Source organism: Amblyomma maculatum, chromosome 1 (genome assembly GCF_055883805.1).
Source record: "Amblyomma maculatum isolate TAMU_Amacu chromosome 1, ASM5588380v1, whole genome shotgun sequence".
NCBI lineage: Eukaryota > Metazoa > Arthropoda > Arachnida > Ixodida > Ixodidae > Amblyomma > Amblyomma maculatum.
In genome coordinates, this window is record NC_139344.1 from 109,942,034 (window position 1) to 110,014,122 (window position 72,089).

The 72,089-nt window shown below is 44.5% G+C and overlaps 2 protein-coding genes across 2 annotated transcripts in view; both read right to left on the minus strand.

Annotated features, from left to right (window-relative positions):
• Window positions 1–6,772: 6,772 nt before the first annotated feature.
• LOC146203483 (cytochrome P450 4V2-like) lies at window positions 6,773–43,968 on the minus strand. The gene is made up of 12 exons (XM_084585706.1): window positions 43,866–43,968; window positions 30,019–30,433; window positions 28,512–28,624; window positions 28,338–28,423; window positions 27,421–27,608; window positions 22,223–22,292; window positions 22,025–22,151; window positions 20,474–20,626; window positions 14,929–15,102; window positions 14,644–14,710; window positions 7,841–8,014; window positions 6,773–7,290 (listed from the first exon to the last, which is right to left on the minus strand). Exons 2-12 carry the CDS (start codon window positions 30,257–30,259, stop codon window positions 7,112–7,114), a joined length of 1,572 nt encoding a protein of 523 aa, XP_084441832.1. The 5' UTR covers window positions 30,260–30,433; window positions 43,866–43,968; the 3' UTR covers window positions 6,773–7,111.
• Window positions 43,969–67,354: 23,386 nt separating this feature from the next.
• LOC146203484 (cytochrome P450 4V2-like) overlaps window positions 67,355–72,089 on the minus strand; it is an 8,771-nt gene continuing 4,036 nt past the window's right edge. Inside the window, exons 5-9 of the mRNA XM_084585707.1 lie at window positions 71,961–72,089; window positions 71,633–71,806; window positions 69,137–69,203; window positions 68,625–68,798; window positions 67,355–67,703 (exon numbers count right to left, since the gene is read on the minus strand). The exon at window positions 71,961–72,089 is cut by the window's right edge and continues 24 nt beyond it. Of these exons, the coding sequence (XP_084441833.1) occupies window positions 67,540–67,703; window positions 68,625–68,798; window positions 69,137–69,203; window positions 71,633–71,806; window positions 71,961–72,089 (708 nt within the window). The 3' untranslated portion in view covers window positions 67,355–67,539. The remainder of the gene's footprint in view (window positions 67,704–68,624; window positions 68,799–69,136; window positions 69,204–71,632; window positions 71,807–71,960) is intronic.

Sequence of the window (72,089 nt, forward strand, 5' to 3'; positions counted from 1 at the left end):
CAGTGGTGCGTCCCCATAGTTTTGTAATACAGCATGCCGAAGTATAACAGTTGTTACACGTATGCAGTGAGCTTGCTCACAGGTGCAGTTAAGGCAACCTTAAGCAACTAAAATTTCCCAATTGTTTTACTGAAAGAACTGAGTTTTCTCTGATAATATAACAACCCTACTTCAGATTTCTATTGAAGTTCTGCCTCTAAGGTATCAGAAATTATAGGCGTAAACAAGCTACCTTTCCTCCGAGTTCTTGGTTCTGTTATTGATTATCTTTGTGTTAATATCAGACTTGTTTTATAAACTTAATAATTTTTCGTACTAATTGAAAAGCAGTCGTCGGGTTTTACCACTCGTATCTCATTATATCAGTTTTAGCACTCGTATCTCATTGGCTAAAGTCTTAGTCCCACTGGAGCGGACCATATGAAATTATATTTTAGTTAAGTAGAGAGAGGAGTTTTTTACCTCTTACTGTGTACCAAAAATGAGTTTTACTAATATTTTATAACTTGTAAACCAAAATGTCTTTGGTGATGCTTATTCTCGAGCACTAGTACATGAGGAGAAAAAATGAATAGTGGGAGCTGAAATATTGGACAGGGTGGATCATCAAGGTATTTACGTTTTGCTCACCCCCTTCGCAACCATGTGGTACAATTCTACCGAGGAGTGAGGCTGTTCACGCATTCATTGACAGTATTTGCGTGCCTTACAGTATTTCTTTGTCGAACAGTTTTAGCAGAGAGGGACTGTAATTTAAAAACCTTTCTGCTTTTTTTTTAATGTTTGGCTAGCATTGTAAACAACCTGTCGGGAGTGGCAATAACTATGTTGGTAGTACAAGGAATGTCGAAAGCGCTGTTTATGTGTATCAGGAAAAGCAGTGGGCCTAAAATGATTCTCTCTCTATTTTCTCTGAATTAAAACGATTTGCCATAGCAAACCGTGACCAATGAATGAGATTACTTTTGGATAGTTTTAACGCCATTGTTCTTACACCAAACTAGTCTAGCTTTTAGAATATATTCTGGCTGACAGAAGGGAAAGCTGTGTGTATATCTAAATATATGGCGACTGTAAACAAAATTTTTTATATACCTTATCATTGACTGTACTGTGGATTAGCTAGTTTTCTCGAAGTATTGAGTGAGACAAGCGTTATTCGCTCGTTTTGCCAACTTGGAGAGCACTATGAGTACGGAGTTTTGACTGAAGTTGTCTAGGTGTTCTATGTCTCTATCTTAATAAATTGCGCTTACGCGGCGTATCTTCGTTTCATCAGGAAACTGTCCTGTGCAGCATACTCTTGCATATATGCAAGTGACGTAGTAATAATGTCAAGAATGGTATTGACAGGTCGGACTTCTATGCCAATATGCCTAAAGAAGATGTGTGGTTTCAGAAAGAAGTAATTATATCCATCATTGCTTTCGCCGCACATGATAAAAAACGAGTTCGAATAGGCCCCGCATAACTATTTTGTGCTTTCTTTGCATATCTTACCTTTCCACCTGGGGGAACATTAAAAAAATGCTTAGTAAATGAGTTAGCAAGGTCAATTCAATCGTTCATATCCTTCACAGTCAACAACAATTGAGTCGTAGCGTCTTGAGGTATTGTGTGTTGTATTTATTTATTGAGTATGCCCTTGATATATACATTGTAGCAAATTTTATGCAACCACTTCTGCTATAGCCCCTTAATTGGGCTGCAGTATCATTAGATAAATAACTAAAATAAATAAAGAGGGTTATATGAACGCCCAAGTAGTACGTTAATAAATTAAGGCCTACGTTCCCTTAGTACATTTAGAGATTAAAAATTTCCTCATACAGTATGTCCGCTGGCACATTATTATGAATCTGTTCGAATTCATTACATATGGACCAATTTTCACTATAAATATAAAAAATGCAGTTTTATCCATGATCCTTTTTAGGGGATCTTCAGTAATCCATGGGTTGCTCGATCGTTTGCGAGTCTGGCGTGTATAATTTGCAAGTTTTGTTATAGATTGTGATAATGGTAGTAGAAAACGTGTGGAAAGAAGTAAATGGCCCTTTTTTCATTATTACCTCTGTCCAGTCTAAACTAGTCGCTAGACAAAGAAATGATACAAACCATGCTCATCAGTTTTTCTATCAGGAAGCGGCTGAGCTTGAATAATAAAACGCATCTGTACCATGCACTACCAGATACCAGATAAAATGGCACACCAAAATACCAGATAAAATTGCATGTTTCACTACATTGGTGTAGCAGACATATATGAAGTGAAGCTGCTTGAGTTCCTAGTTATGCTTGTTGATGAAAACTCGGTATGCTATTATGAATAAGTGTGTAGGACATTAATAAAATCTTGGACACGAGAGACAATAGACAGGAGGTTTATATCAATGTTCCCGTTTAGTATGACTTTCTTTTTCATTGCCGCAATATATTTAAATATTCATGAGTTTACGAATGTTGCCTGCTGTAGGGTGATAGGCTGCGGCAAGAACGGTGTAACCAGTCCGCATGGCTAAACCCCATAGTCAGGAGTTGCACAACTTATTCTGCAGAACTATAAAAAGAAACAGCTCTCTTGGCTTACAAAGCAATCCTTCCTCCTCATTCCATGTCCGGAAACACAGAAAGCGTCCTGTAAATGTCATAACTAGAGTTTCAGATTCGTATATATACAAGGTTTCAGTAACTTTAAGGATGCGGAAATGCACATTCAAGCAATCGAGATATGCTCTCAATTCATTCATTTTGGTATGCAAGCCGTATGTGTTGAATTGCAAAACTACGAGGTAATTTTTCATTATTGAATCTCAATTCTTTAGATGAGAGATTAAAGAATCTATATTGTAATGAGAGGGCAAGAGTACGAAAAAAACCTGAAGTTTTAAACAGCAGAAAGAGAAATCATAACCTCTAAATGCGGCTGTGAGCATCGAATACAAAATGTATCAAAATTTAACAGATATATCGATGCATGCCAACAGCTTAGGAAAGCTGTTTGCATTAAATGTTATAAAGCGTTGTAGAGTGCTACATGGAATTAAATATAACGAATATAAGGGAGTTAAGCTGGCACCAAGCCGCTTTTTGTTTATATGCTTGAAAGAAGTAGAACTGCAATCCCAAACCTGTATTTCTGGAGAAAATGTCGACAGTAAACCATTACTGTGATTGTCTGGTTTCCAGCTTGCATTTTAAGCAAACGAAGTAAAAGGGACAGGTGCAGAGACAGCCTCATTAGGCAAAATGTGGATATCATCAGTATCGGTCGACTAACCATCATCTTTCATTCGGGGGAGACAACCCTGGGCTGGCTGGCAGCTTGCAGTCACCATTAGGTAGTGAATATATCCGTAATATCAGTGATCAGTCAACTTGACGAGCAAACATCTTTCCATCCGCCGTCCGAAAGAATTTCATTCCGGTTTCCTTTTTAGGAGTTGTGGTGGAACCAAAAGGCTGTTTGTTCTGTTCTGTCAAACATTCATCTCAGGTAATTTTGTTAACAAAAGCGTCATTCACAGCTTTTTCGGCATAGCGTTTCACTTTAAACGATGGGTGGAATGAACAATCGCATTCATCACAGCACTCTTCGGCACATTCACCTTGTACCTATGTCAGCGTCATTTTCTTCAATTTTTGTTCCTAGTTTTCTATAAACTTTTTTTTTATAGTAAGTGTTTTTTCACAGTCACTGGGTAATTCCTTGGCGACGTAAATGTTCAGCTTTTGGCCTTGTTCTAACTCATCCGCTTGGCCTTTAAGTGCAAATGTTAGCGCTCTAGTTCCATATTTTTTCTACAAGTTGTTTTTAAATCGAGTGTGCGTTCTTTCATGACTTTTTGTATTTATGCTACCCCATCATATGTGTCCGCGCAATGCTTCACTCTCTATATATATTCCTTAAGGTGCGCATTTCATGATGCAGCTTTCCCCAGTCTTCCCATGTATTCGCTTCCGTGAAAGGGGGATGTACCGTCTTGTTAAGTTCTCTCGGTAGGGACGGGGAGGTGGCCCCATGCTTTTCTGAGCAAAATGATGCCTGTCGGCGGTTGCTGTTGGTGAGGTGACGCTGACTAAGAATGTGTTGTGTACTGAATATGCGCTTGTGTGGAACGTTTGTGGCGCCCAGTGCACCGCAACCGAACTTGGTAGGCTGTAGTGATATCGCAAAAGCAAGAAGAGAAGAAAAGCATAACCTGTCGCGCCTGCTCTTGAACTAAGAGAAGTGCATTTGGCGTGGCTACAAATTTCCCCCTTCGACAGGGAATGCATTGCTTAAATAAATTAAAACATTGCAATTGGCAGCGACGAGATTTTCTTTTTAAACAATAGTGCGGAATAGCCTGGACTCTACTGCGTGTGTATACCAAACAAGTCACAATGTGACAGGCATAATTAGGAAGCATTCAACCGATTGGAGGCACACGTTCTCATCATTCTTTCTCTATTTAGATAATCGAGATGGCACTATATTAGAGTTGTAGCAAGCAATAAATGTAGAAAAAACTTTTATTGGGTAATCGCAACAGTTGTCAGTCAGAAATGTGTCAGCATCAGTCCTTTCCACTGTTTTGTACCATAAAAACCCATGACACATCCTTCCTCCTTTGTAAGCACCCCGTGCTCGCCGCCCCCTCCCTCGTACCCCCCCCCCCCCCACACACACACACACACACACACGCACGCACGCACGCACGCACACAAAACACACACGAACAAGCACACACACACACACACACACAAGGCACTTTACACCATACGAGAAAGGCTCAACTTCTTTCTGCGAAGCATGCGCGATGCGACGAGTTATTAAAGAGCACTCAATAATTTTTTTTGAGATACCCTCTGTTCTCGTTGTAACGGAGATCCTGCTTCCGCTCTTGCTTTGTCCTAGCTTCACATCGCTGTTGAAAAACCTTGGCCTTACTACGTTTGCGGCCTTCATCCACATCATTCGCAAAGAGACCCCTGTGTGGCATCAGGCAATGCATTACTGAAAACCCGGAGGTGCGACTCAAGTGCCCGAAGGCATTTGATTATATTCTTGCACCTTCTGTCCCCGCGTGCTCTTAGTTTGTAAGCCGTCGCTCAAAACCGACGACGCGCCCACACTTTGGCTAGCACGTGTAATTGACCACGTGCTCTTGTAGACGAAGGCAGCGGCGATGGCCGAGGCACAGAAAGGATGGAAGGTCTTCTACGAAGAGTTTCATGTTGTCCGTTGTGACATCGGGTACCTCCAAATTGAATGGCGTATTATGCAGTCTTCTCATCACTTCAGATTTGCCTAGTATATAAAGGAGTTGGATGACGGCGCGTCACTCAGATCATGATGCATGGCAAGCCAGGGAGTATTTCAAGGAATCCATTCGAAATTATTGATACGTGGCAAGAAGGTTAGCTCGAGAACGCAACGGCTGATAACTTAAGTGAATGTTCGGGTAGGCGCCGACCTTCTATTAGCACCAGCTACCGTTGCCGCAGCTCTATCTTTCTTCCGTGTCGCTACTGTTGATCGTCGTCGTCTTCAATGTCCAGCGATGCAGGGCGTATATGTAACATTAACCCCCCCCCCCCCCCCCCCCCCCCCGAAAAGCACAGCTCCGATGCGCATTATGTTTAACTAGTACGGCTTCATTCGGGTGACATGAACGATCTCGGTACGTGGCATAGCGGACTGTTGCGGCGGATGCACAGGGGTGATCTCGTGCGTCACATGAGTGATTGGCTGTAAAACAAGGTAGGGTCCTGCGTAGCGTGGCAAGAGCTTCTCACACAGCACAACTCTACGAGCGGGAGTCCAGAGCAGGATGAGAGAGCCCGGAGAGTAGTGGACATGCCGGGGACGAGAATCATGGCGGCTTTTCTGGGAATTTTGGGAGGAAGCTAGTCGGCGGCGAGCAATGACACGGGCGGCGTCAGCTCGAGATATGGCGTCACGAACATAAGAGCTGGCATTAACGGTGGGAGCCGGTACGCTGTCAAACGGAAGGGGAGGGTCGCGGCCGTATAGAAGATAGAAGGGTGATTAGCCCATTGTGTCGTGACGGGAGAAATTATATGCGAACGTTACATGGTGTTAAGTGGTGGCAAATGAAGAGGACAGCACAACATGGCGATAGGGTGAAGGATGATTTGCCGGTTGGCCTAGCGCGAGGGCTCGTCTCGCGCCACTGCTGATCTTCTTCGTAACACTTCCCGGGGCCACCGAGCGATCGTCCCGATCGGTTCGCTTGAAGTGGATGGTAACGTGACGGTGAGGATGTTCAAGGAAAGGCAGGAGTGAATGACTTGCTTACCACCACGATGTCTGATGCGTGGGTGATCCGCCTCCCCTGGAGCTATTCAACCATCCGTCCCCAGAGTCCATGGGACCGATGGCTCCAGGTCACGTCGGGCGGCTTGGGCGGGGGTTGCGTGTTTGTGTCCATCGGTTTTTTTTGGGTCATTCGGGTCTTTCGGGTCCTTCATCTCGGTTCTGGCTGGTGTGTCGGTTATCCCTGTCTTCAGATCCGGCCTAGGAGCTGGGCGGTAGTAATTGATCGGGTCTGGGCTGGAAGGGCTGGGGCGAAGATGCTCAGCGATGTCCCTGGGCCTTCGGTCGACGTTCCCGGCTTACAGATCGCCTCGATGCTCCAAAGCGAGGATGGGGAGGACGACCCCGCACCTCCACCAAAATGTTACGCGGTGAAAAAATGAAGAGGACAGCACAACATGGCGATAGGGTGAAGAATGATTTAATGGTTGGCCTAGCGCGAGGGCTCCTCTCGTGCCACTGCCGGTCTTCTTCTTCGTAACAATATATTGAAATAATTAAGCATAAAGATTCGGCACTTTACTGTACCCTGTAATTCTTAAAATGTATGAAAGAAAGCTGTTCTCCGTCAGTTAAATGTTGCATATTTATTAGAAACTTTATTGAAAGCTAGGGATGTATGAAAAAATTGAGTGTTTTGCAATAAACTTTGCACAAAAATGGTTACAGTTGTGCTCAAGTTGCGGAAAAGGATTGTGGAATGCTGTGGTATAAAATTCTTCTCCACTGTGTCAATGCGGCCGTTCACTGCCGAAACTCTCAGTGCGGATGGGCGTTCCTTGTGAAACTCTAGGCTGCTATTGTAACTTTTCCACGTGTCTTAATCTGAATTTCAAGGCCTTGGACTGCTTTTAGAACCAAGCCAAACGACAGTTGCAGCTTATTCATTGGAATCTTGGAGGTGACAGTGTAGCGCCGCAGGATTTGGGTTAACAGGATCTTTTCTTCCATGTTGGCGAACCTTTGCCCTGATGGAAAACAACGAAAAATGATCGGTATATATGTATGATCAGTTTTTCTTCCTTTTTTAATTGTTCGCAATCTCTGCATGAAGGGCAAACAGGTGGCACTTCTCTTGCCCAAACATCAAGTGCCACAAAATTTCATGCGCAATATTTCAGTTCGGTATCTTCAAAAGAGGCAATTAATATTACAAATTGCTTGGACTAGAACTAGTTTAAAGCTGGCAAGAAGCTGAATGTGGGACAGTCTCGCTTCCTGGCGCTGTCGCGCTCAATTCGAATTTTTTTTTTATTCAAATGAAGTGACATTTCACTCTTGTTAGAAAGAAGTATACTAAAAACGTTCCCACTTATTGGGACTGCACATGATTAGGCGGTAAGTTCCCGCCGCTATGGTTCTAAAGCATTGAAACCCGAGTTTAGTTACTCGGTGTTCTGTTTGCATCAGAAATGATTTAAACCTGGGGCAAACCATCTGATTTATTCAGTTTAAAATCCAAGCAGACCTCTCAGAAACGGCTTCTCACTTTTTAAAATGTTTCATGTTGAGACTTACCTATACAATTCCTGGAACCGCCGGAAAATGGGATGTACGTAAATTGATTTTTTTCTGTGCTGTTAAGAAATCGTTCTGGATCGAAGCACTCCGGCTTTTCGAAATATTTTGAATGCCTGTGCAGGAAGTAGATCGCAGCAATTGCGACTGTTCCCTTCGGCACAGTGTATTCTCCTGCATCGAAGCAAGAGGGGAAAGCCAAGAACATTAAACCGAAAGCTAAGTTTACCCACCGTAATTGCTTCGTTCTATAAATCTGTTGCCGATCACTACGTACACACCGCTACTAAAATACAAAAAGCCGCATCACCAATGAATTAGCCATAAAGTTTCACACAGGACCGTGTTCTCACTTATTCATTTTATTTACGACAGACTGCTAGTCTCACGCTGCTGAAGTTACATGTACCCATACACCCACAATTGAATAGATTCAGGTTACGGCGAGAAAAAAAAAATTCTGTTCAAAATTACTCATCGGAATGAACAGACACTGCAATGCGCTATGATGAATCCTGTACACAGAAAACAAGACAAGAAATACGAAATAATGCCCTTGTGTTGATTCTGCATAACGGAAGCAGTCCAAAAAGAATTGCAGTACGAATGCAGACGCAGAAAAACAAGACTTAATTAAAGGACCGTGGAAAAACTTGATGAACAAAAACTGCGAAATTATTGTCATCGAAGCAATGCGGGTCAGTCGAATCAGAACACGCAAGATAATTCCCACCACGCGAAGTTAACTGGTGGACATATGCTAGAATAATAGGTCCAGAGTTGTGACCTAATAAGAGCAGGAGAGCCTTTATGATCTGCTTAGTAGCAACGAACTTTCTCACGATAAGCCGCAGCGTCATTGTCAACATGCGGAAAAATTTCCAGCCATCGTTTTGGTGCCTCTTTCATCATTAAAAAAAAACGAGACTGAGAACGCACTTCCTTCATGTATGCTCGCGTTAACGGCGCCGTAGGCGGCTAACATAGAGCTCGCTTGTCGAATGTGGAAAGCTGAATTCATATGAGCGCAGACCCTAGAGAACCTTCTCGTAGCATAAATCCAGCCCTCTGGAATATGACATCATTGATACATTATTCAAGAGTGCCTGTATGTATGTGATGTGGAGCAGAGGCGATGCTTGAGAACGCCATGTTTATTCCCGTTGCAACTTCCTTCATTTCTTCCAAGCTTCGTTCGCCATAAGTGAACGGAAGTCCTGCCGAAGAAGCGAATATATATCTATGGGTGCAATTTCTTATCATAAGGAGGCAAGGCTTGAGGGTCGTTGGTAGGCTTGGCCCCCGCCCGCTAAGCCTACCAACGACCCCAAACCCCATGAAGTGCGACGTCTGGAGGACTTCCACTGCGGTGAGGCCGGCCACATTCTACGTTACTGCCCGTACCGACGAATCGGCCTCCGCGGATTTGCAGTCAACGCCCCACTACTCCGCCCGGGTGAACGACCTCAAGAAATTGAGAACTACCTGCGTGGCGGCGAGTTGGCGCCACCAAGCCGTCGATTCAGGTCCCCATCACCGTATAGCGCCCGCGTTTTGTCGTTAGGCCGCAGCTACGATCACAGTGTACGAGGAAGGTCCCCAAGCCCCCGTAGCGGAAACTAAAGGTAGAAGCCTTTGGAGGTGAAGTTGCTATACGACGAACTAACCAATATCCTCCGCCGCCGACGACGAGTAACGACGACGCTGCTATGACGCCGACATTTCTTGCCAAGACGCCCTCGACACGCCCAGACTTCACGTTGACACCGCCGCTACGCCCGACGTCAATATCCAAGACGGCACAACCAAACTTCAAGCTATCACTGCCGCCCAGCGAAGTGACGACGGTGTGCCCCAGCCGCAACCCCAGCACGAGAGAAGCAGAGATCGAACACCGAAGCCAACGTGCAATATGAGGACGCGAACAAGTGACCTTGAGGTTGCTGTCGACGGATGCATGGTTACCGCCCTAGTGGACACCGGAGTCGACTACACTATCATCAGTGGAGCTTTCGCCCCCCAGCTAAAGAAAGTGACCACCACTTGTGACGGCCCGCTAAACCGCACCGCTGGTGGTAACCCTATTACGCCGTCGGGACAATCCACAACAAGGGTTACGGTAAATGGACGTACCTACCCTACCAGCTTCATCGTCCTACAGCAGTGTTCCCGAGATGGGATTCTGGGCATGGACTTCGTAAATGATTATAGAGCGATCATCGACCTCCGATCCAAGCTCATCAAGCTCTCGACGGAGAAAGCCATACCTGCTACGAGAACTTCGAAGCATCGATCACGTCGCTCTCAACGTTCTCAACGGAGAATTGACCATACCGTCCCGTTCGAGCGTTATCTTCCCTGTGAGTACAAAAGAAGTTGAACACGCGGAAGGGGTTGTCGAAGGAAACACTCAGCTGTTACTGGATAGAGGACTTGGAGTCACAAGAGGCGTCGCCCGTACCGGACACCCGAAATATATTCGCCCTCCCCAGCCAAACTGGAGACAGTGCACCCAACCGAGCAAAGCAGCCCACATTCGACATCAACGCAGCTTTACCCCAAGACAGAAAAGACCGGATTCGAACTCTGCTTGAAAGCTACAGCGAGTGTTTTTTTCTTCAGCGTCGAAGCTACGTCAAACTCCGTTGGCAAAGCATCGCAGCATCACGGACGAAAACACTCGACCGCTGCGTCAAAGCCCCTACCGTGTGTCGCCCCGAGAACGCCAGGCCATACGCGGTCAAGTTGAGGAAATGCTTCGTGATGACGTGATCAAGCCATCGAAGAGCCCATGGGCGGCACCAGTCGTTTTGGTGAAGAAAGACGGGACACTGTTTCTGCGTCGATTACCGCCGCCTAAACAGCATAACGAAGAAAGATGTGTACCCTCTCTCTCGCATCGATGACACACTGGACCGGCTCTGCATGCAAGGTACTTCACATCGATGGACCTCAAGAGCGGCTACTGGCAAATTGAGGCCGACAAGAGAGATCGCGAGAAGACCGCATTCATCACACCGGATGGCCTATTCCAGTGTAAGGTGATGCCATTTGGCCCCTGATCCGCACCAGCCATGTTTCAACGAGTAATGGGCACAGTTCTGGCTGACTTAAAGTCGCAGATTTGTTTGGTATACTTGGACGACGTCATTGTCTTCTCGTCAAACAATGAAGACCACCTGAAACGCCTGCAGACAGTGCTGGAAGCCATCAACTCATCAGGACTAACGTTAAAACCAGAGAAGTACCACATCGCCTACGAGCAACTGCGGTTTCCTAGGTTACATCGTTAGCAAGGAGGGTGTTCGCCCAGATCCGGAGAAAACAGCTACAATCGCACGATTTCCGCAGCCTGCCGACAGGAAAGCTGTGCGCAGGTTCCTTGGGCTGTGCGCTTATTATCGACGATTTGTCAGAACGTTTTCGCGCATCGCCTAACCGTTGACGCAGCTTGCAAAGGTTGACGTACCTTATAAATGGGAAGCGCCGCAAAAAGAAGGCTTCGACGAACTTAAGCGGCGCTTGCAGTTCCCTCCGGTACTTGGCCACTTTGATGAAAACGAGAGACCGAAATTCGTACTGACGTGAGCAGTATGGGCCTTGCAGCCGTTCTCGTTCAGAAGAGTGCCGGACAGGAGAAAGTAATCGCTTACGTTAGCAGGGCCCTCACAAAATCCGAAGTCAATTACTCAACGACCGAGAAGGAGTGCCCCGCGATCAACTGGGCCACTTCTAAGTTTAGTCCATACCTATACGGTCGACCATTCAAGGTGGTAAGCGACCACCTTGCCTTGCCCGATGGAGCCTACGACTTCAAGAATTTGACGTGACTGTAGTCTATAAGTCGGGCCGCAAGCATTCCAACTCAGACTGCTTATCCCGCGCTCCCATGGACACTCCCCCGACGGACGATGACGACGACGCCTTTCTGGGGCCAGTAAGCACCAGAAGTTTTGCACAACCACAGCGATCCGATCCTCAGCTTAAAAGCCTAGCCGATTACTTGGAAGGCAAGACCGCTTCCCTTCCTGCTGTGTTTAGCGTTAGTCATCGTCGTTCGCCTTAATCAATGACGTCCTCGTAAAAAACTTCGCTCCCACCAAGACCGCGCAGCTTCTTGTCGTGGCTAAAAGCCTCAGACAGGAAATTCTTCATGCGTTACACGACGAGCCAACAGCAGGGCATCTCGGGTTTGCGCGCACGTTGCATCGAATCCAGGAGAAGTACTACTGGCCACGACCGCCTGCCGATGTTGTTAATTACGTGAAAACGTGTCGTGAGTGCCAGCGGCGCAAGACGCCGCCGATCAGACCAGCTGGGCTATTGAACCTGATACTGCCCCCAACCCTGCCCTTTCAACAAATTGGGATGGATCGCCTCGGCCCCTTTCCATAATCATCTGCGGGTAACAAGTGGATCATGGTGGCCACCGACTACCTTACCCGCTGGGCCGAAGCAAAAACACTGCCCAATTGCAATGCGGCAGAAGTCTAAGTTTTTTGTCGAACAATTTTTTTTTTGCGACACAGCGCCCTCGCAGTGCTCATCACAGACAGGGGAACAACATTTACGGCAGATCTGACGCGGACCATTCTGGAATACAGTCATACAAGCCATCGACGAACTACTGCGTACCATCCCTAGACGAATGGACTTACGGAGCGTCTCAACAAAACTATTGCGGATATGATTGCAATGTACGTCGACGCCGAACACAAGACATGGGACGCCATTCTACTTTGCGTCATCTTCGCTTCTAATACCGCCGTCCAGGAGACAACCAGGCCGACCCCGTTCAGCCTTGTATACGGCAGGGAGCCCACGACGACGCTTGACGCAATGCTGCCACACGTTAACGATGAGGCGAACCTGTACGTCGCCGCCTACCTTCAACGTGCAGAGGAAGCCCGAAGACTCGCCCAAATCCGCATTAAAGATCAGCAACGAATCGACGCCCGACGTTACAACTTACGACGACGCGATGCTGAGTACAAGCCGGGAGATCAAGTCTGGGTTTGGACGCCGATTCGCCGCCGCGGACTGAGCGAAAAGTTTTTGCGCCGATACTTCAGCCTGTACAAGGTGCTTTGCCGACTAGGACAATTGAACTACGAGGTTGTTCCCGACGGCGCGGCAGCATCGCAGGAGCACCGATTGCATTCAGAAATTGTGCATGTTGTACGCCTTAAGCCATATTATGCGCGCTAAAGGCTATTCATGTTTTCTTTGCAATGTTTAGGTTAATTCATGTTTGTTTATTGTGAAACATTGAGGCGATGTTTTGTAAGGGGGGGTAGTAATGCCGCGAACTGTTTAAATCTTTATTTATTCTTGTTCGACAGCCGCTGGCATGCGGCCTTATCATTGTTATTCTGGCGCGCTAATCAATTCTTGATCCCGTGTTTGTTCATGCTCGTTGTCGCGAAACGACGCGTTATCATTTTCTTTGTCGCGAATGATGCGCTGAGATCTGTCTCAACGATTCAAATCACTCGCGTATGTTTCTACAATGTTCCAGATTGTGCTAGTGGCAGTTTGCGAGGTTATCTAGATGATTCTGAGTAGCTCTTATATTGAACGTTGACAAGTGCGACGGGCATTCTGTGTTCGACGATCGACGAGCACGTTTGTTGCTATTGCCGCTGCCGAGCTGCTTAGTTCTCTCGCAGGCGCAAGTCAGCTCAAAAAAAGAATTAATTTCCGTGCCATCATGCTTGTGTCTTCTTTTGGTGTCTACGGCTCTGTCACCACTACGTGACAACATTATTCAATTATTCCAGCATCAACAGTACAGATGCTCAGGACTGAATAAAAAGCCTCTAACTGGGCTTGACGGGAATCGCGGACCCTAAACATGGCATTGGCAACAATCTACAATACAACACAACACATTACACATACAAGGATCTGATACGAAATCAAGACAACTACCAGATGAAGAAAGTATTTGATGAGGTATACAGTGTATGGTGCAATGCATAAAAAGGCAAAAAGTGTAAGTATTGTGGGTACGATATATTTACAAAAACAATAGTGTGGCTATGAAACAATTCGTTTTGTTTAGAAGCGATGGGAGCATATTACGTGGCATCTGGTAACCGTAGTTAGTGCGTGCTCAAGATATTTCCCACAGTTCTATACTGCGGGTATTCCATGTTTTTCGTTTAGGAATGTCGTTTTGTTTACAAAACAGTTGTGAGCCAGCTACTACATTACGTGCATGTGGATGTAAAATCAAGCTGTACCAATGTCCCTACACGGCTTAAGGAGTAGCATGCATGTCTGAATCGTGATCCAAAAGTGTCCAGGCTCGATTCACACTTCGTAGCAGCAAAACACCCGAGGTGATACCTCTCGGCATCCTGGCCATGTAATGCTGTCGTGCGACGTTACAAAGTCCGCCAACGAATCATTGTTCAACTATCACCTGCCAACTTCCGCAATGCTGACGAAAGATTTAATTCGGAACGGGCGTCTATACTGTTGTTCGCTGGAAAGGAAGCCTGTAGCGATGGCTCAGGTTTTAGGGTGCTCTACTGCTGATTCCGATTGATTCTGGCTGCGGCTGCAGCGTTTCGATGGAGGCGAAATACAGTGCGCCTGTTTACCGTGTATTATCAGTGCACATTAAAAAACCTCAGACGGTCGAAATAATGCGCTTGCGAAAAGATATCTGCCATTGTGCCACTCGAGAATTATCGATCACACATTGCACTCCAACTCGTCTCCAGGCGCCAGTGACATCTGCCCCCCCCCCCCTTTTTTTTTTTTACTTCACACATTGTACTTAAACTTTTTCTCACCAACTTTCATATCCTCCTCCACGTTGCGAGCAATGAGGGGAAGTGGAGGGTAAATCCTCATAGATTCCTGCAAGAGCCGAAAAAAATTACGACGAAATTATGATGTGCGCTACTCATCTGACATTATTTCATGTATAAAATGAGCAATGCAGTTTCTATTAATAAAAAAGCTAGACAGAATGGACTTTCTGTTCCTGCTTGGATCGATATGCTGGTGATGCAAGGGCTACAACTGGAAAGAACAGCCCACAGCGCCAATATAATCAATTTTCAAATCGCTCGTACCTTGAAGACGCACTCCATGTATATCAACTGTTTCATGTCTTCTACTGTGACGTCTCTCTCCTTATCTTCTCCGAAAATGCTGTCAATTTCTCCGAGCAGCTTTTCCTGTACCTCAGGATTATTTCCTAATAGGAAAAGAGTATATGCTATAGAAGCAGCCGTCGTCTCGAAGCCCTACAAAAAAGAAAAGATAGCAATGAGGCACCAACCTCAAACCGATCTTGTTCTTAAAAGGTAATCGTGTTTTTAAAGCACTTTCTCTTTTAATATCGCCAGGCTCAGTGCTTTAGTAAGGCTCTTTGCAGTGCGTGGATAGCGCCGGTGATCACCAGAAGCTACAATATGGCCCGTGAGTGGAAGCAAAACTTAAGTCGTCTTGGTTTAAACAATGAGTCATGAATCATGATTGAGCCAATTCTAAACCAACGTAAAATAATATCATAAGGTCGAAACCAAATTCAATTTGATAAACAAGAAAACAGAACACAGACAAGAAATTCTGCATTATTGGTTTATCAGAAAATCATTTTTCCCTTTTCGCCGCACTTTCCATACTCCCTAAATGTAGCCCAGCTTGCAAGCCAGCTCTAGATTTTGCTTCAGGTATAATTGATAATTCCGAGAAAAAGTGCCGAGCTCACCGCCCAGAAAGGGTACTTAAAGAAGTGGGCTCAACGAAGTTAGATATAACGTCTCCGAAAACAACTAACGGACTCCTCTTTCACTGAGATAATCGGCGAAGGCAGGTAGTGTTCTCCACCTGCAGGTAATCCCCAATGAATAAAGAAAATGTTTGTTAGCAATTTTATTAAAAACATTAGGTCACATTTATTAGAACTCTTTAATCTAATTAGGACTCGAATTTTTTAATATTTATTAGAAGTCTAATACACGCAAGTTGCTGCTTAGAGAAGAAAGGATGTGCTAAAAAGGTATTTGAGATGTATTGCATTTATTACATATTAATTTTGTATGATTGTGTCATTGTGCATTAAATGTAGAATGAATGCATTATAAATATACTAGAAGTACAACACTGCATAGTTTTTCAAATATGTTAAAAGTATGTTTTCTGCCCGCTTAGTATATTTCTAACATATTATGTACTTTATAGAGTTAAACTTGTTATGCAGGAATAAAAGCTTTCCACCAGTAGACAGTGTACTTTCAAAGCACTACTAATGTACTCGTGATCCTTTTTTTTTTATGCTAGCAGATAGAGTGCGAATAATCTGCGAAAGTATGTATTTCTAGCATGCTTCGAATACACTCAAAATTCAACAGAAATAGGATGCACTTTTCGAAACTAAAAAAAAAATGTATATGGAAAAGGCCCAAGAAATATACTTATTAATGCAGTGATGGAATAAATATAGACCTAACACTCCCAGAGCTGACTAAGAAGAAACGAAAAAGGCTATATTCAGTAATGTCCCAATAAGTAAAACTTTGCTTCTGTTTTCATGTTTCTTCCTGTTGAGCTTTGAAAAGTTTTCACGAGTGAAAGCCGATCTTCAGCCAGCAAAACTGAGAAAGCAAAACTGACATATACGGAGTATTCCTGAATAAAAAAAAAAAAAAAAACAAGAGGATGGTTGGGTCTAAGGAGTGAAACTGAATATGGCCGGGATTGTATCCTAGATTTTTCAAATACCTATATAGTTCACATGAATTGATTAATAAAAATACCCATTTATTGTTTTCTGGGGCAATGGTGCGGTTTTCTCTAAGAACAAGTTTCTATGTTGCGAACGAACGGCTGGCATCGCACCTTTAGTGCACCGTACTTTTGAGACCATTCGATAGCCTTAGGCAACCTTATAGACTGGAGAATAGGAGACAAAGCTTAATGTCTTTTTTTTTTCTTTTTTTTTTACAGAAACAGGTTTAAGCTTTCGGCTGAAAGTAGTTGCTAGTTCTGCATGGAAATTGTCAGCAATTCGTCCCTTGCTAATGGTGAGTCCATGTAGCCTCTTGGTTGAAGGTTTGGAGGATCCTGAGCATCCCTGAACACAGCATTTTCTATTCAAAAACTTGAAATTATGTCTCAGTTCATCAAGCTCTGGAACAGAGTCTTTTCTTCTAATTAAACCGCCGGACCATATTGCCTAATACGCGAGGTGTGAAAGAGGATAGAAAGGGGGGGGGGGGGGGGGGGCAGCGTGGGCCGCATCGCGTTGAGCAAGCTAAACCTAAAAGGCGGGACAAACGAAGACCTGAATCATTCACAAAAATGGTGAAGTGCATGAGCACGACAGATGGCACGCCGCATATGCGAGAACATGCGTTGATGCACTGCCTTCATGTGTTTAAATATGTGCTGCATTTATATAAAGGAACAAACCGTCATTTGGTGCTTTAAGGAACTAGCCGAAAGAATACGCTACGACTTCTTGATTTTTCTTTTACAGAATTTCGAGTAGACAAAAAAATCATTCCCACCATTTTGCAATAAATCACTCAGAAAGCCAGACATAAGAAGTAGCGTAACGTCATTTGGTTCTCCGGGGACACAAAAAGGCAGGGGTCAATGTGATGTCTTTTTTTTTAATTTTTTTATTCATATATTGCACTAAAGCACCACTCTTTAATGTATCCGCATCCGATTGGGCGACCGCATATCGCCGCGTAATATAATGTATTCTCTTTCTCCTCCTCTTTCTGTCTCCAACAACATTAATTTAGACGGAACATTTGTACTAAAATGCGTTTTTAGAAATAATTGCAGATATCAATTTTTTGTCGTTCTCGTCGGGCTGTGGTCGGGGATTTAACATTAAATGAGCAGAGCAGGCAATGTATATCTTCCATGCGTCAAGGGCATTCCTCGAGGACTGCGCCTGCGAGTCATAGCTAAGAGAACTCACTGTTGGGAAGTTCTGTAGATTCCTGACGCCGAAAACAATCACGCTCTAATTTCGAGCATGAAATTTATCAGTAACCTGATGTGTCACTTACAGGGGCTCCTATGGTAGGACAACTGCTTTTAGAACAACCAGGGTAAGGTAGAACAACCACAGCTGTCATCAGAACTGCTAAACGAGTTATGAGCGCATTTCTTTTATTATTTTTCAAAAGAGTCTCGCATAGATTTCAAGCAACAAGACATGATTTTTTTTTATTATGAAACATTTGCTTAGCTAGCATTCGTACTTGGCTATTGTACTACACCGTCATTCCTTGCTTATAGACTATGTGTTTTCTATAGCTGCTCAATATGTTACGAAATAGCGCATTCAAATATGTCACGAAGTTTTATTATACTTGAGCTGCGATTTTGTTCACATCTTCTGGCCAACTAGTAGTACGCCTGCTCACTGGCGCTAGTTGTTGCCTGAATATTGAAGATATACCCCCATGGAAGTGTTCAATCTTGTTTGGAATCCTTGCAAGTGATTCCTTGCCAAGTTATCTTCAGTGGTTTCAATAATATTGGCGTAAAATGCACATGCCATATGAAACTGACAATGAAACACCGCTCACAAGGCTGAGACTCATTTCTAGGTAGAAAGGACTCAGATTTTTCTCCAAGAGCGCAGACACTAATGGTCGCTGGGAGCATGTTACTTATATTGCGCAGAATGCCCACCTGGGAACTTTTTCCCGAATGCGGGTTATGCAGTAAGCATTTTTAAGCGAAAATTAAGTCCTGTGGAGGTGCGAAATATACTTTGAAATTTTGGTAAGACTGCGTAACCAGCTATCGTAATCAGTGGACTATCGTTATTTTTGTGAGTGAAACACAATTATTATGTTTTTTTTTTATACTTTCTCGTTCGTTCTACCATATCAGTCTTGTCTCTGACATGCACGAACTGTTTACATATTTTATTATATATCTATTTTTGTTAGCAGAAGTTTTAGTACACAGCCAAGTATAACACACCAAGCATATATTTGTGTGAATGTGCTCTGGGTTTTGAGAGCAACTGGTATGGTTGCACTTTTGAAATGCTCTAAAGCTGTTCGGATGCGTGTATTTTACGGATGTTGATACGAACTTTTCCTTTTCTTAATCCAGTGTGTTATAGGCCCGAGGAAAAACATGAAAATGGTCAATTGAGGCACGCCCATTGTTTTAGATGCCCCTGCTCTAACGGAATCAAGTGAGGTCTTTTTTTTTTTTTTTTTTTCGGGAATCGCTCTGGGCGATCTAATAATTCGTACGCTCGCCATGGTATTTTCGTTCCGTAAGTCATAAGCGGAATAAAAATAGGCTCTCGGGGTCACCGTAAATTTATTTGCCGATATTACCTAAATTGAGCTCAAAAACCCAACCCTTTCACACCCCGCCGCAGTGGACTAGCGGACTCTGCTGCTGAACCCAAGGATGCGGGACCAGATCCTGAAATCGGCGGTCTCTTTTCGGTCGAGGCGAATGCAAAGTACCTGTGTGCTGTGCGATGTCAAGGAGCATTAGAGAACCCCAGGTGCTCTAAATTTCAAGAACCCTCCTGTATGGCGTTCCTCCTAGCCTGAGACTCTTTAGGAAGTTAAATCATAACAACTAAACTAAACTAAACTAAACTAAACAAATTGTTTCGCAAAAAATGTCTGTGCTCAAGCGAGGATAGAAAACCTGTAGCGATATTTTTTTTTTTTTAGAGAGGAGAATGGTGGTGCTCTGCACGCGTTTAGTGCGATGACATTAAGTGAAAGAGGGCCAGTACAGAAGAAGGGATTAAGAAGGACGACCAAGGAAAACCGCTGCTTTGTGGTAGCGAAAGTTGGGCTTCACGGGACACGTAGCTTCAGCAGCGCAGTAAGTATTGTTCAACGGCAAAAGCGGCGCAAGTGGTAGCACGTAGCATTAGCACGTGTAAAAGACGCCCCAGGTTACAGTGACTGAAGTTTCAGTCACAAGTGTTGCTCGTGAGACACTATAAGTACGAGCTGCTTTTACAAATGGTCAGATCATAGTGATGACCCATCACGCTTGGTCATTTACGCATTTGTGGCAGCTAATCTTTCTATTTTTGAAATGCACATCAACACTGTCCCACGCCAAAACTGTATTCCCCCCCCCCTTTTTTTTTATTCACAACTTCTTTCCGAACGAAAAGAATTTTCGCCTTCAGACTATAACCCATCAGTGCGGACTTCAATGCAGAACTGCCCAATCACCAATGCTGCTCTGAATTGAGCGTCTGAGGTAAGGTATAATTGTCATTATGACGCATGAAAAAACATATGGTCCCACAAAAATATATAAAATACCGAAAACGTTTTCCTGAACAACATCGCGCAGTTTTGCTTCGTTGTCCATGCTATACAATAGCTAAACAAAACCGGAATTCTGCGCGCTGTAAAATTGAGGCTGCTATATTATAATCAAATTTTCTCATCCGGCTTAATTTTCAGCGCTAGATTTGCACTTCCTCATAAATCTTTCATCTTCCTCCTCCGAATCAGTCTTCAAAGTGCCACGAGAGCTGCATAGAAGGCGATCTACACCGCACCATTGAAAATGTGGACTACCATCCGTATATGCGAGCATTACTGCGATTTCTTCACCATAAAAGCAAGGTCGCAGAGGGGAACTTACGCCAATAAAAAACGATGTCACCTCATTCATTACTTCTTCTTCCGTTAGGGCGCCGTCCACAATGTGGTTGTGAAGTAGAATATCCAGGAAAGACTTTTTTGAGTCGGAAGCGACTTTTCCAACCTTGTACTCTGCTATCCTTTGTTTCACAATCTGGAAGTATCAAAGTAAGAGGACAAATAGTAAGAAAAAGCGAAAGCAGATTTTTTTTTATTTATTTTTTTTTTTATTAGAGAAGTTTGCCATCAGGCATAGTGAAAAGGAGCGGAGAGTAGGAAGAAGCTAGAAAAAGGAGTGTAAACAGGTCTCTCTTAAGAAGTCGCGTAGGTTGTCGATAAGCTGATTGATTAATGTGCACTTCCTATAGTTTAAAATTAGGTGGTCATGTCATAACTTCTCACAAAATCACAGACAAGTACTTTTTATTGTTACATTGATTCCTTTCTATCAAGTGCGATATTAGATACATACCAGGTGTCCCAGCTAAATGTAACAAAGTTTATCCTTTATTTCTTTAAGACGAAGTACATTAGCCTAGTGCAGCTAACAATGGGTTGTTGAGAGTTGTTTGGTATTGTCTACAGTACAGTACAGTACAGTACAGTACAGTACAGTACAGTACAGTACAGTACAGTACAGTACAGTACAGTACAGTACAGTACAGTACAGTACAGTACAGTACAGTACAGTACAGTACAGTACGGTACAATACAGTACAGTTCAGTTCAGTACAGTACAGTACAGTAGAGTACGTTGTGTACGGTTCATTCTCTGAATGAAATGAATTGTTATGACTACTTCGATAACCTTTTATCTATTGCCTTAAAAGAGAGAACGTAATACACAAGCCATAGACCGTTCTGAAAAACAGCTGGCTTCAGTTGATGCACCAGTGTACTATTTACGCCCTGAAAAGAAAGCTACCAGCAGGCACATATACCTCGCTCTTAGTGAACACGCTAAGTCTCATCGGGAATAGTGCTGGGCCCTCATTCCGAGTTTGCGTCGTTATCGTGAGTGTCGCTATCTCCCCGACCTCGAGTCACCTGATTGGTGGAAATGCTGAAAAAGGATGTTGCCACCTCTTCTGGTTCTGCAGTGGCAACACCCAGCTCCGGTGTTTCGACCAATCAGATGACTAGAAGTCACGTGAGATAGCGACACTTCGATAAAGATGCAAACTCGGAATACGGGCCCTGCAAAAGGAAGCCAGTTTCTTTTTTTTTCTCTTCTCTGGGATACATTCTTGTACGCGGAAGAAGCACCACAGTCACGTAGACTCTATTGTATTGCGCGAGTTGTCTTGTTCGATAAACAAACTGCTTCAATTCAAGGGAAGGCAGTAAATAAAGGTATAGTGAGGTATTTTGGCTATTTATAAGCTCTGGAGAACGCATAAATTCCAATAGCTCTCAAGGGCTTCAATAGTCTAGGGTATTCTGACATTAAAAATATGGCTGCATTTAGCTGAAAGATCCTCTACAACAATAATAAGTAAATGGGGTGAATAGTGAAACGTAATTAAGGCATGGTACTGCAAGCTTTGCTTACCCTTCTGTTGTACTCATGAATGAACTTGATATTTTGCTTTAAACCCTTCGATTCCTTAGTCATGCTGTAGATAATGTCCGACCAGTGAAAGAAATTCACCATCCTTGCCATTATAGTGGCCTCAATCCTGTTAAGCAAAGAAAGCAAGTAGGTGAGTTGGTCGAAAACCTCCGTGGTATCAAAATTATTTCTTCATACTCATCGTTTATCTCAAGAAGGCGTGTTCGCTTCACCTCATCCTCGTCAATTTGTACCCCGAAAGCGGTCTCTAGAAAAGATAAAAAGTATATAAGATCGCTTAAGATTCACCTTAAAAGTACAAGTGACAGGGCCTGTAACATCGCCTTTTAATACCGCTGATTGGCGGCATTTAGAGTTGGAACATGGTTTGTCATAGTATTAAACGCCTTTAGTTGGTTTGGCTTTGGAGGAGATCAAGGCAGATAGTAGCTGTCTCCCTTGTCGGTGGACACCTACACTTGCAATTAACGCCATAAAATTGGAGGCACTCATGTCTGTTCGAATCCCTATCGCAAACTAGCCTCCAGCATGATCATCACACGGATAATAAATGGAAAGCAAAATGGTACGACACCTCCATGAACGCCGCACAAAAAACGATTGCACAAGGGTTTGATACGAAACCACGTGGTAATTTTTTTTTCCGACACGCTTCCGACTAGTCCTTGTCACCTTCTCAATTTTCGGCACAGCGCTGGCTCTTCGGCCAAATGAACGCTATACACTATGGCTTAAAAAAAGTGAATGCATTTGTTAAGTACAAGCAGTTTTGTAATGTGAGACGTCTTTGTTAACTTCATTAAAAAATGAAATTACCGAGCGGTCAGACGTTTAGCGCACCGATTCCGCGAAAGCACATGAGTTTAACGTCAAATTGGATGTTTGTACTTAACTGGGGGCTATTACTCAAATGCGAGGGTTGAAACACGAGAGCGAATTTTCCGGGTAGGTGAAGATGGCCGGTTTATGTCAGTTGGGGTGGCGATTGGGTCTTCCGGGATGGCCAGGCGGAGCGGCTACTTTAGACTAGTACTTAGTGAGGGCGCCTGACTTTCTCACTACACCTTCGAACTCGTCGGCGCCTTCTAGCTCCGCTGCAGCTCACGCTTCTTGTAGGTCGAGGTTTTGTAAAGTGTGATTATAAGGGGGTCGATGGTTGGAGAAGAACTAGTTGATCGGTGTAATAGCGCTTTTTAAGGCTAAAAATAAAAATGTGTATGTATCTTTAAAATAGCTCCAATTCAACCGATTTTAATGGCTTCTTTGCTTTTATGTTACAGTATACCATTTTCCTTGCAACGGTTGAGACATTGTATCGAAACGGCAGTTTGCGGTACCGTTTATTCATCCATATTATGCAACAACACAGTCCAGTGTAAAACAAATTGGAGAAAATGGATCACTACAGATAGTCCCCTCATACAAATATATTTGCCTTTACACAAACAGCGCTGAAATAGAAGGGCTGTCACTGGAAAAAAGCTACATGCTCCTGACCATCCTCTGAACAGCATATTGCTGAGTCGAAAAGCTAGAACGCGGGGATCTCAACTATAAGAACCTCATTGCGTTACACTACATACGTGGCCAGTTCTAGGGTCAAAGCGATGTAACTTAGGGGGGAATAGATTTTCGTACAAGGCTCTTTTTCCAGCGCTCTCCATTCTTATAGACAAAGAAATAGAGGGTCGGGAGTGCATTCGTGTGAATCACGTCCTATATTTGGGCTACTATTTCTTTCTTACGACATTACATTTATAAGGTGTTAGTCCTTATTGCAGCAAACACAGAACAAAGATACAGATACCGCAGAGGGGACGAGACGAAAGGGAAGAGGAAGGAGAGGTCGCGTTTTGAGCCTTAGGTACCTTCTCCTAACTTTGTGATGCAGCTATTCCCAAGGGAAGAGCTTGGCCGTGCTAGCATTGACGGCTGGCAATATGCAGCAGGTCGCCGATGTAATCCAGGCAGCATGTATTGTGTGTGCGATCAGGATAATGTGGGCGGCTGCACCCTTCATGACACCACCGCCTGAACATTGGATTCGAAGCAAGAAATCTCTCAAAAACGCGGACCAGTCGAAGCTGATATTCTTTGGTGCGATAAGAAAACTGAAAATAACGCGCACTTCCGCTCGGAAAGAGCAATAACTAAGAATCGTAGCGTGGGAGAGAACGAGAGTACAATAGGCAAGAATAATAAACGAGACATAATAGAAACAAAAAAAAAGGCTTCCTGAACGCTGTACAACATGGCCGAAACGGGCTACAGACAACCTTGCAAAGACCAGGGCAGCAGCTTGGGCATGCTAGCTATTCTGTTGTGACAGAACTGAAAAGAACACCGAGGCAAGGAAGAGACAAGTGCATCCGCTTTCTTGCCCCATTGTTATCCGCGGTTTCATCAGAAAAGCGTAATAAGTGTGCTGTGTGTTGTAAATTTTGAACGAGACGTGAAGAACTGCTCGGGTAGCATAATGACCTGCGATTTGTAAGCTACATAGGCCGCATGCAGAGCGTGAAAAAGCCCCTCTATAATTACGCCTCAGTTGTCATCATCATCATGATCATCATTAGCAGCAGCAGCAGCAGCCGGATTATATCTACTGCCGAGCGAAGGCCTCGTCCATATTGCTCCAACCTGGTGCTGTGCTAGCTGCATCCACTTGACCCCTGCAAACTGCTTAACCTCATCCGCCTACCTAATTTTCTGCCGCCCCTGCTGCGCTTTCCTTCCCTCGGAATCCAGTTTGTTACCCTAAGCCACCATCAGTTGTCCTCTCTTTGTATTACATGCCCTGCCCATGTCCATTTCTTCTTCTTTATTTCCACTAGAATGTCGGTAACTTGAGTTATTTCTCTGACCCACTCTGTACACTTCCTATCTCTTAAACTTTACACCTGATATTTTTCGTTCCATAGACCTCTGAGTGGTTCTCAAATTTAGTACAACCCTTTTCGTTAGCCCCCACGTTTTCAGCCTGTAAGGTGAGTTCAGGTAAAATACAACTGTTGCATACTTCCCTCTTGGGCGATACCGGTAATTGTAGGATGCTTCAAGGGAAAGAGAAATCTGTTATTCTATTTTTCTTCCTGAAACTGAGGTGCCTCTACATAAGATGCAATACAGTGCTACTCTCATCTTTCTCAGAAAGTTTCTGACGCTCTCTCGTTCAAGGCATTGAACCTAATGTTGGCTGACTTATTTGTTCTAAGGTAAAAAACCTCCTCATTTCTGGTCAGCGCTAGGAAGATTTTTATTGATTCACAATAACTTGATCAATAAATTGTAGCGTTCTGCCGCTAGACCTTGACAAAGAGAAGATGCAAAGAAAATAATCATACCCAGGGATATGACGCCGAAGAGGTTCCTTGGTCTTTTTCCGCGTCCTCATTTTATCCGGAGACGAAGCGTAACCGAATGAACATAACAATGTTTTGGCACCTGCTAGGGTATTGTGTAGTGAATAAAATATAAAATTCAACCTAGGAAAGGGCGGCGCCACGTGTCCTGCGTCATCAGTTGTTAGCTAATGAGCGCGGCAAGAGCAGACCCAGTTACAACCAGGACCAAAATGGTGCAAAGCATACTTCCGCCACCACACACTTCCCACGTTTTACCTAGGGAGAAACATATAGTAGTATATGTGCATGCACTAACAAATTTTGATACGGCGCTGCCCTGTAATTTAAAAAAAAAGGTGTAATATTTTTCTAGGACAAAACAGCGCACCTGCACAAACACGAAGAAAAAAGGGGCGAGACACAGCACTGCCGAAAAGCGATGTGGTATGACATTCTGGGATAAAGCAGAGCACCTGCTTTATCCTGAGCGCTATTGCATGATATTTTGTCTGTACAAATTATGCAAAAACGCTCCACATTTTTATGGCCAAAATTGCTCACGAGTGTAAATTGAAGCTGTGTGTACCAAAACCAAATCTTGTTTGCAAAGAGAGGAGATTTTATCATCTATGATTAAGTTCACAAGAGAGGCAGATATCTCTCGCCGATTTTCAGACTAGTAAAAATGCTTAAGTTCCAATGAAAGGCACAGTACTTGTCTAGACAGCATATGTCGAAAGTTAGTCTCGTCTATGAGCCTGGTCTTTGCAGTGTATGTCAAAGCTCGTTCGAGGTTCAGGAGTTTGGTGTCCATACATTAGCAGAGTGATTCAGCCTCACCTTAAAACTAGATGTGATAGCGCATTTAAGGGCGCTTTTTATTCGGCGAGTTTTTACTTTCTTGTTAAATTATTATTACTGTGACAGCAGCATACATCCCAAACAGAAGTTCGTAAATCATACGCACCACAACGCGTTCAATAGGGGTCCCTCTAACAGGCTTGTAACGAACAACCTTTCGCGGCCAGCTTATGCGTTGCGTGACAGCCTGGCATGAAACGTGTTTCATTGAATTAGGTACTCCAATTTTCTGAAATACCTTGAATAGAGGAACCATCTCGCGTATTTTGGTTTAATTTGGACCCTCCCTCAATTGGTTAACTTTATTTGAATTTGAGTTGTTTGAAATTCCCGCGCGAGCTCACGTGACAGAGACGTCATTGCACTGTTGAGCAATCGGGATTTCTCCTGAACACAGTCTATAGCGGCGGCTTTTTAGGGGAACGAACGAGCTCTATACTCTTACGAGTAATGTTTTCAGACTTTTTTTCTATTTCTAAACAGAAATCGTCTCATAATGCTTTCTCATGCTTGCTCCTTTGTAATAACCCTCGAGGTCGTCCTTAGTTTATTATTAATTTCGTCCGAAAGAACAAATACACCAGTCGTACACTTCCTTAATTCTTAATCATTGAGAAATATTGTATGATGTTTTTATAAACATGTTGATTGGAATGGGCTGCTTACCGATGGGGCTAAATTCTCGCTTGCAAAGTTTGCCCTGCACGTGTACTGCCTAGTCTAGACTGGCAGAGGAAACCAATGGCGTGCTTTTTGACAATGAATAGAAGGAAGCTGCAAGCATCCCGAGGAGAGATCTGTGGATATAATAATTGTTATGGCGAATACTACTCACATAGGAAAAAATCGCTATCAAAAAACATCGAAAAAAAAAAAAAAAACAACTTGCCGATGAACAAATATGCTGCGTCAGAAGTTTTTGTTAATCCTTGTTTCACAGCTTTTCGTTACCACATGTTATGGCGCGTAAATGTACAGAACGGTGCTTCTATATGTCTTTTTTCTCTATATGCGAAAAAGAAAAGACACGGGAGAATGTACAAAACAAAATTCACACAATAAGTGCTTTAGCCCCAGACGTTTTCTCGACATAGTAGTCTGGGTGTGGGTTTTTAGTGCAGTGCGGTCTCAATGCAGCGATAAAGACGTGCACGTGCGCGCAATTCTCACCAAAAAGTATGCCAAACGCTGCTAGCCGCACAACAGGCAGGACGTCAAAAAAGTCCGCTTCCATAGCGTCCAGTTTGCACACCATTTCTCGTGCTCTGCGGTTCATGATCGGTGCGTATTCTTTCAGCACTCGAAAATGAAACGCTGGGCTCACCAGCTTCCGACGGCTTCGCCAGGCGCTTTTTTCACTGCAGTTCAATAAACATCAGCCTTGTCACTCTCGTGTACAAGCACAAAAAACAGTAACAACTTTCCCAACCGAACCCTGAAAGGAACACAATCATGCCTCCTGCTCCTGTATACTCTAGAGGTCGAGTCAGTCAAACAGAAAGAACAAAAATATTGCGAAGTCAGAACGGGGCATGAAGCTTTCCTAATTTCTTGCATGTGGAAGTCAGAAGAAAAAGGCATACCAAAACATTCTCGCTTTCATTATTTCTTGATATGCTTTGTGTTTGCATTCAGAGGCGATGGGAAATAATGCCTGGATGGTAGGCTTCTTCTTGGCCCGTTTTGTATTGAGTCAGAGACTTTTAGCTGAGAACCTCTACTCTAGGCAACTTTTTTCTTGCCTCCCCTCGTTTCGTTAGCAACTGTTCAGTGTTGTTCTTCGAAAACAATTATTTAGCCTTAGAGGAACATCTAAATGCAGCCGTCTGTTTTGCAGATTGATATCCGCTCGGCATGTCTCCCGGGGCTCTATACCAGGGGATAATATGCCACAATTAAATTTGTTCGGTTTGGTAATCAGCTGTTCGCATAGCGTAATTAGAAAAAAACTGCCAAATTTGCCGAAGGTGTTGTTTTGTTAGAAACAGTCGCTAAACTGCCAATAACTGGCCGAATTTCGATTCCTTAAATGGCCGTTTAGGGCAGGCGTGAGGCAATTTAGGGTTATTGAGGTAGCAATCACTTACAGTGTTAGTATGCCAGTTCCCATCCATGGCACTAGCATCTCGTACAGGAATGGTTTGTTCAAGTTTTGGCTGCTGGTGAGCATCGGCTGAAAAATGAAAATATGAAACTTAATACCATCAGCAGCTTTCTTAACGACAAAAAAATAAAAAGATATTTTAAGAGTTCGCACTCACTTCTATGGCTTTCGGTGTGCTCGCAAGCAAGAATGGTTGCGGACCGTAGTACACAACGGTGACTTCCTGGTCAACTATTGTTGTGAAGGCTTCTTCAAAATAGTTGAAAATTCCTCCGTTCCATGCAAGCAAATAACATAATAATCAGCTTAAGTTATCTTGTCGGGAGTTGCGCTTAACAAACTGCCAACGTACGTCATTTTACTAGGATAAGGACATTCACCACTTGCTCAATTCCTAGCATCAAAATTACTAGCCTCACCTATAGTGGTATGCCAACAGCTATATGGCGCGGCCAACAGCACACCGTGTTGTGACGTGTAAAATGCGAGAGCAATAGGGGTCAGCTTGAAGGTCTCGCAATGCTCACAGCCGAAGCCACAACAAAAAGGATGCGGCGTGGAAACCTTCTAGCGCATGCCGCTAAAACTTAGGCAAGGTTGGTGCAGCGTTATAAACTCATTCTCTGTGCCATATGATCAAGAGGTGACAATCTAAGTGAGAATCGAAAGAGTCAGGAAGGCATTTCACACACATACAAAAAATGTTTTTCCTACTCGGAAGCAGCACTTCTGCGTGTATTTGTCTGTAGTCCCACGACTACATGGTATTGCAATTATCTTGTCACTGTGCGCCTTCAGAAGCGTTTTCAATTGCCTACAACTGTGTAAATATCCATACCTCTATAGCTGGAAGCAGCACAACTTCGTAGTATCCGCTATACAAAATTACTCTATGATATAAAATAGTGCGCTGTTTAAGCTTTTCTTCCTACCCAAAAATGAAAGACTAATCATAATACGAAATTATGATCTCAAGAATTCTTATCCTATGCCTCTAGCACATTTAGTGTAATTTAGTTTACTGTTCAGCGGAGTAACAAACATTCTGCGTACAATGGCCCGTATCAGCTGCTCGTTTCCAGTTGTATCCCACTATAAATACCACAGGATTCAGTCTGCATGCCTACACAAGCCCAACTATCTTGGACCTTACTTTTAATTGTAAGACAGCACTGAAATATTGCAAGAGGGCTGTTGTGAACAACTTGATAGTACGCATCTAACTTTGCAGTGCACTGAAAAACTGTGATTTTAAAGTTTGTCCTGGGCTCGAACCAAGTAAACACTGCCACTGAAAACCAATCAGGGCTGTTTTTGACAAACGATAGCAAAAAACTGCAAGAATAAACGAGGGGGAATCAGGAGCCATATTGTCTTTTGTACAGTAATCTTAAACGTAACATACACGTTAACTTCAGTTTGCTTGCAAAGGACTTCAATTCATCCTTCACTCCTTGAGAAAGAAAATCTATAATATTGTACGCCTCAGTGCTGTCTTACAGCACACTTCGTATAACCAGCTTGGGCCTTGCCATCACCGAACACCACACAACGGTCGCGTCAAGCGCAAAAAAAAAAAAACGAAACAATAACAACAAGAAAACGCGGGAAGCTGCTGATGCTCTGCAGCTGCCAAATTTTTTTTTTTTTTCATGGTTCCTTACTTGCGTTGATCTCCAGGTTGTGGTCCATTTTGGCCAGGCTCTGCCACATGTCCAAGGCGATGGAGAACGGCCACCGCTCCTTGGGATGAGGCACTTTGCGCAGGTACCAATAAATACGCATCCACCTGGCCAAGCCAACGACGACCTTTCCGAAGACTGCGGTGACTATCGCGACGAGCAGGAGCGTTGCCACGGGGCTGGGACCTGACGGTGGGGCCGTGATGCTCTCGCGCGCTGACATAGCGAGGCCGTCGCTTCTGGTTCCTCTGGAGACCGAGGCAGTTTGGCCAGCCGGTGTGTGCGTAGACGTAACACTAGCGTTTCTATGTGTCGCAACCTACGCTGGAAGGGCGTGTTTCGCTCAGCGAAGGGACCCTCTGCCGAGAACAGATGATGAACTGCGCACCGGATGCCCCTAAAGAGTGGGAAAGGCAGAGAAAATTGTGACGACAGGATTACATTATAGGTGCGAAGGGGCACGTGCTTTGGAAAATGCGGGTGTCGCCTCGACATTAATTGGCGCCACATACTAGCGACTCTTCATCCAAAACATTGCCCCTGAGGGCAACGTGCTTGCCGAAGTCTCGCTCCACTGCACATAAATAAAGAGGAACGTATCATCTCCGAAGACTTCGGACCCTGCATAGTTATACGCAAACACTACACACACACACACACACACACACACACACACACACACACACACACACACACACACACACACACACACACACACACACACACACACACACACACACACACACACACACACACACACACACACACACACACACACACACACACACACACACACACACACACACACACACACACACACACACACACACACACACACACACACACACACACACACACACACACACACACACACACACACACGCACTCACACACACACACACACACACACACACGCACACACACACACACACACACACACACACACACACACACACACACACACACACACACACACACACACACACACACACACACACACACACACACTCACACACACACTCACGCACACGCACACGCACGCACACACACACACACACACACACACACACACACACACACACACACACACACACACACACACACACACACACACACACACACACACACACACACACACACAAGAGATTAAAGCAAGACGTTCACACCGATGATGCGCTCGCTACCAACTGGTTGTTATGTGTGATAAGAAGAAAGAGGAGGAGGAAGATGAGGAGGAAAGGAAGGGAGGTTAACCCGTAAAAGAAACCGATTTGCTACCCTGCACTGGGGAAGGTGGTGAGTGGATATAAAAGTTGTGAGAGAGGGTTGGGTGAAGTTAGTACAGTCACATCACAGACATGCCACGTCACATCACGTAACATAACAGCAAACGCATAGTCTTTCGATAAGGCCTGTGCTTTTCATAAAGCGGAGCAGTGCCTGGGAGGCCATCACCGCACACGACCGCCGTGGACAGGGACCTACAATCATTTCAGCCAATGGGCGTTCATCTAGATGCTCCCAAGTACGGCACAGACATTGTCTTTCCTCAATGTATATGGGGCACTCACAACGAATGTGGCCTATAGACTCCTCGCACCAACAGTTTGTACATGCAGAGCTGTTTGTCATGCCTATCGTAAAAGAATACGAGTTTGTGAATGCTACACCAACCCACAGGCGGCACAGCAAAGTTTCTTCGCGTCCGGGTAGGCCAGGTGGAAGCTGGACCTTCAGGTCAGGGTCTATTGATTTTAAGCAGCAGTTCGCAAACTGGCCAGAATTCCACAAGGAGAGCGTGTGTTCCCACGCAAGTGCGCAAAGCCTGCCCGCTGCGTCTGCCCTGGAAAAGGGAATCAACACGCAATCGCCGTCTTGGTGGGCTGTTCGTGCGACCTCGTCCGCCCGAAGATAGCCTGCTATGCCGCTGTGTCCTGGAAGCCATTGTAAGATGATGTCATGTCCTCCATTATTTGCACAGTGATGAATTTGTCGTATCTCCGCAACGAGTTGTTCATAGGCTCCACGGCGAAGAGCCGCTTTTAAGGCTTGCAGGGCAGCTTTTGAATCTGTGAAAATAGACCACCGCTGAGGGCTCTACTGACTGAGTTGCCTAATGGCGACACGAAGAGTGGTTAGCTCGGTTAGCTCTGCAGCTGTTGAAAAAGTCTGGTGAATCGTACTAACTTTTATTTCAGTATTAATTGAAGGTATGACCATGGAGCATAAAGAACTCACGGCATTCATTGAACCATCGGTGTAGACGTGCAAACGATTTGCATGGTGCTCATGGAAGTATTCAAGAGTGAGTTGTTTTAGTTCTGTCGGCGACAGCTTGACCTTCTTCCTGATGCCGGGTATTGAAAGAAGCACGTGTGGTTTATGCAGGATCCATAGCGGAGAGGACCGTCTAGATGCGGGTGTAAACTGGGACGGCAAAATAGCGCGATGCACATCAACGGTCTCTGTAAACGAAGTACGCGGCCTGCTAATAGGAAGACTGGCCAAATGATGACAGGGAACCCGGGAGATGTGCCAGAAATGTGCCCTCAGGGAGTCAACTGTTAAGTAGAAGAAGAATGCATCACAAAAAAAAAGAAACATAGGGTTACGATAAGAAGAAGAAAACAAAAGATTCAGAAAAAATACAAAAATAAAACAAAAATAATGACAAGTTGCGTTTATCTACTTTTTATATTGTCCGAACGAAGCATTATCACCTCGTTCCTGTTGAGCGCCACCGACGGAACACTCATGCATTCCCCTTCTCCCCCAAAATAGTCTTCAATGCTTCGATAATCTGTCATTTAAAACCGTCTTTTGCGCCGGCCAGCCCCTTGGTTTCGGTGAACCTTGGTACACATTGGGTACCCCTTGAGTCCTGTTGATCGTCTTCCGTTGTACAACGAGAGCAATGGGTCGCCAGGTTTTCTGGAGCCGACAATGCGGCGCACGAATTTGAATGTTATCTTAGCCTTTCATTGAGGCATCGGCCTGTCGGCCCCACATAGGCCTTCCCACATGTCAAGGGAGTCTTGTACACGACACCTGTGCGGCATTTGACAAAGCGTTCCCTGTGCAGTACGCCGCATCCTTCCTTGGTCTCACTCTGTGCATTCACCTTCCTGTAACATACTCTTTAACTTGTTCGGTGCAAACAGCACGACCCTAAATTCAAATCGGCTGGCTATCGTTTTAAGACATTTTGATATCCCATGTGCGTAGGGCCGGACAACAACCTGTCTTCTCTTTTCACTCTCTATACGCTCTCTTGTTCGAAGGCGCATATTCTTCAAACAGCTTTCAGCTGCAGATTTTTTTGTTTGCCTGCCGTATGGAGAATAGACAGCGAGCAAGGTTGAGAGCATTGTGGCACTATTCCTAAAGCACATCTGGGGCTTGAGTTTACCTTTGAGCAACCATAAAATGCACAGATCCAGTACTTGGATATCAGATTCGTGCTTCACGAAGACCATTCGTGCTGGGTTTATAGAACGCGAGGGGCAAAAAGCCTTCTCCCAAACGACTCCGGTCATACTAAGTTGATTAAGCGGGGGCTGGCTTTCTCGTCTTTACGGCAGGCGCTGATCAAATCCTGCCCGCACTTGACGGGCGACAGTGTCAACAACATACAGATTGAGAGGCTGAAACCAAGTGGATATCCGAGGAGCATGCTGATGTCTGCAGCTGAAAGCTGTTTGAAGAATATGCGATCCCGAACAAGAGAGCGTATAGAGAGCGAAAAGAGAAGACAGGTTGTTGTCCTGCCCTACGTACAGTCTTGGTCAAAAGTGTAGAGCCCGGGGGGTCTACTTCTAAGCAGTGTAGTGGCGCTAATTTAGCATTAACAGGAGCCCTTCCCATTGGAGGGGGCAGCACAAAACATCTTACCAACAAGGGATTAGGAACATTGAAAATGCATTACAAGCCGCACGACGTAGTTCAGAAGCAGACCCCCTGGGCTCTACACTTTTGACAAAGACTGTACATGGCATAGCACACTGTCTTAAGAAGATAGCCAGCCGATTTGAAATTAGGGTCGTGCTTTCTGGACCGAACAAATTAAAGAGTATGTTACAGGAAGGTGAATGGAACGAGTGAGACCAAGGAAAGATGCAGCGTACTTCACAGGGAACGCTTTGTCAAATGCCGCACAGATGTCGTGTACAAGATTCCCCTGACATGTGGGAAGGCCTATGTGGAGCAGACAGGCCGATGCCTCAATGAAAGGCTAAGGGAACATAGAAATTCATGTGCCGCATTGTCGGTTCCAGGAAACCTGGCGACCCAATGCTCTCGTTGTAAAACGGAAGACGATCAACAGGACTCGAGGGGTACCCATTGTGTACCAAGGTTCACCGAAACCCAGGTGCTGGCTGGAGCAAAAGACGGTTTAAAAAGACATATTATCGCAGAATTAAAGATGGTTTCGAGGGAAGGAGGGGAATGCGTGAGTGTTCCGTCGGTGGCGCTCAACAGGAAGGAGGTGATACTGCTTCGTTCCGACAATATGACAAAAAAGAATAGACGCAATTTGTCATTTTTGTTTTATTTTCGCATTTTTTTTTATCTTTAGGTTTATTCTTCTTATTGTAACCCTACGTTTTTGTGATGCATTCTTCTGCTTCGTATCACAAATAACAACCAGTTGGTAGGTAGCGAGTGCATCATCGGTGTGAACGACTTGCTTTGATCACTTGAGTGTGTCTTGTGTTTGTGTATAACTATGCAGCGCCAGACGTCTTCAAAACCGTCTAGCCAACTAGCCCGCTCGCAAGTACTACTGAACGTGTCATCTTTTGGCCATGCCATCTCGCACTGGGCTGCTTGTCCATGCTCACTTATTTGTCACTCACAGAAGGCCAGTTGGTAGATGTTTACTATTAGCACACAGTTGCAAGAAAAGTACCATTAGTAGCACGCTTTTTTTTTTCAAAATGTGTTTTTGTTTTTGTAAGGGGTGGGGATGATTCTTTGTGGACCAACACTGTAGAAAGAATAACGTTGAAAATTTTGCAGATAACCCAAGATTGATGCTCGTTGGGCTAGTTGGTTTATCATGACTTTAATAACAGCGCAGGCATACAGAAGGAATGAGAAGGCACAAGAGAATAGAGTGCTCACTTCCAACTGTTTATTTCACCAAGCGTGCAATGTATGTATACACCAGCAAGTGTGAATTCATAGAAAGGGAAAGGAAAACGAAACTCTTCATGATGCCACAGCATGGGACCAGGAGCCCAATCTCATCCATCTAAAAATCTGAGTTCCTGGTGCCATGCTGTGGCATCATGACGAGTTTCGTTTCCCTTTCCCTTTCTATAATTTCACACTTGCTGGTGTATATATATACATGGCACGCTTGGTGAAATAAACAGTTGGAAGTGAGCGCTCTATTCTCTTGTGCCTTCTCGTCCTTTCTTTATACCTGCGGTGTTATTGACGTTTGCAGATAACCTTCTGTTTCAGTTACACTCAGTTTACTGTCAGCAACAATAGTGTAGTATTTTTACCTATATTTTGGTAACAAGAAAATGAGTTTACACATTCAGCTTCATTCAGCCGCTGATATTGTTTCCAAATACTTCTAGAGTGCACTCCGCCTTGTCGTTTCCACAGACATAGGGACGCTCCCGAATGATAGCCCGTCATTTGTTTCTGTGAGGTAAAAGCCCTATTCTAATTTGCGTTCTAATCAAGTACCCCGAGAGATACGAGAAAGCAGAAAGACAAGGCGCTAAGCATATATTAGTCAGGTAAATTGGCTAGAATTGATTAAGTGGAATGAATGAGCGAAAAACATGACGGAAGGAAAGCAGAATACTTGTGAAGAGCGGGCATACAACGTTGCACGTGAAGTATAAAAACAGGTGAGACTGATTAATTTCAGATGCTGAATTTTATGCATTTTGGCTTCCTGAATTATCAATATTTACCCAAGAAAAGTCCTCTTAGAATTGGGAGTGTTTGTTTTATTGACAGAATTTCTCGCTCTGAGATTGAAAAATTTCAGGGCGAAAGGGCAACAAAATGTAGCAAATTTTGTCGTCGTTTTCCGTATGTTATAATCTTGTGGGGTGTTTTTACGATTAGCGCGAGGAGCGGGTGCGGCCACTCTGCCGGCGACGTAGTTGTAATGTCTGTTGCAAGCACTTACCATTTATATGACGCCTTTAGTCCACGTGTCTATATCGGTTCCAGCGTGTATTCTTGTTAAGCTTTAAGGATGCTTCCAATCCTGTGCAAGGGGCCTTAGTATGCTGTTTTTGGGACATAATGTTTATAGTGATCTTTCGTATGTCATGGTGGCCAGTCGGGTTTTGTGGTTGTTCTCCTAAGATGTTGCCAGTCATCATCTGAGGATAGCGATGTATGTTGTTATTACTAGCTTGAGTGTGCTCCATTATGCGAGTTATTATTCGTGGAGTTGCGATGTTTAAGAAAAGCGATTTGCTTTTCTTCCAGCCACCTGCTCTCTCTGTACTGGCTCTTTATGCCTTTGAAGCGTTGAGTCTCGCCTGATGTAAATATAATCATGCGTCACTGCCGTTTTTGTTTGGTTGAAGCTGCGAGTTATTCGTGAATTTTCGTGCAGCTATATACATTGCCTAGCTTGACAAGTAATTGTCAACCATCAGATATAATGTAGTTACGATAGCCTTAGGATAGTAACCGCAAGATATCAGCTGCGTTAAGGGGAAATGACATATCGCTGCAGGCGAGCAATCATGAACCGAACGCTCCAACATATGTAATAGAATCACGCTTGCAGTTGCAACAGAGTACATTACACACAAAATACACTTAAAACTTTTGCGTTCCCTATGCGGCACGAAAACACACGTGTTTCCTTCTGTACAGAAACAGGCCAGCACACAAGGTCTAAATTGAAGGTCTAAAGATTAAGGAACTACGTGAGAGACTGCATACCTAGGACACATTGGATAGTGTACACGCTGATGGCGAGTGCTCTATAGCATAACGAAATCTGGCATTCTTCCAAAACAATTGTACGATGGCGCCAGACCTTCATGGTATCACAATACCCTTCGGCTCAACCTCCCGGACAGAAGCAAAGGAACGATACTCTGTCATATAAACGATAATTGGAAAAAGATCTCCAGTCGAGACCAATTACAAACACCACACAATACCTCGATTTCAAAAGGAGATAATGCAGTCGCGCTTATCACGTTCGGACCACTATTAGCGAAAAACATGCCTGGCTAAACTCTGAAATAGCTTGGATTGAACCAACTAGATGACTAGAGAGCACAGAACGTTTCCCACACCTGTTGTTTGAGTATCCCAGGAAAGTTTCCACTCAAATATTTCTCTTACTAAAAACGAGGTTCTGCAGCCAGGGACAGCACAGACGCAAGCTCAGAAAACAAAAGGCGGCGTTTGACAGCTCTGCACACGATCACATACTAAAATCTGTTCACAACGCTGGATGTGGTCCAGGCACGTAAATTTAGGACGCAAGTTTTTTTAAAGGAAGGGCAGCACCGTGCTAATCTGCGCAGTCTTCTTCCTTCCAGGCAACATTACCCATGGATTATTTCAAGTATTCATCACCTTTCTCAGGTTTTTTAATATATGTGTGACAGAACAATTTCGCCAGTTGTACCTATACAGACCAGGGCCCGCTTGCACAAACGATGTTCTTAGCTAAGTCCAGACTTAACTGGAGTCTTAAGGATAGGCCGCTAGCATGGCTGCTTAAGACTGGAGCCAAGACTGGGCTTCAGTCTTGACTTGAATAAGTTGCTTGCAAGATTACGACTCTAGTGCCGTCTTAGTTAAGACACAAGGACGGCAGGTACCTAAGTACCGAAATAGGGGAAGGCAGGGACGTGCTGGCCCCGTCCTAGCTTTGAGATGTAAATGACAATGTTTACATCTCAAAGCTAGGACGGGGCCTTCCTGCCTTCCCCTATTTCGCTACTTAGGTACCTGCCGTCCTTGTATCTTAACTAAGACGGCACTAGAGTCGTAATCTTGCAAGCGACTTATTCAAGTCAAGACTGAAGCCCAGTCTTGGCTCCAGTCTTAAGCAGCCATGCTAGCGGCCTATCCTTAAGACTCCAGTTAAGTCTGGACTTAGCTAAGACAGTCTTAACATCGTTTGTGCAAGCGGGCCCAGTAACCTGACATTATGCTATTGCCTTCATACTAAATCACGAAGGCTTAGAGCATGCGCGTCCTTCAAGAAGGTATGTACCTAATCTGCACTTGTAGCCTCAAAAAGCCCTATGATATCCCATTCATCGCTAGCCCCGCGAACTACCCTGTTAAGCTAGAATTGTTGGACAGGGCTCAGGAGTCCAGGCTCACTTTACATGATCGGCCTGTTCACAGTCTGAAATCTTAAGCACCCTCCGCTGCTCTACAGGTCTAATCGCATTTTGGTCTTTTGCTACGCAGGCACTGGGGACTGATGGCCTGGAGGGGATTGCGTTCATACTGGAGGGACTGCGCAAATACTTTAATAGGGCGGCTAAATTATGTACTGGTGGGGGAGTGCGTTGTTCGCTCTTTTTGTCCGGATCAGGCCGCCCCCAAGCCTCGTATTTTATTTTCATCGATAAATATTTTTTTTTTTCTGTGAGATATGCCGGATGTCGGCAATTGAACCATGGCCAATTTGCACGTATGCAAGGGCGATGTTTTACCTCTATCCCATCACTGAAACCCACAGAGAAAAATTAATGAACGCTATAGAGAACATCATGAAAATCCACCAAATAGCCCGCCTCCCCTCCCCCCCCCCCTTCTTCTGCCTCAATTAAATTAACACTCTCCTTGCCAAGCTAATATTCTGCAACTTCAGATGGAATGACACTACCCATAGTCTCAATGGCAAAATATAATGCAGATAAAGAAAACATTCTGGTGCCATGCATCTCCTTATTTCTCTTTTTTTCGTTGTTCCGGTGCTGGCTGAGCTCAGAACCTCCAGAAGAACAGTCGACCCGAGCGCCGCCCGGTCTTTTCCCATTGTTGTTTTGGGCTAGTTATAAAATAAACCGTTTCCCGGCACCTTCCCGACTCTATGTTAACAAATTTTGGAAGATCTTTGTAAATGAGGTGAACTTTTATTTTATTCACCTGGCTACTCTCAACATAGAGGAATCTCTTTTTCAAACATGCTAATGTTATATTCAACTAGCAAAAACTAGCCTAAATAAATTCTTTCGCACAAGGCTATCCTGAAAAACTTGCGGATGCTGAAGCACATCATTGTACAGATGAAAACAACCTAATTTAGTATTACTACACTCATCCATGCGACTATAATGCAAGTCAGGTTCCTTTAGATTAGGAAAGTATGCACAATCATGCTTATCAAAAGGGGTGGGCTAATACTAACTAGAGACATATTTTACAAAAGTGAACTAATTTTCTGTTATGTTGCTTTCAGTGTGCACAGATTATCTAACGGTGCTCAGGAATCTGTTAAGCAGAAAAAATATTATCCTTCCGTTTGATGAGTGCGTTGTTTGAAATACTAGGCAGTCCAGGGACGCAAGAAATGCTCTCATGTGAGTAGGGAGGTAAACATTTACCGAAAAATAACGGGAATGCTGCGTATATGAGCATCGCGGAATCCTATGAAGGAAACATTTTCGCATCTTCAAGGTGTCATAAGTACATTACGGGGAGCATTCAAGGGAAATAACCCTACAAGCCTCGTTTCTTAGATACGTTTGTCTGGTACCCCAATTTTGCTCCCGCGTCAGTGATAACAAATCCATGGCCTAGCTTGTGCATTCGCCGTGCGCATAAGCGAACCTACATCGAAAACAGTTCCACCTTAAAAGAGAACTATAGCATATGTCGCTTTCGGCAAACATGCTATATTTGCCACCTTCATTTTAAAGTAACCTCCAGAATGAATGGCTGTAACCTAAATTTTAAAGTGATTCAGTCGCGTCTGTGCTCAAGAATCCAGAAAACATGAGTGATTTCAGTCTTAATGTATTATCGTACTAAGCTAAGTTTCCGAGCATGTAATGCATAAACTGGTCCTGTAGTAAACTTCAGTGAAGCATGCTATATGATATAAATAGGTGTAATAATAAACGTGAGTTTTACAAGAATTATTCCTCACAGAACGAAAGAATATGAATAAGGTAACGCCGATAACAATTGTAATATATCAACATAATAGTAATAGAAACATTTACCAAACAAGAATATTAGCCATTCAAGAAAGTTTATCTAAGTTCAATTACAGTGTCAGCTCCAGAAAATTCCTCTGAAAGGAGCGGATGAAGAAATAAAGCAACAGCAAAACATTAGCAAAATTAACAACGCTAAATTTTATACAGACAAGTTTCGCTACTTATAAAAAAAAAAAACAACAGTGATATCAGAAATTCAATAGAAGACACAGACGTTGCGCAACTATGCACACACTTTTGCCTCATGCAAAGCTGATGCGCACAATGAAAGAACGCAATGATCGTTTCAATGATTACCATAGCACATACATTTGTTTGCAGAGGCCGAGGGCCGTGCAGTAAGATGCACTTTTATTTGCTTTTTTTTTATCATACTATAAATGAGGTTAGCACCACAGATGAGCTGAAATTCAGTAAGACGTTATTTAAATTCGATTAGCAATCCAAGACTAAAAATATGCAGTTCATTAAAAAGCGAAGTGGCATCCGATTAGAGGTGCAACACGTAGCAAATCGCGCAGCTTTATTTTCATTGTGTTCTAGAGGAGTAAGCCAGATTGCGAAGTCCCTAAGAACTAACGTTATAATTCAGGTGACTACAGTGGGGATTGAAAGGACAATCAGCAACGACCAGCGCTCATGTGACCAAGTAATAAATATGTTTAAGATAATCAGTATGACGTACGAAATCTCTCGTTTAGTTTGTTTAATATGAGTGAACTTGACAACCGCCTCAATTTTTTACCGAGAGATATACAATAGTATAAAAACTGTATTACATAAGTATTTATTAAAAACGGAAGTATGGCGTAGCAAATTTTGTACAAACATAGAACCTCTGCTTATTCTTATAAGGGCTATTTATGAGTTTGCGTTTTAGCTCTGTTCATTCAAGTTCGCTTATTTACGAAAAGGTTGTTTCATTAATCCATCGATTGTTTCATGAGAGCAGAAAAGTGGTCTGATCTCAATTTAAAATGACTAATGACGTAACAAGTAATGAAGTAAATTAGGAATATCAAATAAATATTGAATATTGAAGAGAGCAGAGTCTTAAAGACACATATGGTAACGATCGATGAGTGTGACTGCAGAGATGACGTGGTGCCTACATTATCTCTATTCAGCTCATAATTTTTGTGTGATTCTAGTGTGGGAGTGGATATGTCACATGATTAGAGTTTGCCCGAAAAACATCATGATTGTTGGTATAGATCGCTTTGCTAAAGTTTGTAAAAACGGATTCAACTAGTCCTTTCCTACTCATTCTCCTGTTGAATTTATTCTTTAGGGCTAAGACGAACGTTATCAGAGAAATTCTATGTTACTACAACTGGAAACACGCATTTTAATTTATTTTAATGACTTAGTGATGGATAGATGTGACACTGTATTTATTTAAAAGGCTTCGTCTAAATTTTGAAAGAATGATTTTATTTGTTTTAATTTCTGAAGGAACACCCTGTTCTTGAAAATAATATTTACAATGTTGGTGATGGTACCGGTGATACATTCAGTTATTTCTTGTTGCGATGGACATGGATAATTTAAACACAAGTTGTTGTCAATAAAAATCGCTCTGCGCTCTCTACGTATGACGTGGCGAAAAAAAGACAATTCTTCTAGATAGTGAGACGTGACTAGTTATCGCTACACGACCTTTTAAATGACCTTCAGTCACCCAGAATAGTTTCTAGCAATTTCCTTCTTCAGTTTTAATGTTTATGCGAACAATACTTTGTTATCAGGCGTGAGGTGGCCGATTACTCAGACCGATTCTGGGTTAGATCCAGAGAAGCAAACGTGTTTAGCCGCCAGCCGTGCCGTCCGAAGCTTCCGTGTGGATTCTGCCTTCTAGTCACGCGAGGACCATCGTCATATGACGTTCTTAAAGAATGACATAAAGGAAGTTTCTCCATGAGCAGGGGACGGTAAGGTATGCAGTGAATGACGTCAATGCGGTTTTTAGGTAGGAAGCGTTCCAGTTTGCTACCAATGCGTCTTCAAGCCGCTTGCAGAAAGCCATTATTTTTTGTCTTGAGCACTTTTAGAGTTTCGCTAACCTTACCTGTAGTTTTTGTTGTCAAGACTCAGTTAGACACGCTCTGATCTTTCTTCTCTTTCTTGACATCGTGATATTTATTATTCCAAAAGCGCAGATTTTAATAAAATGTTTCGAATTCGTTTTTCAAAAGATTAATAATTGTGCGAGGTCCAGCTTTCAATTTTGTCTTGACAATCCCCCCAACTTCGGCGGAAGCTCAGTCATCCTGTCCCGAAAACGTTTTTCGAAGGGTTCAAGACACTTGGAAAATGCAGCTGTCGTAGGCATGCCTGCACGCGAAGAGGGTGTACAAAAACAATGGCAGCGGCTGCGACAATGTAAATAAACGTGACAAACTAAGGAGCATTAAACAAGTAAAAATGTCAACCTGTAGGCGTCAACGCAAGTTCAGTGTGCTGTCCTTTGCTGCTGCAACTGACGCTACTACTGATGAGCAGCAGCCTCAGTTACGGGCTTTTATCTCAGTTTGATGGGGCTTCCGAATGCGCATTAGACTTTCCGCTGCAAGGGTCGTACAAAGAACCACGCAGCACGATACCTGGTCTTCAAGGGTACGTAAAATCTGGGACAGCCGCTATCCGATGAAACCACAACATCTTTGCGCGAAAGCAAGTTCGGTGTGGTGTCCTTCGGTACCGCAACTGTAACTGCTACTCATGATAGGACCGTCGCGCTGTTGTAAGGGCGGAAACTGGGCTGTCATTAACAAAATAATTTCAAAAAGACTGCGTTTTTTGCTGTTTATTTCTACCTCTATTTTGACGGTTTCATCTAGCGCGGTGAGTAACATGGGTTCTCAAATGCGTATGCCAGCATCCTAATACGAAGAAAGCAAGAAAGGTAGAGAGCTAAAGCGCCCATTTGGGAACCTCCTCATCGCAGCCTTTGTTTATGACCAGTCAGCGAACATTCTCTTTGCAACTCGTTTATTTACTAATCCCTTACGTTGTGCCCCTGTAATCTCGCACGTAGTCTTTAGCTCACAATCCTAAGGTAGTACCACAATATATAAACAACCACCCCACGTAGATACAACGTCCCTCCTAACCAAGCAGTGCGAGTCTGCATGCGTTACTTAAGGGATAGCATGTCTGATTCAGCATGCAAAGATCCTGCTTGTTTTGGCTCCCCTCATTTACCCACGCACCTGAAATCCGAAGCCCGAGTTACTAGCTACTGTCAAATAGGCCTCACCAAGTGGTCGCTGCTTAGCGTAGCACAAACCTACGACTAATCAGTTACCCGTCATGTCATCTGACATGCAGCTGTCACCTTTCAGGAACAAACCCGTGATTTCTCACTCGCTACGCTGACAACGCCAATGCCATATTGCCTGTAAAATGGGGCCTGTAATGCTATCGCGTTAAAACAAAAATCGCAATTTATTTGAGTAACTACGCTGTAGTGTTGTATCAGGAGGGGCCACAAAGAACGTGGCTCCCGGGAATCTTGCAAGCGTACCCGTTTTTGGTTTAGTCTCGGCGCTGCTTACAATACAGCCATTACTCTGTTTCTAAACGCGAAACTGTGGCTTCAAGATCATGTTTGCCTGAGATATACTAAGCAGAAGGGCTCACCAGATGTGTCACTTCCAAGGTCTCTGAAGTGCGTTGCAAGCTAACCCCATTTCCAGGCGCACTCTCCTTTTTCCCCATGGCGGATACAGCAGAGAACGTTTCTTGGAAGCACATCAGGTTATCTTTGCCCTGGCATCAATATCGGCGAGTATTTAGTCGTTATGTCATGCGCCCCTGTGCAGCCAAGCCAAGCTCTGCCTTAGCGTAAAGACTACGTCACTGGCGGTGTTGTGTGAGTGCATCTTTTTCTGCGGTCGGTGGCTTAGTTAGCCGCTGCTTTCTCGACGCACGTTCTTTTGCAATACACAGCAGCAATTTTAAGCGACAGTGTCGGATAGAGTAGATGATTGTTCTTCCCGGACTTCATTACGCCGTCTTTAATGAGAACGCGCCTTGCGGGCATGGCGCAAAGTGTTGGGACACCGCTTGCATGACGTTTTCGGCTCCCCGCTACCACTTACAGCGCGCGGCTTTATATTCTTTGAGAACGGGGTCGGGTGCTGGGCCGGGTGATTTGTCATCGGGCTGTCACAGAAGTGATGCGTTCCTGACGGGACCGTCTCCTGCCGTACCAGGTCTGTGAGGAATTCGAGTCTTCTTATGTGTCCTTGGAAATGACTTCCGGAGAGAGGAGGGGGCGGGGGGTAGGATTTTCTCAGCGCTTGGCTGCAGTCAGAGTAGTTCATGTGAGTGCCATACCACAAGCAAAAAAAAAACACAGGGCGGAAGTCTCGCGTAGCTCGTGCCTGGCTGTTATGTGCTTTCTATTAGCTGACGGATCCTTATATTTTGTGTGGGAGTATGCGAACAAATCCATTTAATAAAAGTGTTGAGGATTACAGTTATAGAATGAACTTCAGCAATTTAGCGGGAACGTGAGACTGTATTTATTATATAATTAAAGTGGCATGTACTAAACAAATATAATCGGCACGTATCACTTCGTGAAACAGTCATCACAAACTGTTATATGGTAAATATCTTAGATGCCTGCACGTGATCAGGCCCACATTCAGCGTTCTATGCGGGCAAGCATACTCAGGTAATGCTTGTTCCGTTAATGTCGTTTCCCATTTTAAGCTTTTAGCGAAATCATTCTAAACATAGGGAAAATGTTTTATGCGATGAAAACACTGTACATATATGCCCTATGCTGCGACTGATTTACCGGTACTGGAAGAGAAAGCATTACAAGGCTATGTCGGCAAGGTCGAGTGTCCAGAACGTGTGTGCAGAACATTTCGCAGCCGTTGTGGCGTGCTTAGAAGAGTTAGGTTAAAACGAATGGTTGGAATCGATATAGGATGATATGAGGATGCTGCAGAAAAAGTGCTAGGCCAATAGGATTATTTCTTAATTAATTATAGCCAGAAGTGGCGAAGTAAAATAAATCAAACGTCGCAATAACCATACAGCTAATGTACACGTCCAAGGGATGTGACATCGCGCCAACCCGAAGAGGAAGTGTTTCTTACTTAATGAGCCAAATAAATGCATGATAGTAATCCTAAGTCGGTAATGAGTGTCAATTAATCACATAAAAATATACTTAGAGCTCAAAAGAGCGAAAAAAAAAAATTAGAGCTCTGCACTATCTTATCTGGAAAAATGCGTAAGCCTGAGCGTTGCTACGTTGTCCGCGAGTTGTGTCAGTGGGATCCCGCGAGTGACAGATACTCCTCCTTTCCATTGCTGTAAGCTAATCACAGAATGCCTGTGAAATTCGATGTGTTCAACGGAATGCTCGTTATGTTCGACAAGGGGCGCGCGATGTATCGTGTGCAGCAGCAATGTTCTGGCTTTCGCACTTCATTTCTTCACAGCAGATTTCGCAGTGTTCTCCGAACTTTTTCCTCTGCAAAGTATCTTGACGTAAGTTCTCAAAGGAACCATTAAAAGACATCAAGTTCAAAAAAGAGTTTAATTCACTGCGCATGCTATGCGCCAAAGAGACCGCTAACTGGCAAGAGCCTGGCTGCACCAAACCGCATGAAGCATACCCGGACTCCAGGTAAAATGATGTAAATGATGTAGCCAGGAAGGCAAGCCCACTGCATCGGCATCACGAATTCCACCTTTAGCGACAATGTCTGCCCAAATATTGCAACAAATGAACAGACGTAGCAGAAAGAGGCTGCTTCGGCCTTTTTGACGTGCAGGAAAAGTGCCGTTATCGTGACAGACTCAGAATGCACGTGCCGAAAGTACAAAAAGGGAAGGATTTCTAGCAAAGCACTTCAAATCCTGCGCCATAGCGCAGCACGCAACCTCCCAGATCCCTTCATTATATGCACTTCGGAACACACCAACCTTGCAGGAAGCGAAGCCGCCAATGCGTCAGCGTGAGGATACGCTACGCGGCCACCAATGCCAGAACGATTTCAGAGATTCCAGGATGTATCCAACAAATATACTGACATCCTCCTCCATTCCAGATAAGAACACATTCCCGCAAGCGACCCGAACATAACAAGACAAGAAGCGGTCACCTTCCAAAAATCCTAACCAGTAGTAATGTCTATGAAGCTTTACTGGACAGAACCTCGCCCACCACCTACTACTATGAATGAGCTTTCTGGAAGGTACGAAACAATATAGCACATATGGTGCAGCAATGCAGTGGAAAGCATGGAGCCATCGGCACAAAATACCTAACCGAAGAGCAAAGGCAGGCTCAGCTTTGAAGCCCCAGCCTGGATGACCAACGAAGTCTGGGTCCGCGTTCCGAGTTTGCGTCATTACAGAAGTGTCATTTTCTCCCTGACCTCGAGTTATCTGATTTGTGGAAACACCGGAAGTAGATGTCAGTTCGGTAGCTACCACTTCTGGTTCCAGCGTTTCCGCCAGTCAGATGAGAGTATCACGAAGAAAACGACGCAAACTTTGTATGCGGACCCTGATTCATCAAACTCGGGAAACGCTTCGATACCAAGGCTTCGCGGACGCTCACTCGTTGCGCATTCGTCTCGCTTACTCTAAATAATTGTCTTCTGTCTCACCCTCTCTCCCTCATTGTTATTTCTTTCACTGTAAGGCTGGCTATAAACATACATTTTTAAAAACCAGCGCAACTATACGTTATTAAAGAGCGGTCTATTTTTATCGTACATTAGAGCAAAGTGCATGTAATAAATGTGGTTTTGAGTCTCACTGTAAGAAAGCGCCGCACCGCAAGCAGCGGGAGTTAAGTTCAAAACAAAAGAAATCGTTGGGTTAAGGAATTACATTTGGTAGCGAAGTACTGGAATTAGTAGGCGAATATGTATACTTAGGACAGGTAGTAACCGCAGTTCCGGGCCATGAAAAGGAAATAACGAGAAGAATAAGATTGGGATGGAGCGCATTTGGCAAGCACTCACAGATTATGACTAGCAGCTTACCGGTATCGCTCAAGAGGAAAGTATACAACAGTTGCATCTTACCTGTACTCACCTATGGGGCTGAAACGTGGAGGGTAACCAAGAGGGTTCTACTTAAGTTGAGGACAACGGAGAGGGCTATGGAACAAAAACTGGTAGGGGTAACATTAAGAAATAGGAAGCGTGCAGATTGGGTCAGAGAAATAACTCAAGTTACTGAAATTCTAGTGGAAATCGAGAAGAAGAAATGGGCATGGGCGGGACACATAGTGCAAAAGAGGATAACTGATGGTCGTTCATGGTAACAAACTGGATTAAAAGCGAAGGAAAGCGTAGCAGGGGGCTGCAGAAAGTTAGGTGGGCGGATGAGTTTAAGAAGTTCTCAGGGGTCAAGTGGATGCAGCTAGCACAGAACCGTGTTAATTGGAGAAATATGGGAGAGGCCTTCGCCATGCAGTGGGTATAGTGGGTATAGTATTGGTGTGCCTAGTGAAATTGTACATTGGATATCCTCTTATCTCACAAAACGCAAACAGTTTGTTACCGTTGATGGTGTCAACTCTAGTTTACTAGATGTCCTTTCTGGCGTTCCCCAGGGTTCGGTTTTACGGCCTACACTATTTAATCTTTATATTAATGATCTGGTCGAAGCACTGGAACCAACAGTTTCGATTAGATTATTTGCCGATGACTGTATAATTTTAAAAGATATTAAATCCGTGCATGCTCAAATAACTCTTAACGAAAATTTGCAATTTTTGGAACGATGGTGCAATGAATGGGCGATGGCCATTAACTTTGAGAAAACTGTTGTACTTAGCATCACAAATAAAATTAATAAACTTAAATTTCAGTATAACATAAACAGAAACCTAGTCAGGCAGGTAAATGAATATAAATACTTAGCCGTAACGATTACTTCCAGACTAAAATGAACAAGGTACATTGACAGTATATGCTCTACAGCCTGTAAAAAGCTGGGTTTTTTAAAAAATCGCATGGGTGAGTGTCCAAGCCCATTAAAACTTAAAGCATACAAATCATATATCAGCCCCACACTTGAATATGCCTGTGTGGCATGGGACCCTTATACATCGAATGACACCCAAAAACTTGAGAATATTCAACGCTCAGCAGCACGTTTTATTTTTAATCGATACAGACGCCGTGACTCACCTTCATCTATGATTCTTCTTGCCGGCCTTGATCTACTTAATGAAAGGAGAAAGAAAGCTCGTCTAGCCTTCCTTCAATCATTATATTTTTCCACACTTGGCATTAAACCTGACACCTACCTGAAAAAAGATTCCTCCAGACCCTCTGGCCATAAGCACTGTCTTGCCTTGTCATCTATATTTGCCCGAACTAATATGTACAAATTCTCGTTTTTTCCACGAACAATCGCGGACTGGAACGCCCTACCGATTGACTCGCCGTTTTTATCGCCTCCCAATTGAAGTGTCATATGTTCTACTGTGCATTGTATTTTTGTGTTATATGTTCATCGCTGCGTAAAATTCTTTGTTTTATTGTTTTCAACTACATGACATGTGATGCAAACGACCTCTCCTGCTTGGGCATTTAATATGCCTGCAGTATTTCATAAATAAATAAAATAAATAGTCAGGCTGATGATGATGATGATACCTGTCTCTGCATCGCTTCACGTTCCGTCGTTGAGATGCGGTACGGCTGCTGGCGTTAGGACGGGTATCGTCGGACGTAATTATGCGGTGCTTCACAAGAGGCGCTTGCCGCATTTTTGATGAGGTCGCAAAACAAGCGCTGTATTCTAGGAAGAGAGAACGCAGTTCGCGCTGCTGTGTTTCCGAGAGATCCATACTAATATGAAGACGGTCAAGGGATGGGCGCACATTTTCAACTGCTCCGAACGTAAAACATTCAGAAACGTTCGCTTATGAATGCGATTGCAGTAGTGCGGAAAAAATGCCGGGGTTCGTTCGTGAAGTTAGTCACCAGAAGTTCAGATCGGCCGTTACGGAGGTGGATGAGGCTCCGCGCCGAGGTGATGCCGTGGGTGAGCAAAAGGGACTGGTTGCCCTCAGCGACCGCCGTCCCGTCACCGTAGTTCGTCGCAGTTAACAGTCACAAAAGCACTGGAACGTGGCGTAATAGAAACTCTCCCGGCGGAAATTCGAAGAGGGGCGCGGCGTTGGTGGTCCTCGGTGTCAGTATTAGAGAGATTTAGCATACCGGCATCCGCGATCCGCCACCGTGACCCTCTACAGCTCGTGGGCGGGGCGCACAAGCTGATTGGATGTAATGCGGCAGGTCTATGTTCCGGCATCCACTATGTGGCGCCATCTATCGGTATCAAAGTGGTCTGGGCATGCACAGTGGAATGCGCGGTGGCGGGTCACGGTAGCGGATCGCGGATCACGGTGTGCTAAATCTCTCTATTGCCGCGAAACCTTCAAAGCTGTATTTGTTGTTATTTTAACAACCGCCGGCATGCGGCCTTATCACTGTGATTCTGGCACGCGTATCAGTTCTGTATCCCGTGCTTGTTCATGCTCGTTGTCGCGATACGATGCGTTATCATTTTCTTTGTCGCGAAAGATGCGCCGAGATCTGTCTCGAAGATTCCGATCACTTGCGTATGTTTCCACAATGTTCAAGGGTGTACTAGTAGCAGTTTGCGACGTCATCTAGATTGTTCTGAGCAGCCTTTAAATTGAGCGTTGACGAGTGTGACGGGCATTCTTTGTTTCACGATCAACGAGCACGTTTGTTGCTATCGCCGCCGCCGAGTTGCTTAGTTCTTTTTCGGGCGCAAGTCAGCCCAATAAAGAACTAATTTCAGTACCATCAAGCCTGTGTCTCCTTTTGGTGTCAACGGCCTTGTCACCACTACGTGACACTATTATCAGCTTTTTCGGTCGAAAAGGTCACGGCACGCTTCGGGAGAGGGATAATGACTCCATACTCCCGGAGAAAGCTTACATCAAGGATACAGTCGCGAGAGCAGTCCGGTATTACGAGGCAGCTGACAACAAATGTGGAGTTGCGAATTTGGACTCTAGCCATGCACTGGCCACTCGGAGTTACGACATGCCCGCCAGCGGTGCGAATCTGCGTGCCAGACCATGGCGTCATTACCTTCTATAGAAGCGCCGGTAGCTTCCCACTTAAAATCAGAAAATCGGCGCCAGTGTCCACCAGTGCGCTAACGTTATAGCCGTCGAGGACCACCGGTATATCCAGCGAGAATCGATCTTCACGTGTATGAATTTTCGTCGGGCCGTCAGGTCGCGGTCGCTCACAGGTCTCCTTCTCGGGGGTCTTCGTCGTGTCGGTTTGAAGCGGCCTTGCCCCGGAGATCGCTAAATTTCATTTTCCCGACGCGGACTGGGCGACCGTCGTTGCGCCATCCAGGAGGAGCTAGACAGCGGCGACGGTCTTACTGGAAAGTTGGCGCCATGCGCTCCTGGACTACGTACGTAGTCCTCAATATCCCGGGGTCGTTGGCCTAATGGAGGGCGACGCATGTCCATGGGGAACCCCTTCAGTCCTAGTTGTCGATATCGGCAGTGGTGATACAGGCGACCTGGTTCCGCGCAGTGGCGACCTGGTTCCGCGCAGTGGAAGCACAGGCGCCGGCGATTTGGGGCACGCATTTACAGCATCGCTTGATCCCTTAACTACTACCATGCAGCAACAACTGAGAAATATTTGAGGCTTTTCTGCTTGCCATTCCTGGTTGAATTGCAGTGGTTCCTAAATAAAATGAATATTGGTTTCCTTGCGTAAGCGATTCTAGGTTCAATCATTCTGCAGTAATGAAGAGACTTTGCATAATAAGGAATAATACTGAGGAACAGGTCGAAATGTGAGTAAGTAGGCGAACTTTTGTCTAATATTACCTCGGTGCCAATCAAGAGGTTAAAATACTCTGGCGCTTCGGCATACACCCAGAAACGTCTATAGAGCCTAAGAGTTATTCCTATATTTTCAAGCTACAGCACATTTTAGTTGCATTACGTGTAATTTGTACACGGCCGCCAATGAAAAGAAATGCCAAATTCCAATCCCCCCCCCCCCCCCCATAAAAAAATAATCAGTATTTCATGCCTGTCAGATCAGCGCGTACTATTGAAATAGCAATAAGGCATTATAGCTCAAATATTTGTATGACACTTGACAGCCACTGGCGATAATGTCGTAGAGGAAGAACTATGCTGGCTTTCAAACATGTAAAGATGTGTTTCTGCTTCTAAGATATACAGGGTGTCCAAGCTAAATAGAGCCAAGGTTTTAATATATACAGTGAATCCCTGCACAAGAAAACCTGCTAAGAGAAGTGCAGAGTCGCATGACCAATACTGTGCAGTATTTTACGTTCGCCACAGTTAATTTATAAGCGAAAACTATTTGCCTCACTTTTTGATTATTAGCTTGAGGGACAAAGTGCTCGAGTAAACGTTTTAAGTCTTAAAAATAAAGGTTATCTGCGTTATATTCATTCTTACTCGCGATTAAAATACAGGTCGAAAAGACACCTCGCGAAACAACAAGCTTGCTCGTGACAGCGATAGCACTTCATATTCGGGGGACGAGCCCCAGGTGACAAAGTCCCCTTTTCTCTTCAGAGCTCTCTTCGCTGGAGCATTGGTCGCTACTGGGAGAGTAGTTTAATGTCACTGGTCAAGTTACAGCTTTATATGAATGCGACTAAATAAAGTTACGTAAATTGTAGCGCAATGGAAGGAGCCCAGATAGCCTTTTTCGATGCGATCTAGAAGCTCTGCATTGCCGTGAGCCATTGAAATCGATATTTGTTGTTTTCGACAGCTGCTGGCAAGTGGCCTTATCATTGTGATTATAGCGCACAACAATCTTCCGCGCTTTGTATAAGCTAAGTATCGCGAGAAGCAGATTTATCACCTTCATTGCCGTGCGAGATACGCTAAGTTTGTCTTGCATGTTTACAGCCAAGCACATCTGTTTCCATCATCTTCCAGACTCCGGTTTCTTTGGGTAGGTTCATCTAGCCGTTTCTGCGCCGACTTTAAATTGAGCGCTGCCGAATGCAGCGGGCATTCGTAGTTCTACGACTAGCAAGCATGTTTGCAATTATCGCCACCGCAAAGTTCATCAGTTGTTTTGCGGGCGCAAGTCAGCCCAATAAAATGTTGATTTCAGTGCTACGTTCGTTGCCCGCAGCATTTTCACCACCAAGCAACATCTGACGATGGTGCTGAACCCAGTCAATGTGCTCATGCCCTTGAAGATGGCGCAAACAACAAGCGCACATCCTCTAATTTTCGTCCAGCCCCGTGAAACCCCCTCTCCTTCTATAGATGGCTTGATGAAGATGAGGAAAAGTGTCTTGACTTCTTGATATCTTTGTACACGTGGTAAGAGTCAACGCGTGGCACGACTCTGCAAAGTTGAAGCAAATGTATTTGCACTTCAAGAATCTGTTCAAATCTGGTTTAAAGATTATGAGGCTTCTTTGAAGGACTCCGATGCATTGAAGACGGAGCGTTTGAGAGCCTCCACAAGTGTCATCCGAAACCAAAAGGTTCAGTACCTCCATCAATCGAGAATTCAACCCACGACTGAGTCCGCCTTGGCTTACGTGAAGAGGGGAAGCGTGTCTTTCATTACGCCGATCCCAACATTAGCGAGGAGAACAACATTAATTTGCTGATATGCAGTGTGCTGATATGCAGTAAACCAGACCTGCGGCGGAATTCATGCTCTTAATAGCGAGTATCTAGGAAACCTTGGACGCCCGAATGCGCCAGTACAATCGGCCGCTTCAACTATTTTATACACGACAGTAAGACGCTGCATCTACAAGCGGAGATAACCTGCGGGAGCTTAATCGGGATGTCTTCCATGAAGAACTGCGCCGACAACTACCATCATTCTAGCAATCTCAAGTACAGATACTTGCTTGCTGGGCTTCACGAACGTCATCCGTGAAGTCCAACAAGACCTTGGCTTGCCGTCATCATCGCCAGCAGTTCCACCTGAGACAACGTATTATGCTCCTGTAGTACGCTATCCTGCGATTCCAAAAAGCCGCCCCTAAGCCTTAACCCACACAGACTACTAACGATGCTCCAATCCGAGAAACGCGTTGCCTAGAGGACTCCCGACAACTGCCCGCTTTGCTTCCATTACGTTGAAACCAGTCTCATTATCTGGTACTGCCAATACAGAATAGGCTCCCTTGTATTCTCTTGTGATGTTCCCGACAATTCCCCAATCAGCGACCTCGCGAAATTAACTACGTTTGTCAGTAGAACTGAGCTCAGACGCACTATGTCGTCTTCCGATCACTTTCCCAGTTTGCATCACCTCTACGGTACTCACCTGACACTCGCGGATGCTCTCTCAGCAACGGCGCGGACACTAAAAGCACTAACCTTTGGAGATGAGGTAGCTTCACGACAAAATGACGAAAATTATCCAACGATATCGATTCCCGACTGCGCTGCAGCCCATACAACGACGTTAACTACTACACGATGCAGTTCTAGGGCTCTTACACCTGGTATCGACGATACAGCGACGAACACCATCCGCAGTAACAGCAGCAGACGAAGCCGTTACTCGACTCCCAAGCAAGCCTGCAACGCAATAGCGCGGCCCTTCACCTTGAAGTAACTGTTGACGGCCGCAGAGTTACTTCCTTGATAGACACCAGCGCTGACTATTCCGTCATGAGGCGCCATCGGTCATTATTCGGCACCCAGCTGAAGAAAGCTCTGCACGTGTTCGACGGCCCGCTGATTCACACCGCTGGAGGTCACATCATTATGCCGTCAGAGAGCTGCACAGCATGAATAGAAACCAACAGACGCACATTCTATATTCAAAATCCCGTGTCAATTTCATATCGGATTTGTTTACTTCCGTTTTTATTTGGTTTAACATCCAAAAGAGGTTCATGCTATGAGAGACGGCATACCGGATTACGCATGCCAATTTATTTTACAGGCCGAAGCGGCATGACCGGGCGGAGCTGATTCCGAAATTTCTTGTATGGGTCAGTGAACCTTGTTTAAAAAAACAAAAGGCGGCCCCAGGCAGGAAAACAGCCTGCAGAGTTATAAAATAACACTATATTTTTTCAAAAATAAAAAAAAATGTAAAAAAAAACTTCTTCCGTACGCCAGCATTCGCACTCGCAGCATTAGCCGGCACTGTACCCTTGAGTACTCTACGATTCTTCTTTGCTATCTGCTTTATTCCGAATGCAGTAGCACTAGCAAAGAACACGGGGACAAGCCAAGCATCTGTTTACTAATAACACTAAACCTTCTTCACTGCAGCCAATTAGTCAAACGGACTTAGCCATTTACTGGCATTTTCTTACCCTTTAAAGGACATCTTGTCCTGCGCCATCAGTGTAAGCCATCCTGTACAGAATGGCTGACATCAAGGTATCAATTAGATCACTGTATAATTTATTTCGTTTCACACTGCTTAAACATTCTTAAGAGAACTCCACGATGACTTTGTCTTTATTGTCTTTGTGTTACCAAAACTTCCTACTGACCGATTTGTCAAAAGTGCTAACGTTTACATGTAATAAACGCAAATATACAAAACTTAAATCGGTCAATTTTTTCAGTACATTCATAATGTTATGTATGCATCACTCATTTCAGTTTTCAAAACACCAATTATTTGTCGGGCAGAAACCCCAGAACACTCTCGGATAGCTTCAGCATGAAGATCGGCATGGTGAACAGCAATTCGGCGTTTCCACATGCTATGCAAACCTAATGACATCTAAATGTCATACGCAACCCTGTCAGCATTCTCTACAGCTAGAACCTGAATTACAGGGGATTTAAAGGGAAATGCTTGTGCAAAGTCTGCTGTTGGAAACTGCAAAAGAAAACCGAATCCCAAAAATAGATAGACATGTTCAACAGTCTCCGATTTTCTACATGAAATATAGTTCACACTCCATGGTACAAATATTTCGTTTTCCGCCATCCATCTCCTCACGAGAAGACCTCCTACGTAGAATTTAAAGACGAATATTTTCACAGCAGATTGTATAGGTATTCGTTTTATACGTTTCGATATATTTTACCCTGGTCCAGAAGAGTGCAATGACCGGTACTCAGGTACAGGCAAGACTATTTCAATCAAAACTCGGAACAGTCATTTTTTTGGTGACGCTGTTTAAATATTGCATTGAGAATCGGGTTCATAAATTCCCCTCAGCTTGGACAATTTCATGAAAATAACCATGCGGTCCACCTACGACGTGACAAGCACTTGATACAGCACACACTGGAAAAGTTCATGCCAAGCATAATTGAGAAATGGTACGTTGAAAACGACCCTTTACATTTCGTCGGAATAAAAAAAAAACAATTAACCTGACGCAAAATAAGTGCAACAATGACTATCAACCATCACCTACGCTGCGAAAAAGGTTGGTTCGAGTTGTTTTCTCATATCCTGAAGCCCCACAAAAACACTCCAAAGGCCTTGTGTAGCTTTTGTATATTCATCCTCGAAGAGTGCCATACATTTTTGCGCCTTTCCCAAAATTGCTTTCTCCGCTGTCGCCTGTATAGGTCACTATCCCTGTATTTCTCAAGTGGGAATTTCTGCACCATAAGAAAAAAAAGATAAAATGGGAAATAGCAAAGTCACTTTAGATCAGGAGAAATGTGAGAGTTGTAACCAGAAATCACCGTGGAGTAGTGGTGGAGTCGATAATCAATACTATTACTCCACGGCGCCTTTTGGTTGTGGGGGTCATATTTCTCCTTATTTAGCGTAACTTTGCTCTTTGGCACTTTGTATCCTTTTTTTTTCTCTGATGCAGACGTTGTAGTCGTTCACCGATCGTCCATAAATACGCTGAATCTTTTTCCTGGCTACCACGAGGAGCCACTAATGTTCCGCATCTTTATAATGTATCACTGTTTTGCGGCAAATCTCCTGAATAGTAACTTACTAGGGCTAGATGTTTTGCCATCGTCTCAGATCGCTTGTAAGCTTTAGCTACATGCAGAAATATCTAGCGCAATAATGCGTGTCATAGTGAATCTTTTAGCTTCACCTGCTACATGTGGAACAGCGACGCCAGTTAACGCACAGCCGACTAAGCTTTCCACCTATATAAACTTTCAAGGAAGTGTCGTCTGATATGCGGCTATGAGTGCATATATCGGTGGTCAGTGATATGGTTGTTATGCTCAAGCGTATTTTGTTGTCACTGGAGAAACGCTACCTTCTTACTTGCACTTTCGCGCTGAAAGCTCCTTTCCAGTCGCACAGATCGGAAAAGCTGCAGCTTTTGTAGCTTGCAAAATGAACGCATGTTATGCGCCCGCGGAGAAGAACGCACTAAAACGAGGCGATGCTCGTGTGTACTTGCTGGGACAAACTTCGGTGGCCCTAGGGGTTCGAGGTATTGGCGAACAAACTAATGGCCCAGCTATACAGAGAAGTTGTAATGTATAATGTGTATGTTCTCATACTTGTTTAGCGCGCTAGAATGCTCCAGCATAGTCATTTTGGTTGGGCTTCATCGATCAGTCTGTTTTGAGTTGTGAAACGGAAATACTCTGTCTGGTATAAGTTGGACAAAAGCCGGGTTCCTCCGGTTTGAGTTCAGAGCCAGATATTGACTTTCCGGTATATGAGCCCCATACCGGTGCGGTCCATCCTGTTTCAGATCTATTCCGGACCGCCACGTCCGGTTTGAGATGTATATCGGACATGGTCTGTCTGATTTGGCCTGCACACCGAAAATGTTCTGTCCAGTATTAGCAACATACCGGACTGGTCCGTGCGATACTAGCTCAATACCGGACCGGCCGTCCGAATAAAGATCCATACCGGGCATGGTCTCTCCGGGATAGGCTCCATATCGTACTTGTCTGTCACGTTCCGGGCATATAGCGGTCCTGTTTAAACCTGTCTAAACACTTTACAGGACGGGTCACTCCGAATAAGATTTATACAGAGCGATACAGGTCCGGTAAAAACCTTTGGCGCATTAGGGAATTTTTCAATAAAGTTTCCCGCCGCATTTGTAGTCCTTCAGTAGTGTTTGTAAGACATAGTTCTGGGCATAGACTTCCTGACAGAACACCAAATGATTATCGATATTAACGCATTGCATCTTCCCTGTACGAAGACCTACACCCTGAGAGAGCCATACAGAAACACGGCCAAAGTGTTCTTGATTAAGTACCATCGGACCCTTAACAATCATATTCTTCCCTGTGTGTAGCGAAGACGCAGAAAACAACGAAGACATCATCGACGGATACACGCATTTGATGTTGGAACTCAGGATTGGCACCGCATGAGGTATCGCCCGTGTTCAGAACGGAAAACTCGCAGTGCTGATCACCAATGAGCACTTCAGCGATGAGTTGCAAATACGAAGTGGGGCGCAGCGTTTGCATATTGAAGACATTTTTGACGTCAGGAACGCATTCTTGCTTTTAGGCCCGCCCTAGAAGGCTGTAATAAACGGAACCGCTGAGCCAAATTCAACATCGACCAGCCTTGCCCCGGCATCGTCAAGAAGAAATCGGCACTCTTCTATAGAATTACTGCAAGTGTTTTCGTTATCCTCAAAGACTCGATAAATACCCGCCGCTAAGTATCGAATTGTGACCGAAGAAAATATCAGGCCGCTGAGGCAAAGCCCCTGCTTTTGTTGGCCCAAAGAATGCGACGCTGGTTCATCCTTTAGTGAGCGGCGCGTAAACAATGTCCGCGACATATGTATTTGTCAATCACTAAGAAAAAATAAATTCATTAGTGGCGTAAATGTTCTTTTTTTTTCCGGTTAACAGCGCAGTGCTTTAAGTTATACGGTTATGAATAAATATGTTTTGCTTGCACATTGTATTTGTCATTCGTATAAGCGGTGATTAGAACACAGAAAGGAACACCGATTATGGAAATAAATTACATATTACTTATAATTTGAGATAAACGTTCAGTCTTGTATTGATAATCGCAAGCTGCAAAATAAGATTCGTAAAGAGCCCTCACAAACCACAAGCTTTGATTCGCATATATACTTTTTTTTATCCGCTTGTTAATAGCGCTCCTTACCGGAAGAACGAATACAAAACACCACGATTCGTTGGAAACAATGCGTGCAAATATCTCATCCGGACAATTTCTGGCTAGCGATTCAAACATCACGCGCTGCTTCGAAGGAATGCCAAAGCGTGCACGACGTCTCCAGAGAGACGTGCATGAATTGCAGAGATCAGTTTATTCACCTGGAATAAGTATCCTCTTTATTAAATATTACATCAATTGGATAGCGTGCGAAAAAAGCTCCAAAGAGAACCGCACCGCTCATCTGTACCCCTGGGCCGTGCTATCCCCGCAGCCGCGCCACGCCCCGAGCGCCGAACGTAGCACCCGTGTTGCCCGTCCCGTCCTCTCGCGGAAGTACATAGATGGCTGTCATCGCAAAAGACGCCCGCTCTCCGGCGCCGGTCGTCACGCGGCCTAATCTTCTAGAGCACAATAAAATGTCTGGGGCACACTGCATATAGTTGCCTACACACATGTCTCTCTAATAGTCTGTAAATAAACGTTATTGCTTTATATGATGAACTGAAGGTTGGTATGAGACGTGCTCTTAAATGTTCACGCTAGGTATGCACGGTGCCCTTTTCGGATTACGGTAACGTTAAGCACAAATAAAACCGATACGAATACGAATGAACTATCATTCACATTTAGAAGTGAATCTGCCTAAGACATAATAAAAAGGTAACGCAAAGTACGCAGCTTGCCGCTGTTTTTTGTTTTCTGATTTGGAAACGCCATTAGCTATCTGCATAAAACGAAAGTACATATGACAGGCATAGTTTCAGCTCATCACTAATGTACTGCTGCATTCCTTGGTGCATTTATGCTGTCATAGAACTGCAGTTTTAGCACAATCTCAAAGGCCTTTTTGTTTTTGTTTCTTAGCAAATAAGGGCCGATGCTTTATATGTTTCATGCGTGGTGTTTACTGTTCGGTCTGTAGGTTGGATCGAATTGAATGCCGTCGGGCGCTGGGGATAGCGATTAAGAGCTGCAGGCTTGCAACAGCTTGCCCAGAAGCTAACCTTAGCTTTTCAATCTGAAGGTACACGAACTGCGCAAGGACAACGAAGAGGATTCCAGTGGTGGTTTAGGCGGAATTTATAATGAGATAACATCAGCTAGCAAGTGATTTCGGATATTGTCAGAAGGACACGGATACTGTCCATAGTAATGCCTAGAAGTTATTAAATCTCTTACAACTAAAGATGAAAACATTAGAACCAAGTAAGCACACAGTGAAAAGTCCTCTGAGGGAAAGCCGCGCCATTAATGGCGCTGCTTAAATCCATTTAGTTTCGTCAGCGTTTTGCGCATTTCTGTTTGCTAATAGGATGTGAGAAATGAACTCTATACTGCAAATGAAAATAGATAGATAGATGGATTTATTGATAGGAAAAGGCAGAGAGGTTGGCCCGAATAATTCAAATCTGGCCTGCTACTCTGCACTGGGGAAGGGGAAGGAGAGAAGAAAGAAGGTCATGATGGGTGGCGATGTGGGAGAAGGCATATGAAATATATATACAGACACAGCAGCTTGCTTTACAAACGTGAATCAAGTCCACTGGCGCTCAAATAACGGCAAAGAGCGCGCACTGCCTGGATGCCCTTCCCCTTGTCCTGCCAAGCGCCCAGCAGCAGTTCCTCCGACAGAGGCCTCTTGTCTAAATGCTTCAAGGAAGCAGCTAGCACATTTCTTTCGTTCGCATACTCTGGGCACACCAATAATACATGGTCCACAGTCTCTGGGATGCCACAAGTTAAACATTCCGGTGAGTCCATCTGTCCAATTAAATGTAAGTACTTGCGCGTGAAAGCCACGTTTAAACGAAGTCGATGTATCAAGCATGCCTGATGACGCGGAATATCACGCGGAACAGTAAATTTAAATGTTCGATCAAGCTTTCTTAGACGCATGTGTCGGGCGTCTGGTTGAGCCCAGTAAGTCGCTGTAGCAATATTCATACAACTCTTTAGAAGACACGTCGTATCCGCTCTTGAAAAAGGCACAGCTGTTTGGAAGCCATTGATGAGAGCGCTTTTCGCTTCAACATCGGCCTGCTCATTCCCATGGAGGCCGCAGTGGGCAGGAATCCGTTGAAACATTATCATGTGGCCTTGCAGCTGGGCAGATGTGATGAGCTCCGTAATGTTTAGTGCCAGGGACTGATAGGCAGTGTGGCGTAAGAAGTTTTCCAAAATTTGTAATGCAGTCTTCGAGTCCGTGAATATACACCATTTTTGAGGTGGTTCCCCACATATATAGCGAATAGATTCCCGAATGGCTACAAGTTCGGCAGCGGTTGATGTAGAGTTATGTCCCAAAAGGAAATGCAGAGTCGTTTTCTGAGCTGGTATGACCACAGCTGCAGCGGATGCCTGTGCTGACACAGATCCATCGGTGTATACGTGAATATAACTGGGATATTCTGACCAGATGTGTGCCAGAGTAAGTTGTTTGAGTCCACTAATTGGTACCATAGATTTTTTTAGTATTCCGGGAACACGAAGGTGCACCAAAGGTTTATCCATCGTCCATGGTGGTTGGGTGGGACGATATGGGAGGGCATATCCTGTCGGTACTTGCGACTGATGGCAGCGGAGTGCAGTTGTAAAACTGCAGTCCGGCCTCTCATCCAGAATCTTGCTGAGTGGGTGAAAACGGTGTCTTGTAAGTGCTCGTAAATATACACGAAGTGGTTCGTGTGACAAGTATATGGACATTGGGCGAGCGTGTGCCTCTTCAATTGTGCCTTTGTTAGAGGTGCATCTGGGCAGTCCAAGACATATTTTCAATGTCTGCGCTTGCACGCTCTCTAAAGTCCGCAAGCAGGAAATGCTCATACTAGAAAGTACTGGGAGACTGTACCGGATGTAGCCAACAAACAGAGCCTCGTAAAGCCGTATTAAGGAGCGCTCAGTTGGACCCCATTTGATGCCAGCTATGTAACGAAGTACATGGCAAAAATTAATTAGCCTCTTCTTCACCATAGCAATATGTTTCGACCAAGATAGTCGGTGGTCAATAATTACTCCCAGGAATCTGTGCCTGGAGGCGTATGGTATTACGACTCCATGAAGGGTAATCGGGTAGCGGCTGACACATTTTCCCGTAAACGCTATCACTGCACACTTTTCTGCCGCTAAAAATAAACCTTGACGCCGTAAGTACATCGATGTTGATGACACAGCTCGTTGCAGTCTCGCACGTAGTTGTGGGCGCGTCGAACCAGAGGCCCAGATGCAGATGTCGTCAGCATATGCACTGATGTGGATGTTAGTTGGCAGTTCACTCACCAGGCCAATTAGCGCAACGTTAAATAAAGTTGGGCTGAGAACTCCTCCCTGTGGAACTCCACGACCGACCTGAAAGTGGGTAGTATCTCCTTCAGGCGTAGTCATGTAAACAGAGCGGCCGCTGAGATAGCTTACAATCCACAAGTACAGTCGGCCACCAACTCCCACGTCGTCAAGTCCATCAAGAATAGCTTCATGGAGGACGTTGTCGTAAGCTCCCTTTATATCTAAAAATGCAGCAGCTACTAGTCGACGGTGACGCTTTTCGTGTTCTACTGTCGCCACAAGGTCGATGACGCTGTCAATGGAAGAGCGTCCGCGGCGAAATCCAGTCATCATATTCGGATAAAGATCATTACTCTCTAGATACCACTCAAGTCTTGCCAGCACCATGCGCTCCATAACTTTTCCAACACAGCTTGCTAGGGCAACTGGCCGGTATGAGGTAAGTTCGAGAGGAGGCTTTCCAGGCTTCAAAAGAGCAACCAGGCGGCTAATTTTCCAGTGTTCAGGAACAGTACTAGAAGCCCATATATCATTGAAGTAATTAAGTAGTGCAGTTCTACCATCCTTGCCTAGGTTCGATAAGGTTGAATATGTAATCCCGTCAGGACCAGGTGCAGATGAATGCCGACAAGAAGCAAGAGCGGCGTCTAATTCAGCTATTGTAAAGGGCACGTCGTATTGATCATTCGGCGAAGGTGGTGCAAAAACCTCTGAAATTGGTAACTGTGCCTGGTTTGTGCCCACAACCATTTTACAAAAATCTTCAGCTACGTCAACTTCATTGCGGCGTTGGTAAAGGGCCAGGGCACGAAAAGGGTGCCTTTCTTGCGGAGGTGTGCGCAAGCTTCTCGCAACATGCCAGATATGCGACAGGGGCTTACGGGGATCCAGTGATGAGCAGAACTGTCTCCAACGTTGTCGTCCTAACCTCTCCAGGTGACGCAAAACTTGTCGTCTAGCTCGGCGAGAAAGTGCGAGATCTTGCGCGGATTTCGTTCTTCTGTACTTCCTTTCAGCCCGCCGACGGATCGCGCGAAGCCGCTCGAATTCCACGTCGATGCTGGACACTGACACCGGCACACTAACATAGCGAGTGTTCTCACTGAGAGAGGAAGTAATGAGTCCTTCTATTTGAGATGGTGACTGGAGGTCCACGCTGGAAGTCTCCACCGCTGCCCTAAAGGCGGGCCAGTCTGTGTATTGCACACGAGGTGAAGTGGCAGGTGCAAACCACTTGATGCATATGTACGTTGGTATGTGATCACTGCCATGTGTTTCCACATCACCACACCAAGAAACGGAGGGATGGAGGTTTCTGGAAACAAACGCCACATCCAAGCAGCTGCTGTAGGTTGTTCCGCGTAGAAACGTCGGTGAGCCGTCGTTTATATTGACGAGATCTTGCGTATGCATAAAGTCTGCCAGGTCTCTTCCTCTATTGCTCATTATTGCACTACCCCACTGAGGGTGGTCAGCATTAAAGTCCCCCACAATAATACGAGGAGCTGCACAACACTGGATTATTGAAATTAGATATGATTTGTCCAAGCCATTTCTCGGTGGAATATAAGCGCCAATTACAGAACATACTCGTCCTTTCAGGGTTAACGTCAAACAAATGTAGTGGTTCGTGTTGTGGGGCTGCAGAGCATGGCGGACGTGCGCAATGTCTTGGCGTACACATACCAGCACTTTGCTTGTTTCGTTAGCTTCTCTAGACCATAGCAGAACATATCCAGAAAGGCGGAAAGCAGCCGGCATGTTGGGCTCACAGATCACAATCACAGGAAAGCGGTACTTCTGTACCCGCTGTCGGAAGTCACTCAGCCGACCACGCAGGCCTCGAGCATTCCATTGCATCACAACACTGCGGCGCAAGTGCATCGTCACAGAGGTGGGGTTAGTTTGTTGCGCCATTGTGAATTATTGCAATGCCGCCAAGAGCGGCTCAAATGCGTCCAAAAACTGAACAGCAAACTTTGCTGTTTGTGTGTTGATGCTGGAGAGCAGCACCCGCATTGAACGAACCAGCTGTTTCAGCATTTCTTTTACCTGCTGGCTGTCGGGGTTGTCGGAATTTTCAGTACGTGTGGCAACCAAACTGGGATTATGCCTGGCGTTGGCCTTTGATGGTAGAGCTGGCCACTCAGCATCAGAGGCGGTAGGTAATACAACAGCCTCTGTCGGATCCTTGGCCTGTGACACTGTCTGCGACATTACAGCAAGAGTACTCTTAGCGGGATTAGACTCAATCTGTTGTGGCACCTGAGCTGACGTTAACTCTGAAGTTGACTTATCCAGGCTAGGCTTGCCTTCCGATTCCTTGTGTCGGCGTCGGGAACGGTGCTTGCGACGACGAATAGACGCGGCCGCTTCTTGATGAGTCGAGTTATCTCTCACCATCTTTTTTAGTATACGTTTTTCATCCCGAATTTTAGGGCAGTCCTTAGCCGTCGATTCATGGGCACCCGAGCAGTTCGCACACTTGACAGTCTCCGTCTCGCATGCTTCATGAGGATGCGTACCGCCGCATCGACGGCAGGAGACCTCGTTTCGACAAACGGCGCTCACATGTCCGATCTTGTGGCATTTGTGGCACTGAACAGGTCTTGGAACATACATCCGAACTGGGTGTCTCACATAGCCCACTTTAACGTGTGATGGGAGGGATTCAGTTTCAAAGACTAATTTAATGCACTTTGAGCGGCCGAATCGATGAACATCCACAATGCGCGCCGTAGATTTGATCAGCGTGCAGAGATCGCTTTCACTTATCTCGGGGTCAACGTCGCTGATTACACCTGCAGTAGTCTTTTTCCCATGTGCAAGAAAGGAACGGTCCGGCATGTTGCCTAGCGCACCAATTCCTTTCAGCTTGTCCACTGTAGCCTGGGATTTGACATCCACGGTCAGGACATTCTTCCAGGGATTAATTCTGACTTCGTCAACTTCACCGGGAACCAGCTGGTCGAAAAACTGCGTCAGGTGCTGTCTGTTTATCACATTCAGATTCGCCGTTGCCGTTGTTGGTACGAAGGCCACGGAAAAGATCCCTTGCTTTTCAGCATTCTTCTTTGGTGTCTCACTCATTACTGATGTTCGGCGCAGCTTCCTTTTCAGGCGGCGCGACTGTACAGGCGTGTAGCCGTTGTCGGAATCCATCTCAGTCACGGTGGAGTCATCTGCCGAGTCTGGAAGCTCCACGTCCGCGACGTCAAGGTGACCCGTCGAGTACGCTGTAGCCTGTTCGATGGTGGCGGGTGGGCGCAAGGGTCGTGTGCCCGCCATCCCGAAGGATGTCGAGATCACAAATAGTTCACAGCGATATAAAATCCAGAAAAGTGGAAGAGCGCTAGCTTCAGACGTTCGGAAACCTCCCTGCAAATGAAAAGGTACTCATTACACTTATATGGAAAGCGACCAAGGTGTTTGAACTTGGCTTCTGTTTTCCAGCGTACATACTTCATTGAACCGCAAGGATAGTAAAATGCTGGCGCTATCTCTGCGCGCTCTTTCCGCATTAATTACCGCAGCTAAAAAATGCTGCCGTTGCAAATGAGAGTTGAAGTTGCGAACTTTGAAGGGAAGCGGTCGCAGCCACTCCTAAGCTAGGTAAAAGTTTTCATGCATCACCCTTCGCTAAAGAAAATGCGACATACAAAGAAGAGAGATGGGACGGAGGTGTGCGACAGCACGATGTAAGTACTGCAAGCTTGCAACTTATCCCTTCTCAGTCATTCAAGGTTGTTTGCGTCACAGCACGAAACCTTTTGGAGCCAGACTTACGGCGACAAACACTTTTAAAATATGCAGCGTGGTCAGCAGGGTTAATCTACTGAAGAGCAGTATTACCTGTGCGGTGTTAATTTGGGGACCTGAGGTAACCCCGGCTGCGCGTGCTATATTTGAAGCGAGCATTAGGCACACTAACTAGAGCTTCTTCCTTTATCAAACAAAATCAAATAATCGAAAGAAAAAAACGCAACTGATAGTGCAGACACCGAACTTGGGAGCTGACAACCGAGCCCAAAAGAAGCAAGGGAAGGGGGGGGGGGGGGGGGGGTTGAAGGCTCTACGCACTCTGTAAGCCGAGCTAGTTGGTATGACATTTGGTGGAAACAGCGCGAAACACAGCGGGCAAGAAGCCTTCGATCGACCATATCTCGCATTCTAGGCAGCCGTTTGAAGACAAGCCACCAGTACAACAAAAGAGACAGCAGCTCACCAAAAGCATGCATTCTTAAAGCAAAGCAGTCAATAAAATAAAATTTATTTTCTATTTAGTGCACGCTTGATCGATTGCACTTACCTCAACGATTACACTTACCTCTACGCAACCAGATAGGTTACACCAAGACATGCGTTTGGAAAGATGGGACAGCCTATGATGAAACTCTTCGTCGCGATCCACTCCACTTTCTCGGTGCACTCTGGGTCACCGCTATAGGTAGCTCTAAATACTACGGAGAAAGTGTACTTCTACCAATCTCGTAATCAGCGCCTTTTAAATATCAATAAAGGCCTATCTTATGGTTTCATTTTCCTCCAACTGTGGATTTAAAATTCCACTGTCAAGTAGTGCTATCGAGCCGGTTTGGAAGGTATTCTGGGACGTTTCATATGTAGTCGTTTCACGTCTTCAACAAACATACGTCATAGCGTTGGTACTCCGCAGTACCTCGAGGCGGTAAACAGAGGAAGGACGCATTTGGTTCGTTTGAAACGCAGGCCCCTCAGCGGTTTTATGTTTCCGCTGAAGTAATTAGTAGTCTAATGCTTTGTTTTGTATTCATAAATGTGATTGTTTAGTTGTCTATACGCCATAAATCGTTGGCTCCGATCATTCTTTCAAGCGGTTTCATGTTTATGGACAGTGTTTCATCGATCATCGGCCAGCAAGAACTTATCGAAGGGGCTTTCTTTCAGCGAAATTTTGGGGAATGGACAATTCGCCTTGACTCTATTCACAGATTTCTTTCTCCTATATGCTAAACACTGTGAATATTCTGCTGCTACCTGGCTTGTATGCTTTCCTCACATCAATGGCTTTTAAGTCAGAGAGTATTACGATACCTGTTATTTGGACAAATTCCCACCTACCGCTACGTAACAGGTTCGGTTTAATATTTTCATTTTATTTGAGTGCGCACGTCACAGCATATTTGGCGCTTAGTACCGCGGTGCGTAAAATGTAGTTTGTTAGCGGTCCATGCGCTCTGTTGCGTGGGCTACTAGCTCTTCTTACATATAGCCATCACTTGCGACCGCATTGCTTTTAGTTGCGAAGTAACTGAAAATTTTGTCCCGCCTTGCCTTTGTGGCTCAGCTCAGTGAGGGCGGTTGACTGCTGAAGCCAAGGACACGGAATCGAATCCTGGCTCCGGCGGCCGTTTTTCAATGGAGGCGAAAAGCAAGGCGCCTCGTGCTCTGTGCGATGTCAGTGCACGTTCGAGAACCCTAGGTGGTCGATATTTCCCGAGCCCTCCCCTACGGCGTCCCTTAAATCCTGAGTCGCTTTGCGACGTTAAACGCCATAAATTAAATGAAACCAAAGTTTTGCTCTGTTGGTTCTGGATTTAGCGTGAGGAAATTAAGAAATTTATTAGTTTTTATTGCGACTCTTATGAAACGATCTATTAGAAAATTGATACAGACAGGCTAGAGTAATAAGAGGAAGAGTAGAAATTTTACTTCCAGCGGTCACGCCTCAGGCGTGAACAAAATGAACACAGCGCAATGGTATGAGGGAATCAGTTACAAGAATTTTCCCAGCCGATATTTGCGGTTTATTTATTCAAGCAAGCAGTGCATGCAAACACAGACAAAAAATGCCATTCGATTGGCTTTCTTGCGTGAACTGGTTGGTGTTTTGTATGGGAGCTTGAAGTAAAGGTCCGTGGGCGCGCTGAGAGTCATGAGTGCAACCTATGTCATTCTCAGCGTTGTCGAGGCGTTAGCCGCAGATGAATACCCTGGAGGGGCCTCAGAACTATTTCAAGTTGCAGCTGAAGCTTGTTTATCGGCACTACGGACTCCACGTGGAAGTTCCTCAGGACGTGGGTGAGCATTATTTTCTCTTCTAGCTGTGCGAATTTCTGACCTGTGAAATGAGCACGAAAACAGCTATTTAATGAATTTCAATATAAACACTTCTTTTCTTGCTGAGTGCGCATTCTCACTAGGGCACTATACATATATGCTGCGAGTTGATATCTACTTTTCTTTTAAGTGAAAGCTTTACTACGCCTTTCCGTAGCTTGGTCGGCGTGTGTTTCATAACCACGTGATGCGCGTCTTCTTCGCAAGTGCGGCGAGCGGAGACGGCGGAGCTGGCTCCTTCTTTACTGCTACCTCGTTTCTCCTGCTTCGCATACCTGTTTCTTCTTCTTCACACACTTGGCAAACTGTATTCTTGCCTGTACATATCTCTACAAGTATACAACACTGCCGGACAGAGTGCCACACAGCCTTCCAGAATAACTAGAAGGTCGCTTAGTCAAGTACAACTGCGCATGATCTTAAGCTCTGGCTTTGTCTACTCAGGTTTAGCCATGTTAAACCTTTGCTTAAATTTTTTTAGGACTAACAACTTTTCACACCACTCAGATGCGACTTCTGTGAGTCTTTTAATATAGATACCTCTCAGTTCACAGTTGTTCTTGCGATTACTATGAATGATCCTCTCTGTGGTATTTGCATCCTTTGATCGCCTTCTTGAGCGACTCTATGCAGTAAGCGCTGCGAAGCTTATTGGATTTCACTAGGTTACTATTTTACTCAACTATGCATCTTACAAACTGATACTCCTTTTATAAGTGGGGTATGCAAAAATCGCATCTGCTGTGTTATCCTCAGAAGGCGGTACGGAAACAGTTCAAGTAATTTACTATATAGAGTCGCGGGAAAACTAAATATTGCCGTTTCCAACACTTGGTTCCGATTCAATTTCTTTGCTGTGTGCTATATAATTATATTGAAATATATTATAACTAAACATTGAAATGGATCGGTCTGGACATACCTATGCAGTTCCGAGATCCAGCAGAGAAGGGAATGTATGCATACGGGCTGATATTGGTGCTGCCCATGAACCTTTCCGGTATGAACGAGTTGGCATCTGCATACACTTTTGGATGCCGGTGCAAAAAATAAATGGCACAAAGAGCTACTGTTCCGCGAGGAATGATGTGACTTCCTGAAAGATTGAAAAAAATTCCAGTGTGACTTATGTTCACTTGTGCGCGCTCTTGCAACAACCAAAAAGTGATTTTATATCCGCTTCTATTTATGCGCCAAATTTGGCCACACATGAAAATTTTGAAATTACAAGTACATTCGCAGATATACAGCGGTTATGCGACCTAAATTCAACAAGCACGATTCATTCAAACTACAAATGATGATGTAAAAAGAATGAGAGTCTTGCGATTATGTACGCGTACCAAATATCTAATTATTGGAAACTGATGTTCAGAGCAAGCTGAGGTTACAAAAATATGCAGAATTCGCCTTAAAAGCTATAGTTTTACTCACCAATGTGTACATCTTCATCTATGTTTCGAGCAACAAGTGGAACGGGTGGATACAGGCGCAAAGATTCCTGGGCAGCAAATAAAAATTAATTTACGTTTCGTTAGACACACCATCATCTTTCCCCTTGTCTTCTGTCCCACAAGGCAGAATTCTTCAGCACATACATTCTTGCATTTCTCTCTGAACGCAGATTTCACAATTTAACGAACTGCTTAAATTGAGAAAGAGGATAATGAGGATGGCACCAAATGAAATGTAACCAGTTATGTGTGAGCAAACCAAGACTTTTATAGAAAGCTTTCGCCTCCTCAAAATTAAGTTTTATCTGAATTCTATGACAGGCTTTTTCATTAGCCTGAAAATCAATACTCAAAGGACGTTATCCTTAAGCGAAACAACTGTTCTTTTCCCCTCTATTATCGCACACTGTTGCGAATGATTTTAAAATTTTCGAAGGTCCCCCTGTGATATGAGATCAGTGCGCTTCCTTGGGCTAGGTGCCTGCGCAACGCTCCTAAGCTGTCGAGATAACGCCAGTAAAGCCGGCAAGCATAAGGTGTTTCATTTTGACCGCTACAGTGTCTGCAACAAGCGAGCTTTATTTTTTCATTAATACCATCTTTCCTTCCTCCCATGCAGCGTTACATAGGTATCGATGGCACGTCGCGGTGTTGTCAAGAATACATCGTCGCTCACGGCTAACATCTACACGAAAGTATTTTCACCTTTGTCCCCCGGCAGGTCTTAGCTATTAGCATGAGCCGCCGCTCGGTGAGTGGGTCACACTTCAGTGGCGCCTAAGGCCGCCGCCTGCGTCCTTTCACGTGTGTTGTCGCCGCTAGTGTGATGGCCTGTTCGGCCACTTTGTCCTCACACAGCGGCACAAAATTGCAGTTTCCTTTGCGACGTTCACCATCGCACGCTCACCAGCATCCCTTTCTACGTTTTGAGGCATCGAAGGCAATCGTCAAAAAGAAGGAAAGAAGAGAAAGCAGGCAGATCACTGGCGGGCGTCAAGGTTGTTACGCTTGAGCGGCCGAAGTTATTCCTGTCTGCTGTTTCCTTGATAACCGCACTGCGATTTTCCTTCATGAAGTCAAACAGATAGAACATATAGCACAGATTTGAAAACCGACACTCAACTTTACATACATTTCGCATCTCCCTTGGATTCATCAGGAAAGGGGGCTGTGTTATTGCATCGTGACTCTTGTTTAAGAAGATTTTTGAAAGATTGAAAGATCAGATGCGAAATATTTTTCATGTGTTCAGTTTAAATTAACGCATGCATCACGTTGGCAGTAAATGCCAAATTGTAGGAAATATTTTTTAAAGAAATAATATACATATTGAGTATTTGAAGGGGAAAATGACACCATGGTGGACAAGGCTAACTGTCAGAGCATGTCTTCAAAGGCGATGTCATGCGCGCACATTTAAACGTCTCATTGTAATTCAAACAAATCTATTCAATGTTCCTCATTTGACTGCAGAATAAACGGTATATGACAAGAATATGTAGGATCAGAGTGCATGAACTTATACTGAAAGAAAAAAAATGTGGGAGTAATTGAATTCTCAAAAAAGTTCATTGTGCCCTCGTTTCAGGTACAAATACGTGACTCCTGGCTCGCGCTGGCGTTTTGCAGATCTCGTGAGGGGGATAAATTATGTTAACTGCTGTTGTTCTCACTGCTCGTATGTCAGGACCACGAGTAAAGTGCTTATCGCACTGTTTGAGTTGGCTCAATATAAATGTCATTTCGTTAAAAAACAAGGGACTTCATCATTATGGACCTAACGCATTTATTTTGCTGTGTGGCGTGCAACGCTACCACGAGCGAAAAAAAAAAAATGCTCCCGATCCCGGTAACAAACACGTAACCCAGAAAAATAAGCATTATTTTGTTCACGCGGACAAGCAGGTTTGCAGGAAACCTCTTTTGGTACCTTTCAAAGAATATTTCCGTTAGTTTGTAGTGAGATAAGATTTGGTTTGATTTATGGTGTTTAATGTTCCAAAGAGACTCAAGCTATAAGACACGCACTTTAAGATCATTGGATGCGTATGAAACCAAAATTTGTTTGCATAAAAACAACAAATTCATATTCACCAAATCTAGCAGGCTATGCATGAAGAAACAGTAAGTGAAATTTCCCACCTACCATACACCGTTTTAGCGAGAGAAATGTGAGCGCCTTTAATTCTCGCCGAGGTATCGATACCTTGAGCAGTGGTAACTTTCTCTCAGAATTGTGTCGGCCATCATGACGTGCTGTGTAAAGCAGTGTGATCTCTACTGCTATATCATTAGGGTACAAAGTTTACACCTTATAACGTCAGGATGGAAGTTTCTGCACGATATCCACTGCCTACACATGCCACCTGTGCAGTTTTACAGCATACACCTCTGAGTTTCAACTGAAAGAACCCATAAGTTGACTGTACTGAGAAACAAAAAACGCTTTTCTTGGCTTAGAATGCCTTTTACTTGCCTTTATGACACAGTCTAAGTACTTCAGCTTCTTAATGTCGTCAATGGTTACTCGTCTCTTCTTGTCATAACCAAAGATGGCATCGATTTCAGCGTGGACCTTGTTTTGAACATCTTTATGGTGTCCCAGCAGAAACAGGGTGTACGATGCTGCAGTGGCTGTGGTGTCGAACCCCTAGAGATGAGAAAGTATACCTTTGAAAACTGATCAGCCTGAAGCTTGGCATTTGGTGAACCTTCGCTTATCATACACAGAAAAGAACTTCTACTAGTCTATACTTCACCGGTAAGGGGAAGACCATCATAGCGAAAAAATATTTTCCACTTACTCCAATAAAAAATGTAGCAACCTCTTCAGCAACTTCATTCTCAGTTAGAGTGCCCTCTTCGATGTGCATTCGAAGCAATATATCCAGAAAGCTTTTCCTGGAAGCAGTGCCAGTACCTCCTGAAATATA

Coding starts and splice junctions, on each gene's coding strand:
- LOC146203483 (XM_084585706.1), bottom strand. CDS start 30,259: ATGTCAGCGCGCGAGAGCATCACGGCCCCACCGTCAGGTCCCAGCCCC. Junction 27,609..28,337: donor GGAACTGGCATACTAACACT/GTAAGTGATTGC, acceptor ATTGAACTGCAG/TGAAAAAAGCGCCTGGCGAA. Junction 22,152..22,222: donor CTTCTTGAGATAAACGATGA/GTATGAAGAAAT, acceptor TTTGCTTAACAG/GATTGAGGCCACTATAATGG.